The following is a 72,089-nucleotide window of genomic DNA, read 5'->3' as shown; positions in this document are numbered from 1 at the left end:
AAAAAAAAAATAAATAAACACTAAATGACAAAATAGATGAGCATTATGTCACTCAAGTTACTATTCCTTCATGTTGGCTAATATACTTATTGATAATGATAATGGATGATAAGTATATTCGTCATTACTCATTAATATTTATCATGATGAATGTTAATATCTAAAAAATTTAGCTAACAATTATCAAGATGAATAATAATTAACATTTTGATAGGTTACAAAAAAGTTAAAATGACGTAAATAACTCTCCGTTCATTTTAAAACGGCATGGGTGTGGAATTTAAAGAGGACGATATCGTAAAGTTTACAAGATTTAATTAGTGAGATCCTCACTTCTCTTTTTACCTTAAAAATGCCAGTAAATGATCCGTGAAATTACGGGTTTGTTTAAACAAAACAATTTAATAACATATTTTAGGTATTAAGTGAATGTAAATGCTAAAGTCATTTATTTTAATGACCCGTTTGACTAAGAAACTTGTCATTGTTTTTACAAATATATAGAGACATGTATTTTCGCATACATATGTAACATAATTAATTTCGTAAAAAGAATCCATATTTGAATATTAATAATATAATAATTATAATTATAATTTTTTTTCAATAATAATAAAGTTCGCTTAAAGTTGAGTATTTTTATTTTTAATAATAATTATTATTATTAGTAGTAGTAATAATAAATGTCTTTTAAATTTTTTTAGAAAATTAAAATTACAATTTGGGAAAGATTAGTATTTTCTTTTATAAAAGATTTTGTATTATTTTTTTAATTAAATTAATATATAATTATGACATCATCATTATAAAAATTAAAGGATAATTAGCTTAATAATGATATCATCATTTTAGAGCTTTATATGACTAGATAGATAGATAGATAGATAGATAGATAGATAGCATAGTCAAACATGTCTAAATTAAATATGTAAACATGCTGCTGTATATATGCATAAAGAAATTTCATTACCTAAGTTTAAGAACAATCATTACTCTTATTAGATTATGAAACCAAGTGATAGAACACATTTTGTCTATCCTAACTACAAATTGCAATAGTTTTGACGAAAATCATTCAACATTATTAATTAATTTAATTTTCTATTAGTTTGAACTAAAATCAGTATTTTTATTTATATATAACTAAGTTTGAAACTATTTGATTCTCTCCATACCGAATGAATAAAGTGTGATAACAAATATCCAGTAACTATAAATAGATGTTAACGTCTATGATGATAGTAACATAATTATAACATGTGAAAATAATGATTATCGTAACACATTTCATAATAGAAATAAGATTATTTTGTCGTAAAATATGTTTTGCTCAATTCTTATCATGCACTACTAACTTTCATCGTACGACTATTATATAAAAATAGTAAAGTGATGCTACTAACTATGGTGGCATCATTTCTATTTAGTAACGATGTATGATGAAAATCACGAAAATTCACTAATATTTTCAAAAGTTTATAGCTCAAAGTATAAATGTACATATATTTCTAATGTATGTACTCATAAATACACGCTTTAGATGATATGGATGAATTTAAAACTGTCAAATAAAATGTGTTTCAAGTCGAAATATCACAAGTACTCTACATCAAATCAAATCAACTAATCATTCATATCCATCTTCATAATCCATAATTATCAATATATTTAATTATATTGTCTATATCCACATGCATTAGAACAGAGGTGTCTTCAAGTATAGGCAAGATAGGCAACTGTCTAGGGTTCAAAATTCAGAAGGACTCAAAATTTTGAATATGTAAATATGTTTCTTAATATATTTAGTTAAATCAAATAAAAAATTGTCAATTAAAGTTAAAATACATTGTTTTTAGTACTCCGTAGTTAAATAGAATGTAAGTAAATAAATAGATAAATTGGATCATTATTTTTTTATGTGTAGTAAAAAATTTAACGTATATGTGAGTTCATTTTTATTTTCGTCTATAGTCTTTAAATTGTTAAAACGACCCTGCATTAGAAGAATCAAGTGAATAACATCCCTAATTGTAATTGTTAGCATAAAGTTCCTACTAAGAGTTTAAGTGAAGGTCGATGATTATACGATATCCAAATCTAAATATACATCATTAATTTAATTGTAAAATATAATAGGATAATGCATATTGATGATACACATATTTAATATATATCAAATAAGTCTTATTTGTATAAGACTTACCCATATTTATCGAAGAAAACATCAACTAATTCAAAAATATGCACAGCTACCGGCCGAAAGAAAGACAACAGTCAAACCAGTCGCCGGACACAATGGTGACGTGGACGCTAGCGAGATAAATATACAGTGGACAAAAGATTGACATACAAACGGTCTAGGTGAGAACTGGATAAAAAAAATAAAACGTAATGTGAGCCGTTTTGAAGATAGTCGGATTGAAAGTGTCAAATATAACTCTAACATGCAATTCGTTTACAAGACCATCCGAATGAGGAGTGTCGTGAAGAAACACTTAACGATTTCAAGGATATATTTCCTTCTACTTGGTCAAGTGTGTAGGATACCTGATAGCCTGCACATGGATACCAAAAAATATCTGAGCCTTAACACGCGAATGGAGCGTTTATGCCACGTCAGCCCTTATTTTCAGTAAAGTTTGTTACAATCATGTAACAACCCAAACCATACCGCGTATAAAACCCCGTTAAATTTCATGACAAAAAAAAAATTTTGCTGTTGGCTGAGTTGCGCGGCGCGCCAACAGGTTGCGCGGCGCGCAGAACCTGTCTGGCAGCCCGCTGTCCGGTTTTCCTTGAAATGTGAAAATGTTTGACCCGTTCCCGACGTTTTTAGCCAAAACGCTTTTAACCATGAATTCATACATATAAAACTAACACGTTTAATTAATAAAATTAAGTTTACGAAGCGGGTCCCACAACGACCCATTTTACCACCTTAAGTACCGAAATACAATATTTGACCAAAAGACTTTAATACAATACAAAGCCGAGCATGGCGATTGGGGATACGCTACCCAATCCTAAATGATCCAAAAGCAAGTCACTAAAGCAACTATGTACGTCTTCTAGTCCTCGCGCTTACCCGAGCCACCATATCCGCATGCGATCTATAAAAAAAGAGTCAACAACGAGAGGGTAAGCTAATGCTTAGTGAATGATAACATACTACATACATATATATGTATAAAATGAATACGCCACACAAACAAATACCGCATACCGGGGCATCCAAGTATAAAGCATCTACACTAAGCATACCGTACGATCTAAGCAACGAGCTAAAGATACAACACAGATAAGAGTCCACCAACGACAAAGTGAACATCGCCAAATAGCTACACCCGGAGGGTTAGCTACAACACAACAACACATTAATATATAAACAATAATAATAATGCACAAGGTTAACCCCTTAACCTCAATCACACGAACATTGGCCGAACTACCCGAGCCTTGTGAATTCGCACAACCCGAAATTCACTTCTCAACCATAAGATGACCGAACAACCCGAGTCATCGTGAATCCGCACTACCCGAGATTCACTACCTCAAATAAGGTGACCGAACAACCCGAGTCACCATGAATCCGCACTACCCGAGATTCATTTCTCAATACCAAAACCCATGGTCACGGGATTATAAAATCCACCAAATCGGGGTCATCCACAACACAACCATATCAACCCTTCGCCATTAGGGTTACAACAACCATATCACAACCAAGTGTGATAATGTGCACACAAAATGTGCATCTCGCCAAAGATGGTCAACCAAAACGCACAACGTGCCGATTGGACTTATACACAAGTCCATCAAAACCACCTATATGTGAAGTGAGCTCTATAACCGAGAATCACTTCACCCGACCCGCACCCATCCTACACATACATATGCACATAGGATATTATCACTCACCTTGAAGTCTTGAAGAAGCTTCCAAGTGAATCGCAACTCGCCGATGGAAAATACCTATTCCCTTATCACAAATACCACAACACAATTAGATTGGATTCACAAATTAACCCAATTCGTCACTTAGTGCCATTTCGACCCAAATGCACTTCCAAGCACAAACCGTACCCAAACTAACCAATAATCACTAACACAAGTGAGAATGGTCCTAATATGCCAATTAAACCCGAACTCAAGTGTTAAACACGTGTCATAACCATTTTGACACTTAAACCCTAATTTTGACCCATAAAGGTCAAAATCTCATCCTTTACAAGTTTTGCCACCAAAACACATTTAACTCGGTCTTATACTTCAACTTAATCCATTTTAAGTTTATAAACCTCATTAATTCGCCAATCGGGTCATAATTACCACCAAACCCTAATTTGACCCAAAGTCAAAGTTAGTCAACCAAACAACCTCCAATGGGTTCCAATACTTCCATAATCGCTAACTAAAGTGATTAAACTAAATTTCAAGTTCTAAACATGGCCAATTTGTTCACCAACCCAAAATCCACCAACAATTAACAACAAACCCGATTACTAGCTTCACTAAACCCATTTCATCGCATAAAAGGGTTTTACAACTAATTAACTCAAAACCCTAACTTGAATATCAAATTAAATAATTGAAATTCGGAGTTTGAGCTTACCAATACTATCACCGTGTAGCCGAGAATGAAAGGAACAACTTTAAAACCCGAGACTTTGATCGATTCGAGCTTCTTCTTCCCCAAAACCTCAAATCTCTCTCTAGACCTCTCTCTCTCTCTAAGAATGGATGAGGATGATGAATGGATGTGAAATGATCCAAAGTTGGATCTAAACCAACTGATAATGCCCACAAATCCGGCCCCATGTGAAATTACCCAAATACCCTTCATTTAAAATAAATAAAACAAGATAGGTTCTGTCAGCGCGTTTGCGCGGCGCGCGGCCGCTTTGCGCGGCGCGCAGATTGACAGATTCACCTCTTTTCCAATTTTAATATATATAAATATTCAACGAAGCCCGATCTCATATGCCTTTAATAAACAAGTATACAAAATAAATATTCGGGTCTTACAACTCTCCCCCACTTAAACTCGATCACGTCCTCGTGATCCTCATCACTTAACCAAACAGACCTCACCCTACGGTCCTCGACATAAGTCTCAATCCGACTTCCTAAGCAATTCTTTCCAACGAATCGCCTTCCACAACTAATTCGTCACCCGCGACTTCTCAAGTCCACAATCCGAGCACTAAAACCATGCTCCTACCCTAACATCGGGAAAACTCAACTAACCTCGTACCGAGATATCATTCCCTTAGCGTACTATTACCGAGTACAACGCTCAAAGCAACCAAGCCTCAACCTAGGGTCAACAACCCGAAACGATGAAACCGAACCAAACGAATCCTTACGGATATCACCTAATCATTAAACATCCCTTGTAGTGCGCAATACGACCAATACGCAACTACCGTAACAATACAATCCAACGGTTAGAAACCGATAGCGCCCAAAACGGCTATGGGAACGCAAATCCCAAGGGGTACGAAATCATCTATCGTCACACCCGTAACAAACATGTGAGCGAAATACGGCTATCGCACCACTAATCATACCACATGGTCCTCACGACCCCACCATCGACGCATAAAACGACCGATAGTTCCCACAACATGGTCCTCACGACCCCACCATTGGTGTATCAAACAACCAATAGATTACAACTCAACATGGCCGAAACAACCCGAGCCAAAACACATATGGAGGATGGTCGAAACAACCCGAACCTTAGTGAATTCGCACAACCCGAAATCCACCAACCCAATCCATATATCTCACAACGACATGACCGCAAAACCCGAGTCATCGTGAATACGCGCAAACCGATATTCACTACTACCGCCACATAGTATAACCGAGGATGGCCGTACAACCCGAACCTTAGTGAATCCGAACTACCCGACATTCACTACCTCAAACTATGAGCCCAACCAACAGGGACATTCGTACTACCCGAAATATTGTGAATACGAACAACCCGATATTCACGTCCCCCAACACAACCCTCTTGATGAAGTCAGCGGACCCCGAAGGTCATGCTCCACTGTAACGACCCGTCAAAATCGCTATTGACGCGGCACGTTAATCATTGATTCCACAGTGAGGTTTTGACCTCTATATGATACGTTTTGATAAAATATTGCATTCATTAAAATAAGTGACTTTCTAAACATAGAAAGTTATAAACATGTGGGCGAGTGCTTAGGTATAAGCAAAACCCCAAAATACATAAGTCTTTAATTTACAGGTTGACATCACAGTCCAATTATTTATTACACAGCGCAGTTTTATTTTGAATGCAATAAACTTTGTACAAAGCATGAGAGACTCCATGCAGGCAACAAGCACATCACAGCGGAAGCATTCTAAGGACCTGAGAATAAAACATGCTAAAAAGTCAACACGGATGTTGGTGAGTTATAGGTTTAATTGCTCGAGTCATAAACATATATAAAGATAGACCACAAGATTTTATCAAAAGTTTATCAATAGATTCTACGTAACAGAGCACCCTGGTAACTAAACTTGACGCTATAGTGATAATTACCCCATTCGTTTTAATACACGCAAACCAACGTGTCTTAAACTCAAATAACATACGTCCGTTGAAAGGCTAGCGCTCTAGCTCGGACGGGGATGTCAAGCCCTATGGATCCATATACAATTATTCGCGCCCACCAGTCCATATCCTATGTACTGGCAGCTACTAGTTACCAAAGCTAAGGGATTTTCGGTTTAACTCAGTGTAGAATTTTGTATGTACTTGTGTCTTATTGCGTTTAAAATAAATTGCATGTATTCTCAGCCCAAAAATATTTAAAGTATTTAAAAAGGGAGACTATAACTCACAGTTCAATATTGCGATTCAATATTGTAGGCAAATTGCGTAGACGTAATGATGGTAGACGACTGTATGGTTGGTCTTGGATTCAAGAACAATACCCCGAACAATACCCAATATTTCCTTATTTTAAAACTGTTTGAAACCCGAATTAAAAATACCCTCGAATATACTTTATTATTATTAAACTTAAAATTAAAATTATAATTATAATTATAATTATAATTATAAAATAACGTACATATATATTTATGAAATATTTCGTCGAGCAAAACTGACCTTTTATAGTACTTTTCGATTTACTGTAGCTCATGCGATCGCATGAGTTTTCAGTGTTTTTGCCATGCGATCGCATGGCCGCCTTTTCTGTTTTTGTTTGCTAGTTCGTCGACATCAAATAGTGTTTACTGTAGCAAATAGTGTTACTGTAGCAAATAGTGTTTACTGTAGCAAATAGTGTTTTAGTGTAGCAAATCACTGTAGCAAACTCGTTTTCACTATAGCACTGTAGCAAAATACGGTTTCACTGTAGCAAATAGTGTTTTACTGTAGCAAATTAATTTTTACTGTAGGAAAGTCGTTTTTACTTGTACATATATATATACATACATATAATTGTTCATGAATCGTCGAGAGTAGTCAAAGGTAATTGTATATATGTAATAGTTCTAAAATTTTGAGACTCAATCTAACAGACTTTGTTTAACGTGTTAAAATAATAAATCGTATAGAGAATTGGTTTAAATAAGTCAAAAATTTTCGGGTCATCACAGTACCTCCCCGTTAAAGAAAATTTCGTCCCGAAATTTTGAGTAGTACCTGTTTCATGAGCGATATCAGTGAACAAATGTGGATACTTTTGCTTCATCTGATCTTCACGTTCCCAAGTAAACTCGGGTCCTCGTCTTGCGTTCCAACGAACTCTAACTATCGGTATTTTGCTTTGTTTTAATTGTTTGACCTCACGGTCCATGATTTCAACAGGTTCTTCGATAAAATGGAGTTTATCATTGATTCGTATTTCGTCAAGAGGAATTACGACATCCTCTTCAGCTAAACATTTCTTCAAATTTGACACGTGAAATGTGTTGTGAACACTACTAAGTTCTTGCGGTAGCTTTAATCGATAAGCAACTGTTCCAATTCTTTCGGTGATTTCAAAGGGTCCTACGTACCTAGGACTTAGCTTTCCTCGTTTACCGAATCGTACAACGCCTTTCCAGGGTGACACTTTCAACATGACTTTGTCGCCCACTTGAAATTCTAGCGGTTTTCTTCTTACATCAGCATAACTCTTTTGGCGACTCATGGCCGTTTTCAATCGCTGTTGTATTTGAATGATCTTTTCGGTGGTTTCGTGAATAATTTCTGGTCCAGTAAGTTGTCTTTCTCCTACTTCACTCCAACAGATAGGAGATCTGCACTTTCTACCGTAAAGTGCTTCAAATGGTGCTGCGTTGATGCTCGTATGATAGCTGTTATTGTATGAAAATTCTGCCAACGGTAAGTGTCGATCCCAACTGGTTCCAAAGTCAATCACGCATGCCCGTAACATGTCTTCCAATGTTTGTATTGTTCTTTCACTTTGACCATCTGTCTGTGGGTGATAAGCGGTGCTCATATCTAATCGAGTTCCCAATGCTTTTTGTAATGACTGCCAGAAACGTGATGTGAATCGGATGTCGCGATCAGATATGATAGAGATGGGTACACCATGCCTGGAAACTACTTCCTTCAAATATAGGCGTGCTAATTTCTCCATACTGTCTGTCTCCTTTATTGGTAGAAAGTGAGCTGATTTAGTTAGACGATCAACTATCACCCAAATAGTATCATGACTACTTGCAGTCCTTGGCAATTTCGTAATGAAATCCATGGTTATTCTTTCCCATTTCCACTGCGGAATTTCTGGTTGTTGCAGTAATCCTGATGGCTTTTGGTGCTCAGCTTTGACCTTTGCACACGTTAAACATTTGCTTACATAAGTAGCAATTTCTGTTTTCATATTAGGCCACCAATAAAACTTCTTGAGATCGTGGTACATTTTTCCGTTTCCTGGGTGAATTGAGTACCTCGTTTTGTGTGCTTCATCCAGTACTAGTTGCCTTAGGTTACCATGTTTTGGTACCCATATCCTACCAGCAAAATACAGGGTTCCATCGGCTTTTTCTTCAAGTTGTTTTTCTAACCCTTTGCTTATTTCGCCTTTTCCGTTTTCTTCTTTTAAAGCCTCTAACTGTGCTGCTTGAATTTGTTTTGTGAGATCAGTACGAATTGTAATATTCAAAGCTCGGACCCTAAGAGGTTTTACTCTTTCTTTTCGACTTAGGGCATCAGCTACAACATTAGCCTTTCCGGGGTGGTAACGGATTTCACAATCGTAATCGTTTAACAACTCTACCCAGCGACGTTGCCTCATATTGAGTTGTTTTTGATCAAAAATATGCTGAAGACTCTTATGGTCGGTGTACACTGTACACTTGGTGCCATATAGATAGTGTCTCCATATTTTGAGTGCAAAAACTACTGCTCCAAGTTCTAAATCGTGCGTCGTATAGTTCTTTTCATCAATTTTTAGTTGTCGTGAGGCATATGCGATGAATTTTGTGCGTTGCATTAATACACATCCTAAACCTTGGCGTGAAGCATCACAATAGATCACAAAATCATCATTTCCTTCTGGTAATGACAAAATGGGTGCAGACGTTAACTTCTTCTTTAATAACTGGAATGAGGATTCCTGTTCCGTGGACCAATCATACTTCTTTCCCTTTTGAGTCAATGCAGTTAAGGGTTTGGCGATTCTAGAGAAATCTTGAATGAATCTTCGGTAGTAACCAGCAAGACCTAAGAATTGGCGGATTTGTGTTGGAGTCTTCGGTGTTTCCCATTTACTAATGGCTTCGATCTTGGCGGGGTCAACTTTAATTCCATGTTTACTGACAACATGGCCCAAAAATTGTACTTCTTGTAACCAGAAATCACACTTCGAAAATTTTGCGTACAATTCTTCTTTCTTGAGTATCTCCAGTACCAGTCTTAAGTGTTGCTCATGTTCTTCCTTGTTCTTCGAGTAAATCAATATGTCGTCGATAAAAACAATGACAAATTTGTCTAAATACGGTCTACAGATGCGATTCATTAGATCCATGAATACTGCTGGAGCATTAGTTAATCCAAAAGGCATGACTAGAAACTCATAGTGACCGTAACGGGTTCTGAACGCGGTTTTAGGAACATCTTCTTCCTTCACTCTCAGTTGATGATATCCAGAGCGTAGATCAATCTTAGAATAAACACTTGATCCTTGCAATTGATCAAACAAATCATCAATCCTCGGTAATGGGTACCAATTCTTGATCGTTAATTTGTTTAATTCTCGGTAATCTATGCACATTCTCATAGATCCATCCTTCTTCTTGACGAACAGAATAGGAGCACCCCAAGGTGAAAAACTAGGACGAATAAATCCACGGTCCGATAATTCTTGCAACTGGTCTTGTAATTCTTGCATTTCTGAAGGTGCAAGTCTATATGGAGATCGGGCTACAGGTGCAGCTCCTGGTATGAGATCAATCTGGAATTCTACACATCTGTGTGGAGGTAGCCCCGGTAATTCTTCTGGAAATACTCCGGGATATTCTCTTACAACCGGCATGTCATTAATGCTTCTTTCTTCAGTATCGATCTTCTTTACATGTGCCAGAATAGCATAACAACCTTTTCTTATAAGTTTCTGGGCCTTCATACAGCTGATAAAGTTCAGCTTTGAGTTGCTCTTCTCCCCATAAATCATTAATGACGTTTCATCCTTACGAGGGATGCAGATTGCTTTCTCAGCGCAAACAACTTCCGCTCTTGTTTTGGACATCCAGTCCATGCCAACGATTACGTCAAAACTTCCAAATTCTACAGGTATCAAATCGATTTTGAAGGTTTCACCAGCGAGATTCATTTCGCAACCATGGCAAATTTTATCGGCTTTTATCAGTTTACCATTAGCTAATTCAATAGTATATTTATCGTCTAGAGGTAATGATGCACATTTTAGTTTAAAACTAAAGTCTTTACACATATAAGTTCTATCAGCACCCGTATCAAACATAATAGAAGCTAGTTGATTATTAACGGTAAACGTACCCGTGACAAGATTAGGATCCTCACGTGCTTTACTGGCACTAACATTAAATGCCCTCCCACGTGCGGGTTCTTTGTTCTTCTCCTTATCAGGGCATTGATTTATAAAGTGACCAGACTTCCCGCATCCAAAACATTTCTTGACATCGGTCAGTTTTGTCTTTACTTCAGAAACAGTGGCATAACAATCTTTCGCCACATGTCCTTTCTTGTTGCACTTATCACAGACCACTTGACAATAACCTGCATGATGTGTGTAACATCTTTTGCAGAACGGATGGGGTCCCTTATAGTTTGGACTTGCAGTTGCCCCATCTTGTTTACCTTTAAAAGTTTCTTGTTTCTTCAGGTGAGTACTTTTGCCCTTATAGTCTTCCCATTTCCTCTTTCCTTCAGTTGTCTTGACTTCGGTAATTGGTGCCTTAATCGAACTCTCTGTGATCTGGTCCATGAGTTGGTGAGCCATTGTCATGGCTTCCTGCATCGTATTCGGTTTGGACGATGTAACATTTCCTTTGATATTGATCGATAAACCGTCAATATACATTTCTATCTTTCATTTCTCATTTGGCACCAATTCGGGACACAACAAGGCTAGTTCCATGAAACGCTTTTCATAGTTATTGAGATTCGCGCCGATAACCTTCAGATTACGTAACTCAGATTCCATTTTTCTGATCTCGTTTCGAGGACAATACTCCTCGATTAGCATCTTTTTCAGTTCTTCCCAAGAGATATCATATGCCGTATCTATTCCTTCTGCTTTAGCATAATTGTTCCACCAAGTAAGTGCACCATCTTGCAACGTGCACGAAGCATACTTTGACTTGTCTTCGTTCGCACAATTACTGATTTTGAAAACGGACTCCATCTTTTCAAACCATCGGGTTAGACTGACTGGTCCCTCAGTTCCACTAAACGTCTGTGGTTTGCATCCTTGAAAAGTTTTGTATGAGCATCCGTTTCGTGAATTTGTGTTTACGGCTGCTGCTTTGGCTGCTGCTTCGGATGTTGCTTTTGCTGCTTCGGTTGCAGCAATTCTTTCATTCACACGTTTCTCGACTAGTTGCTCAAACTCAGCATCCGCCATTTGAGACATGTTTCTTCAATAAACACAACAGATATAATTTAATCATATAGAATATTATAGGTAAAATGAGTTGTCAATAGTTAATCGTAGCATATTAATAATATGAACCGATTATTATAAAAGCCTTTTCTTCTTGTTAGCATTTTATAATTATTTCTAGGGTATTACCTACCCGTTAAGTTCATACATAATAGCTAGTACAAGGAATTAACTACTAAAATCCTAATAATATTCCACTATGAAAAATTATAGCGAGTTACTACATTATTATGTAATAATAATAATAAGAAGTAGTAATAATACAAATAATCATTCCATGCATTTATTATTAATAAACCAAAATAATACAATACCATACAATATTGTTATTTTACATATGCTTATTTTACATAACAAGATAGAGTAGCACACATAAGTAATAAAATAGCGCATGGAAGATTTATGGTTGCGAGGTCGTTCATTCAGAACTATCAGAAACTTCTTCCCATTTGGTTCTCTCTGCCAATTGTTTGTGTGCACATGGTCCGACAGACATTCTGGCAGTGTATTTTATTTTTAGTTGGGGTTTTGAGGTACCCGTTACCTCAGTGGGTTTTATACAATAAGGGTGGTTATGGATCGAATGGTCCTGTTTTTTTTTAATAACTAAGGACATTTTATTATTGTGGTTGTTTTTATTATCTATAGCAAGTTGGAATTTCTCCTTAGTGATCTCTTTTATTTCATTAGCGAAATCCTCCTCCTTACTGATCTCGTCTGATGACGAACTGTCTGAGTCATGTGTAGGAGAATATGATGACGAACTGCAAGAATATGTACCGGTGGTCATGAACCGAAATCTGCCAGGCGTAATCGGCACAACCCGCCCGTCGGCGGTATATCTGGACCAATGTCCATATTTGTTTAGAAATGGACGATCCTCGTTTACTCCAGGGATCATGGGTCCATGCCAACGATACTGTGGCTCCGGAAAACTAAAGCTGGGTGGAGCCGGAACCTCCTCTGGGTTTACCGGGAGTTGAGATTCCCCGGCTAACACAATTTCTTCTTTAATAGGTATTGGAACGCCCTTTTCAGTTGTGGATAGAATAGATTCAGTGTCCGATTCCGAGTCGTACAAAATGATAGGATTAGAGGAAGTCATCTATCACATAATTGAAACAACAATTACGTTAGCATATAAATATATCACATATAATGTTTTTGACCAAATAATAAGCAAAAATCAGGAAAAACAGATATGGTCATAGTCCAGACTCACTAATGCATCCTAACAATTACCAGTTAAACACAATAATGTAATTTCTGGTTCCCTATGACCTCAAGCTCGGATACCAACTGTAACGACCCGTCAAAATCGCTATTGACGCGGCACGTTAATCATTGATTCCACAGTGAGGTTTTGACCTCTATATGATACGTTTTGATAAAATATTGCATTCATTAAAATAAGTGACTTTCTAAACATAGAAAGTTATAAACATGTGGGCGAGTGCTTAGGTATAAGCAAAACCCCAAAATACATAAGTCTTTAATTTACAGGTTGACATCACAGTCCAATTATTTATTACACAGCGCAGTTTTATTTTGAATGCAATAAACTTTGTACAAAGCATGAGAGACTCCATGCAGGCAACAAGCACATCACAGCGGAAGCATTCTAAGGACCTGAGAATAAAACATGCTAAAAAGTCAACACGGATGTTGGTGAGTTATAGGTTTAATTGCTCGAGTCATAAACATATATAAAGATAGACCACAAGATTTTATCAAAAGTTTATCAATAGATTCTACGTAACAGAGCACCCTGGTAACTAAACTTGACGCTATAGTGATAATTACCCCATTCGTTTTAATACACGCAAACCAACGTGTCTTAAACTCAAATAACATACGTCCGTTGAAAGGCTAGCGCTCTAGCTCGGACGGGGATGTCAAGCCCTATGGATCCATATACAATTATTCGCGCCCACCAGTCCATATCCTATGTACTGGCAGCTACTAGTTACCAAAGCTAAGGGATTTTCGGTTTAACTCAGTGTAGAATTTTGTATGTACTTGTGTCTTATTGCGTTTAAAATAAATTGCATGTATTCTCAGCCCAAAAATATTTAAAGTATTTAAAAAGGGAGACTATAACTCACAGTTCAATATTGCGATTCAATATTGTAGGCAAATTGCGTAGACGTAATGATGGTAGACGACTGTATGGTTGGTCTTGGATTCAAGAACAATACCCCGAACAATACCCAATATTTCCTTATTTTAAAACGGTTTGAAACCCGAATTAAAAATACCCTCGAATATACTTTATTATTATTAAACTTAAAATTAAAATTATAATTATAATTATAATTATAATTATAAAATAACGTACATATATATTTATGAAATATTTCGTCGAGCAAAACTGACCTTTTATAGTACTTTTCGATTTACTGTAGCTCATGCGATCGCATGAGTTTTCAGTGTTTTTGCCATGCGATCGCATGGCCGCCTTTTCTGTTTTTGTTTGCTAGTTCGTCGACATCAAATAGTGTTTACTGTAGCAAATAGTGTACTGTAGCAAATAGTGTTTTACTGTAGCAAATAGTGTTTTACTGTAGCAAATAGTGTTTTACTGTAGCAAATAGTGTTTTATTGTAGCAAATAGTGTTTTACTGTAGCAAATAGTGTTTTATTGTAGCAAATAGTGTTTTACTGTAGCAAAATACGGTTTCACTGTAGCAAATAGTGTTTTACTGTAGCAAATTAATTTTTACTGTAGGAAAGTCGTTTTTACTTGTACATATATATATACATACATATAATTGTTCATGAATCGTCGAGAGTAGTCAAAGGTAATTGTATATATGTAATAGTTCTAAAATTTTGAGACTCAATCTAACAGACTTTGTTTAACGTGTTAAAATAATAAATCGTATAGAGAATTGGTTTAAATAAGTCAAAAATTTTCGGGTCATCACATCCACCAATCTCAATATCGGATGAAGTCAGCGGACCCGAAGATCATGCTTCACCGATCTCAATACCGGATGAAGTCAGCGGACCCGAAGATCATGCTTCACCGATCTCAACACCACGCTCATGACGAAGTCAGCGGACCCTAAAGATCATGCTCCATCAATCACGTACTCCCATGATGAAGTCAGCGGACCCTAAAGATCATGCTCCATCACGCAACCATACTATAATGAAGTCAGCGGACCCCGAAAGTCATGCTTCATTAATCATCAATACCACGATGAAGTCAGCGGACCCCGAAGGTCATGCTTCATCAACTACATACCATAATCGAGCAAGAACCACCTATATCAAACATAGGTACCGAACAAGAATTCTCCAAAAGAGAACCCGACACACACCTTCCTTAACCGAAGGATTTCACCTTGCTCACCAAACACGTCCATTATCTCTCAACGAGATTTACCACATTACCGCCTCGGTGGGATTCCAATCCAAACCATAAGTACAATTTATCCGAAACCGCACTCTACCACGAATCGACCCAAAACTAGGTCTCGGTAAAAAATTCCAGATCTACCAAAATCATCATCCGAAATATCACACTAACACTTTCCTCGCGCAGGAGTGCGACTCCCCCACTCGGAAACACGTTCCTATATCACAACTCGTACACCCGTACGATGCTACCAAAGGTAGACTTTACCAACAATTGGGTACACACGACCCATCACCACACCTTGCTCTAACCTTGAGCACACGAAGGATTTCAATCAATCCTTAAACACTTCGAACGAAAAGTGTACCACGATTACACAAACCATACCCTCGCAATTATCCAATTGCTTTAGTTTGTCAAGTTTCACCTAGTCACTCATGTACCTACGGGTTTCTCCCGGTACCCTAAGTACAATGTAACCACAACACAATCGGAGTCGACACCACGCTAGTAGGTATAAAAGAGGCACCTAATGTCGCGTCATAAAGACTCCATTACCAACACACGTCGAGATTTTAAACACTCGGCCTCAAAGGTTCCAATCACCCGACGAACCTCATGGTTCATCACTTCAACACCAAAAGCGAACACGCGCTAAACAATCGAACACCAAAACCATTTCCGTGGCTTGGTAGTAACATTCCCCAAATACTAAGGAATGCTTGGTTACACCAAGTCTTACGCCCTTCGTCCAACAACCAAACATCACCATAGGGTACTTCCGTTAGGAACGTCACCCTTAACCATAACATGCAAATCACTATGCAATTAACAAGTCCGGACATAAACGCCACATAAATAAATATTCAAAGACATATTTATCAAAACGAAACGTACCTCAACGTCTCCTTGCGGCATTCGCCGCCGCCAACTCGGGACAATCCGGCTTGCGATGTCCCTCTTTATGACAATAGTAGCACATTCCGCCTTCACTTCTCGGCATCGTGCATTCCCACAACTTGTGACCCCTAACGCCACAATTGAAACACCTAGGCGCACGAGAATCCACCGCGCCCTTTACCACATTACTCGTACTCGCACTCGGACCCTTAGTCCTCTTACTCGGAGCACCATAAGAAATAACCCTTCTCTCACTTGAAGGTTCGCCCTTTTTCGATCGCGTATAAGACTCGAAACCTCTAGCCACCGCAAATAACTCCGCAAACGACTTCGCGTAACCCCGGCTAATTTTGCTTTTCAAGTCATCGCTCAAAGTTCGATAGAAATCCTCCATCAACAAACGATCGTTCCCCAAATATTCCGGGCAAAAACAAGCCTTCGACATAAAAGTCGTCTTTAAAGTATTCAAGTCCATAGAACCCTGTTGCAAATTTCGCAACTCACAACGCAATTCCGATAAATCGGCTGAAGTTCGGAACTCCTCGAAGAATTCCTCCTTAAATTCGTCCCACGATAACGTCATAAACGTTTCACCACCGACAAGATCAATCTTGCCATCCAACCAATCCTTCGCCCTACCCCGCAACAAACTAGTAGCGAGTCTCGTCTTTTTCTCGGGAGGGCATTCCATAGTACGAAAACACCCTTCGACATCCGAAACCCAAGTCGTACTCACCAAAGGATCCGGTTTCCCATCATACACCGGGGGTCTAGTCCTCATGAAGCTCTTAAGACAACGCTCCATTTCACCCCTATTTTGGAATTCGGAATACTTCCCATCCATTTCTTCTCGAAACGCTCTCATTTGCTCCGCAACGGCGGCCGCAACTCTAGCGTTAAATTCCGTGTCGTTCATCTCGGTCTCTTTTCGCGTCGTCATTCTAAAGAATGCAAAACGATTAGATCACGAACGTATAAGTAAACACGCACAACCCCGACCCATCTTGCTAAGCACTCGTCGTACATCACTCGTTAGACACGATTTGCACCCGTAATAAGGTCTGCAAGTTCTTATTACGCACACACGCCGCATCGACTTGTTAGTACAACGACCGCCTCGCTCGATGATATAAACAAACACAACCAAAATTCTACGCGGTACAAACACACGCGAGAATTACTATCACAACACAAGAGCATATCAATAATATCCGCATTACTAATATAAACGTTAGTCAACCTATAAACAAGGCACTAACTAAACCCATTCCGACCCGTAATCCTACAAGTCCCGCAACAAATTAAGCACACACAAAAGTCTAAGTCTAGGCACCTATCTCAAGTCACCTAAATCCCTTAGACCATGCTCTGATACCACTTGTAACAACCCAAACCATACCGCGTATAAAACCCCGTTAAATTTCATGAAAAATTTTTTTTTTTGCTGTTGGCTGAGTTGCGCGGCGCGCCAACAGGTTGCGCGGCGCGCAGAACCTGTCTGGCAGCCCGCTGTCCGGTTTTCCTTGAAATGTGAAAATGTTTGACCCGTTCCCGACGTTTTTAGCCAAAACGCTTTTAACCATGAATTCATACATATAAAACTAACACGTTTAATTAATAAAATTAAGTTTACGAAGCGGGTCCCACAACGACCCATTTTACCACCTTAAGTACCGAAATACAATATTTGACCAAAAGACTTTAATACAATACAAAGCCGAGCATGGCGATTGGGGATACGCTACCCAATCCTAAATGATCCAAAAGCAAGTCACTAAAGCAACTATGTACGTCTTCTAGTCCTCGCGCTTACCCGAGCCACCATATCCGCATGCGATCTATAAAAAAAGAGTCAACAACGAGAGGGTAAGCTAATGCTTAGTGAATGATAACATACTACATACATATATATGTATAAAATGAATACGCCACACAAACAAATATCGCATACCGGGGCATCCAAGTATAAAGCATCTACACTAAGCATACCGTACGATCTAAGCAACGAGCTAAAGATACAACACAGATAAGAGTCCACCAACGACAAAGTGAACATCGTCAAATAGCTACACCCGGAGGGTTAGCTACAACACAACAACACATTAATATATAAACAATAATAATAATGCACAAGGTTAACCCCTTAACCTCAATCACACGAACATTGGCCGAACTACCCGAGCCTTGTGAATTCGCACAACCCGAAATTCACTTCTCAACCATAAGATGACCGAACAACCCGAGTCATCGTGAATCCGCACTACCCGAGATTCACTACCTCAAATAAGGTGACCGAACAACCCGAGTCACCATGAATCCGCACTACCCGAGATTCATTTCTCAATACCAAAACCCATGGTCACGGGATTATAAAATCCACCAAATCGGGGTCATCCACAACACAACCATATCAACCCTTCGCCATTAGGGTTACAACAACCATATCACAACCAAGTGTGATAATGTGCACACAAAATGTGCATCTCGCCAAAGATGGTCAACCAAAACGCACAACGTGCCGATTGGACTTATACACAAGTCCATCAAAACCAACTATATGTGAAGTGAGCTCTATAACCGAGAATCACTTCACCCGACCCGCACCCATCCTACACATACATATGCACATAGGATATTATCACTCACCTTGAAGTCTTGAAGAAGCTTCCAAGTGAATCGCAACTCGCCGATGGAAAATACCTATTCCCTTATCACAAATACCACAACACAATTAGATTGGATTCACAAATTAACCCAATTCGTCACTTAGTGCCATTTCGACCCAAATGCACTTCCAAGCACAAACCGTACCCAAACTAACCAATAATCACTAACACAAGTGAGAATGGTCCTAATATGCCAATTAAACCCGAACTCAAGTGTTAAACACGTGTCATAACCATTTTGACACTTAAACCCTAATTTTGACCCATAAAGGTCAAAATCTCATCCTTTACAAGTTTTGCCACCAAAACACATTTAACTCGGTCTTATACTTCAACTTAATCCATTTTAAGTTTATAAACCTCATTAATTCGCCAATCGGGTCATAATTACCACCAAACCCTAATTTGACCCAAAGTCAAAGTTAGTCAACCAAACAACCTCCAATGGGTTCCAATACTTCCATAATCGCTAACTAAAGTGATTAAACTAAATTTCAAGTTCTAAACATGGCCAATTTGTTCACCAACCCAAAATCCACCAACAATTAACAACAAACCCGATTACTAGCTTCACTAAACCCATTTCATCGCATAAAAGGGTTTTACAACTAATTAACTCAAAACCCTAACTTGAATATCAAATTAAATAATTGAAATTCGGAGTTTGAGCTTACCAATACTATCACCGTGTAGCCGAGAATGAAAGGAACAACTTTAAAATCCCAGACTTTGATCGATTCGAGCTTCTTCTTCCCCAAAACCTCAAATCTCTCTCTAGACCTCTCTCTCTCTCTAAGAATGGATGAGGATGATGAATGGATGTGAAATGATCCAAAGTTGGATCTAAACCAACTGATAATGCCCACAAATCCGGCCCCATGTGAAATTACCCAAATACCCTTCATTTAAAATAAATAAAACAAGATAGGTTCTGTCAGCGCGTTTGCGCGGCGCGCGGCCGCTTTGCGCGGCGCGCAGATTGACAGATTCACCTCTTTTCCAATTTTAATATATATAAATATTCAACGAAGCCCGATCTCATATGCCTTTAATAAACAAGTATACAAAATAAATATTCGGGTCTTACAAATCATGAAAGAGACATGTGTCACGTCATCATTTCATTCCATCTAATAAACTATCAACATCTATAAATACACCCCTTGGTTCATTCATTACAAAATCAATCAAACACAATACTCTGTCGAAATCATCTATAGTCACTTACATTGAGTTCCGGTTATCACCGGAGTTCAATGCCTTTAAGATATTTATCTGCTCTTCCAATCGAGTAGATTAATCCGATTAATTTTTTTACGCCCTCGTGAATCAAAATTCTGATCGGGTTCGCACGATTGTCGGAGTTAAAGCAATCTAATAACCATTTTTTTTCCAAATTAAGCACTCAAACTAAACTCATTAATTTTACATTTGATCACATATTATTGATGTGTTGTTAGAATTTGGTGGTGTAGAACACCCTTCAAGCAAAAAAGATAATTTAGCTGTACTAGGCTTTTTCATAAAACTTTACTCCCTCTTTAATTTAGTCAGACTTTGGGTAAGCTTTGTAAGCACCATTACTACAACTTTGGTGAAAAAGGGTATCTTTTAACATCAGCCACTTGAGTTCAGTGCATGTAATGTAATGTAAAAGAATCGCAATCTTTCCAAAAATCCCACTAAAACTTGTCAGAGACTCTCGTGACTGTTTTTTCAACTCATTTGCTCATGGACGATGTCTTCAATTTTTGTCTTCATGAAACCATCAGACATTATTAAAAAATCATTTTCAGTTGATCATGTTCTTAATTTTTATTTCTGTGCATTATTAGTGTACTATTGCTAAGGGGGAAGTTTAATGACAATGCTTGGTCTTTGGTCATTTTTTTATGAAAAAATGCTGACGTGCAGTTGTGCACTAAGGTGACAACACGTCTTTTCAGTCCTTCGATAATCTACCAGTCTTATTGTAACTTCACTTTAATCAGCTTTCATAAGAAAAATAACTAATTTCCCAAAATAAGTTGAATCTGATTCGTTTGCTAAGCATAAATACATAGGACCCCAATGAGACCAATTAAGAACACGTCAAATCAGAAGATTCATAAACGAAAATTATAATTCGAAATCAAGAATAAAGGATTTCTATCAATGTCCTTTTAAACATCACCATTAAACAAAAAAACCTAGGTTTACGCAAAGATCTAATCACCATTACCAATGGTGCAGCAACAGCATACATCCAGTGAAGTTATCCGGAAAATGTATCAAGTAACCGTATTAAAAACTGACCTCTTATGATCTGTACTCCTATCAACCTTCATCAAAACAAATGATATAAGCAAAAAATTAGCCACACTACATCAGGTTACAACAAACAAGACTAATACTACTACTATATATAAAAACAGCCTAGTAACAGATCATACCTGTGAGGCAATGACAACAACTATGTCAATTCAATGGCAAGGGGAACACCAGAAAGGCTCGACGCGTTGGTATCTGATACGAGTCAGAAACATTGTCAAATATTAAATTAAAGAAAACATTATAAACTAACAGTAGTGTAAAAATTGGATTAATCCCAATTACTTGGCAATTAATCCTTTTTTGAGAAGTCCAATCCAATTAACCAAAATCGGTCAACCCTCGGTCAACAGGGATTACAACAACAACATTACTCAATCCCAGCGAGGTAGGGTATGACTGATATTGGGATTATATGGTCGACAGCCGATTAATCTGTCAATGTAGCGATAATCGGTTACAATAAATCAAGATTAATCCGTCAAAGTAGGAATTAATGGGTCAAACTCAAACTTAGTCAATATACAATTAATCCCAGATTTGCCCATTACTCCCTCAAAGGTCCCGACAGATACTCCCCAATTAGCATTTTTTGCAATCTTGTAAACTAGCGGTGCAGAACATGCAGATTTGGGAACAAGTCAAAGCAAGTGATTTGTAGACACGTCAAAACACGTTTGATCAGATCGGGTTCACCGGAAACACTTTTTTTATCTAAAACTTTGTATTTTTCTTCTACATATAGTTAGTGAGCCATATATAAGACAAAATTGCTGAAATAGTCCCTGTGGTTTGTACCAAAATGCTGATTTAGTCCCTGTACTTTTTTTTTTTTGACTGAGTTCATCCTTGTGGTTTGCAAAACGTTGCTGATTTCGTCCCTCCGGCTGACGGCCGTTAAAAAACTTGGTTAACTCATGTCACATGCTACGCACACGAGGGTAAATTCGTCTTTTGTATTTTCTTTCTTTTTTTTCTTTTTTTTTCTTTTTTTTTATTATCTCATAAGTCACCTAATTTTTATCCCCAACTTAAATTTTTTTTCATCTAATCTCTTTCTTCCCCTACTGCCATTTAATATGAATCTATACTTAACCCAAACATGGAATGGCATCATAGCTTCCAAAATGCTTGTTCTGATTTGGCAATCGTAGATCTTGAACACAACCGAATCACAATGACTCTGTATTGCTCGTTCCCTCAGCCTGAAAACACGAAATCAACATTTCCCCTTTGCAGCGGGTATCAGAATCCACAACCGTCGTGTACTCCGGCTGATAAAATTGTTTAAAGGTTCTGGATCGATCACTATAAAATTAAAATATAGAAACCTTTTTCCGGTGTATTAGCAAGATTGCAGGTGGTTGTGGTGACTGGCGGCGGTGATGACGTTTTCGGTAACAGATACATGAGTTTGATGTGCCATGTGTGGAATCGAAATACAGATGAAATCTCATTCGTCGATTAAGGTTTAAAGCTCATATGGAAAATCCAAATTTGAGCATCTGAAGTAATCATGATGTACAGATCTGAAGGTTGCGTAATTAGGGTATGTTTGCTGCTGCTATTCGTTAGAATCTTCTCTTTATAATTTATTTCATTTCTTGCTTATGAATGTAGTTGATTTTAGGGTGTAATTTGTTCATCGTTTTTTAATTTTATATGAGTTCAATGGTATTTTGTTCATGGAATCCTTTTATTTTACGGTAGGTTTGATTTTAGTGTTGATAAAAAGTTTCAATCATACATGTATTCAATCACAACTAACAATAAAGTTTCAAAGTGGTGGATTTGGGAATGGATTAAATTTGAGATAAATTGTTTATATTGTAATTTTGGGTTCTGAGGAAGATGAAGATAGGTGATGAATTTTTCAAAGGAAATACAAACCACAGGGATCACATCAGCAATTTTAGCCAAAGTAAAAGATAAAAGGACGTTTTTACCCTCATGTGCGTGGCATGTGATTGGTGTTAACGGAATTTTTTAACGTCTGTTATAAATAGGGACTAAATAAGCAACACTGACATACCACGAGGACGAAATACGTCAAAAAAAACTACAGGGACTAAACCAGCATTTTGGTACAAACCACAGGGATTAATTCAGCAATTTTGTCCATATATAAACACCATAGTTAGATTATTATATTATATTATATTTATCATAATAAAAAAAGTTAGAATAACTGATTAAGGGTGTTTTTAATATATGCATTGGGCGAGTTTCAGCCCAGTTCTAATTCTGATAATTATAATTATTTAGTTAATGTTACCTTCCTGGCCCATTAGATATAAAAATTAACCCAAACCAACCCATCCACAAGTAAATGGGTAAATTGGCCACCTCTAAAACAAATAAATAGCAGGTTTCAGTATGCACCTTCGGGTTCCATTCGCAGCCAATCTTGACCACAAATCAAAGCTTGTCGAATATCAGGATCAACCGATCTCAAATGATTATCAAGCACTCTGCCACCTGTATTAAACGCCAGCTCCGGTGCAACATTCGACAACGGAACACCCAAAATATCACGTGCCATCATAGACAAAATCGGGTACCTTGGCGTATGAACTTTCCACCAATTTAAAATATTAAAATCATAGTTTCTTGGAAAAACAGGTTCCTCTAAATATTTATCAAGGTCCGAAACCCCATTTTGGTGGTTCGAAGTTTCATGAAGAAACTTATCAAACCCCCTCAACCGGTCCCGCGTCACATGACTCGTACCGACCAAACCGTTGCCAGCCTGGACCGCCACGTCATCAAGTGACCCCGGGTCTATAGAATACTCGTTAAAAAGCTCCCGAATACCCTCGGACACATCTCGTATACGATCGGGAGCATCATTATCATAAATCTGTTTATAGTAATACTCTACAAGCTTCATCTTGTATCTCGGATCTAAGATTGTTGCTATCGCTAACCCTAACCCACATTTATCCCGATACTTATCAAATTTCATCTTCATATTACCCGCAAAGGAACTGATAAATTCATCCGGGTTTTTACAGTAATTGATTAATTGTATGTGAACGTCACATATTTCAGGAAAGTATATGTTTGCAGTAGGATATTTGCTTTGTGAATGTGAAAAGACATTTGTGACCTCAACAAGAAGTTTCATAAACGAAGTAACTGAACTCGCCCATTGCCATTCTTCATCAGAAATCGACATTGTGTAAGCAGAATCTTGTTCTTGAAGAAGATAAAACGCACCCCTGTATTCTAAAGCCGCATCTAACATAACATACGTCGAGTTCCACCTCATCGGATTATCGAGACATAAACGTTTTTCGGTTGTGATTTCAGCTTGTTGAGCAAACTCATCGAACTTTTCTTGCGTCACAAGTGAACTTTTAACGTACCGCACACTTTCACGAATCTTTTCGAACACTTCTTTAAGTGATTCGATAGAATCTTGAAGAAGAGATAGAACAAGATGTGAAGCACATCTCATGTCGAATAACTCGCCGTTTTTCAAAAGAGGCCGGTTTTGAGATAGCCAATTTTTAGTTCTTGATGATATATCATCGTAACTAAAGCAATCATCGAGCGTCATCGAGAATAGTTTTCGATCGACGTCCCAGTCCATTAAACATTTTATGACTAAATCTGATAACGCGTCTTCTGTTTGAGAAGAATCTAAAGTCAAGAAATTTAATATTTTCCTCTGCAACTTCCAGTTGTCGTCAATGTAATTTGCGGTCAACGACAAATAGTCAACGTTTTCTGGTGAAGACCACATACCAACAGCAAGACTAATTCTGCCATGCAAATTCCGTATGATTTCAAACACTTTTTGCCTTTCTTTTGCATATATAGTCAAACAGTCAGACTCGACAACACTCGTGGTCATAACTTCAAACATCGGTTGAAGATTCTTTACGAATATTTTGAATCCCACGTGTTCAACCATAGCCGGTGGATAATCATGTAACATGATCATACGGGCCAAGTCAAGCCGACTTCGTTCTTGATCAAACTTAACACTTCCAAGGTTGACCGTTTCTTCAATCTTTGACTCTTGGTCAAACTTGTAAGCAGCTATTGGAATGATATTTTCTTCTTTTCTTTGAACATCATCATAACTGACATTAGCAATGGTCAAAGGCTCTTCTTTTCTCTTCCTTTTTGCTGCAAGTATCTGTGAAACATCGAAATTGGACCTTTTTAAACAACGCATTAAATGATTTCGTAAATGGGTAGTTCCACTATTGCTTGATCCACTAAGCTTCTTTTGACAGTGTACACATACGGCGTAACATGCGTCGGCTTTTCTAACCCTCTCAAAGTGATTCCATACCACAGATGTCAACCTCTTCGGTTTCTTAACAGGAGCTTCGTTTTGTATTTCCATCAAATAGACCTAAAGAAAACCTACTTAATAAATGAATATATCAGCACACTTTCAAATAAATTGTAGTATCAAATGATCACAGAATGAATATTGAAACAAATAAACCACAATTTTACATTATCTAGTATAAAATCATTTGACTTCCAAAGTCAAAATAGATTGTAGTCCTTTGAACATGAGTATAATTACTTGATCCCAAAACATACACACAATGCATAATTGTTCTGATGTGACGTCACTTGCATAACTTGCAGGATTACAAATTAACGGACGGGTGATCCTTAATATATTTTTTCCACTTTTAATATTTTAATTTAATTAATGGTTCTAAATTTTAAAGTTAACGTCGAACGATTGAATAGAATAAAATTCAACGGATGTAGTCCATGATTGCAGCAGAAAATTACACAAGAAATTGAATGATTTAATAGCGTAATTTAACAGTTCTACATCAACATCGAAAAATTGAGAAAAACGGATAACAGGGGTTAAATTGATATGCAAATTAATAAATAATAGTAAAGTAATAATAAGCATGAACAGAAAGAAGATGATATTCGAACCTTTTTTGTAATAATTTAATTATTAAAAAGGGTCTCGGTGTTCGTGCATCTGAGAATCCGATTGCAATGGATAATCCGGGAAAGAGTGATTAGGGTTAGGGTTCGTTTTGTATTATGGATTAGGGAAAGAGGATATGGATTCGACGAAAAACCCGACAATATATCCCGGGTTGGGTCAAAATTTGGGTTTTTATTTGTTTATTTGGGTTGGGTTTTGTTTGCCTAATCTTTGGGATGGTGTTTGTGGGTTTGCGGTTGTGGTTTGATGGATCCTTTACCCGACTATCTCATGCCAAGTTTTGTTTTTCCCCCAATGTTTTACTATTTTCTAAAATCTAGTGTATAACTTCTTGAAAATGAAACAATTTTGATAAGAATTATTTTTTGTTTATGAAAGCCAAGAATATATACAAAATATATTTTATGTTACTTTATAATAAGAATTTTTTTTTTTTTTTAGCTTTAAAAGGTTATATCTTCAAAAGTCAGATATTATATTATTTATTTTTTTAAATTATTATTATTATTATTATTATTATTATTATTATTATTATTATTATTATTATTATTATTATTATTATTATTATATTAATAATAATAAAACCAACTTTTGAAGTTCAATAAATGGTGAAAGTGACACATTACTCTATATGTATACTCCTTGTAACTTTCCGAAAAACATTACGTGTGGAACACAACTTACTTCGCATCCTCTTCAATTCGGAAATGATAAGTTCTTTCAATGGCTCCTTGTAACTTTTTGAAATTCAAAATTAAAACCAAACAATTCAAATTATGGAACACACATAACTATTTTTGAGATTTGATAAAATAATAACAAAAATAGCTAGAGTATATTAAAATATTACTCAATTGTTTTAAACGAGAAAAGTTCAAGCCAAGCATGACAATCAAGCGCTCAAAATTAACATCATACATGCTATTAACAAAAACGCCCACATTTTCCTTAAGCTTTATGGCCTCCTCAGCTACAAGTGGAAATAAGCAATGCACACTAAACATATTTTTGTCTACTAAACATCCTTGATTAAAATTTTCAGATTGACGTCCCATAGATAAGCTTGGTGCCCGAAACATAATTTGAAATACGAAGCTCAAAGGAACACTTTCAACTTGATATCCCTAACCAACTTAGACCAACATGTAAACCGTGAGTTTGAAATAGCATCATTACGTGCTCGAAACATAATTAGTCTTGTACTGCCAGATGAGCTAATTGACTTGTACATATACCGTGAGCTATCATTTCTCTTAGAGTTAGAAATGAAAGTTGTTTGCAATGGAGCATGACTCGATCCCTTATTAGAAGGTTGTATCTTTAAAAGGTTATATCTTCAAAAATTAGGTATTATATTATTAATATTAATATACACCAAATAATAATGTGTAAATGTCTAAATTTCTTAAATATAATTTTTTGACGCTTGAAATTAAATATTAAAATATTGTTAAACAAATAACATAATTTGAATTCAATAAGATATATTACCAAAAATTTCTTCCTTTCGTTATAACTCTTCATTTTTTGTTTTGAAATTTGTTTTTCTTGTAGCAAGGCGCCACCAACTTGGTAGCAAACCACATACTACAGGTGCATCCTACTTAAGTTGAGAGCCCCATAGATATGCTCTTATCTCAGGTCAATGTTAAAATGGATGATCACTACTTTATACTTGTTAATCCAGAAATCCGAAAGTTGAATATGGTAAAAGCTGAACATCGGTTAAAGCTTGACCAATTGACCATCAACTGCCCACTTTGATCGACTAAGGCTTAAAATGTTGGGTACCAAAATGGCCAAAGTATTAGTGGTTGACAAAGTTTTAACCCGATATTGTATCAAGAACAAATGAACAATATTCTACTTTAACTATAATATTAGTATATTACTATGAACCTATGAACCAATCAAGTTACGGAACTATGCCAAAGTTCATAATCCAATACAACAAAAAACATAGAAGACCATATCGAAAAGATAGTACACAATTTAATCAACTCATTAACTAAAAAGTTAGGTGCCATCACTAAGCAATAACGTGACAGTTTCCATCGCAGCAAAGTAGCATGGATATTTAGTAGCTAGCTCTTTATTCATCAGCTAGTAGCCTACTATGGCTTTCCTGTATTAACAGTAGGTACTAAAAAACAATCAATATATCAGATCGTCTACTTCCTTTTGCATCATATTCTGGTAGCAAAATTTGTAACTGTCAGATTTTGGAAAGAGAGTGTGAGATTATATTTTTGTTTTCAATAACACTTTACACCTATTAAGAATATCAGAAGACCCGTTGACCGTGGCTGCTTGCTCCAATTTAATCTATAACCTGAAAATGATGATCATAAGGCAAGAAATTTGGCATTAGAAGGCAATAGAGTACCATAGAGCTACAGATATTAACTTTCATTTGCTCCTCTCTAATCTGTAACAGGAAAATTTGGGGACATTTACACCACAGGTTTAATATGCTACTTACGTGAACATCGGTGGGCGGCTACGACAGACCTGAGGCCGCTTCATGGGCGACAATTTCAGATTTCTCAGGGTCACCCCACCACCGCCATCACCGCCACCCCCCACCACCACCTCCACCGCCGCCACCAACACCACCGCCACCGAACATGGACCGACCAATAGGTCTTTTGTTATCAACTCGAACTGCTGAACGTTTAGTAGGTGGACTAGTGGCAATGTCAAATGGCCCAGAATTAGAACTGTTCTGTCTTGTTGCTTGTGGCCACATATCTTCTCGGGGTCCTGGAGTGTCAGGGGTTAAACCCGCCCAATCTGCAGCAAATAAGTCAACTAGCATTTTCTTGGGTAACACCAACATCGCAAATCACAGTAGCTTTTATAAAGCAAATTAGGTGTATATATCTTGACATAATATTTACAAATAAACAAAATGAGATTACCTTTCCTCATGGGATCTCTATTATCCATCACGTTAGCTGGACTGGCAAACAAATCAGGGTCTGTCCTTGAAAAGAAGTTGTTTGCAGGCTGAATGGCTGACCGTTTAACCGACTCATACTCACTTCTCAATTGGTCGTACATCTCATCTAGTTTTCGCTTTTGCCTGTCAATGGGAAGTACAGAGCTTAATATCCCTTCAGGTATACAAGTTTCAAGTCCAACAGGCATGCGTCTATTACAAATAGCTGACCTGGATTTCTCGGAGAACTTTTCTTGAAGCTCTTGCTTATCTTTGGACAAGTTCTCAATTTCTTGTTCCATCATCTGACACCTTTTAGACATTTTCTGATATGCAGTGTGGATCTGCTCCATTTTTTCTGTGAACTTCTCTTGCATTGCCTCGCATTTCTGCTTGCACTGAGTTACAATCCTGTTTGTCTTGAATTGCATTTCTATTTCCTTTTGCCCAATGAAGAACATAACACTTCTATATGCACTCTTCATTACTTGGTACAAGTCAAAGAAAATATGCATATGACAGGTACATAATGCACCAATATATAGCACATGTTCTGAGGTATAATTATGCATAGTAAGTAAAAAATGAGCTGGCCTGAACTTTTATAATGAAAATATCAAATTAATAGGATACATGTCTGTGGAGATATTCCAGTCATATCCATCTGCAGTGAAGCATATGAAAAAAAAATTATATACAGCTACTTGCTACAAAGATAAATACTAAAATCTCAGGATAGTTTATAAACAAAAATGTGGAAGTTTTGACATTATTTAAAGCAAATACTTTTACTAAGAACAATTCTAGATTTGCTTTCTTACATTTGTCCATTCATCGTTTGGGTTGATATCCACAGGTTTCATGAGACTGAAAGCAGAAACGACATCAAATTAATAGGCAGCCAAACACAAGAATTGTATCTCTTGTTATATTCGTTTTCTTTTCAAATCAACATCTCCGTTAGATATATTGCATAGACTTATTGACTGGGCAGACAAAGCCTTTATACGATCCAACTAGCTAGAAACGGGTAGTGTATCTCCTGTCTATGGTACACTATTTAGATAAATAAATTGTGCAAGTTTAAAAAGGATCAAATGGAAGTATACAATCAGACAAAAGGGAATTTTAAACCTCTGTATCAAGATCTACTTGTACCTTTTAGAAAGAACTTGATCACACATAGGGCAAGCTGCATCATTGCTTAGTATCTTACTAGCATCCTCATTGCCTTTTGATTGAATTAAGGGAACTTAGTTGTGCACATGTCATTTACTGCTGAAAAAGAAGTCTATTTAACTACAGTTTATGGAATATTATATTAGGATACATAAGAGATGGCCACACGTGGTAGTTATAGCTCGTCCTTCCAGTTCTCGCCAGCAAGCGTTGCATCTCATTGCTGTGTTTGCAACAATATCCAGATAACTAGATACACCTTAACAGTAGTTAAGACCTGTTCATAAAAACTGCCATATGAATAAGTTGTGTTTGCAGTTCAGCTATGGAAGTGGAAAACTCAATGAATAAGAAAAACCAAAGATTCTGAATACATAGCTATAAATAAAGATAATAGATCAACTGTGATTTTCATTAACAAACGGCATGCAAGAGTTTGCTGATAGAACATGTAGCAGAAATCAAATAAAAAATGCAGAAGTCCATATTCAATTGTTTCTTTTGAAATAATGCTTGATAATAAACTAGACATTAGAAGATGATTATGACAGGTGTAATTGGTGCAGAATTTAACATTTCTAGCACCTTTACCAAAACAAAAACTATCATATTCGCACTTTTTATAAGCATTATCAATTATCTGTATAACTAGTCTGGCATAAGCTTTGGCATATTAAGATCGACTACTTTCCTCATAACCAATCGATAACTTAAGGTTAGTTAGACACAAAAAGTAGACACAAACTCTAAGAACTTTGTTTTTGAAGCCATCCTGCACTAGCTAGGATTCTAGGAAATTAAATCAAAGGTCTCTTATACTTGCTAACGTTTGCAGAGTATCAACACGAATTTGAATGTTCATATATTTAGCTGGAAATAGCAATAGGTTATGAAGCTTTACTACATAAATGGACTTAATAGTAGACATAATACATCATGAAGCAATGAAAGTATAGTTGTAGCTTATTGTTACAGGAGCTGAAAAGATTTCGAATTTCGGAAAAACATCTGCATCCACCACAGTAGCCATATTCTGATTCAGCTAGAAACTTAAACTATAAGCAGTTGAGTATTAATGAATAAATTCAAGCTTTCTATTACAAATTTAGTACTGTACTCATTATCAAAAGGCAATACTTGATTATCGCATGCTTAACAAGTAAGAAAAAAAGATTAAAATACAACATGAACCTGTGAGTGATAAATAGCTACATTCAGTTTTGAATTTACCTAGTGATTATTTCAATGCAGTCCTGAAGCAAATATGAGATCAAACACAAATCGACCTGAATGATTTACTATACGTAAATTGCAGCTTATAATGATCTGATTGTGAGTAAACCTGTAAAATGAACATATAATAACACATAATTAACCTAATTTGAAATTCAAGGATTATACAACCTGTTGATCACGTGGAGGAAACAGAGGCAAGCTAATTAAGAATTAAATCCGATAAAACACGAAAACCTGCAATATCATAGATTATAACGCATAACGATAACGTAATTGAGGAGTATTGGAAAATTAGGGTTTACGAAACTTTTAATACGGTCGATAAGAAGAAATAGAATAGACGAAATCAAATTTCAATCGATTAGTTGATGTATTACATAACATAATGGATTCAATTTAGATTCTCACTTTCTTTAAACAAGATTTGATAGTTGCTCGTTCGGTGTATCACTTGCTCGCTAGGTTTTTGTTAATTTGAAAAATGGCGGTAAAATGGAGCTATATATAAAAAGTGTTGCAGTCAAAGGTTGAGTGCTCAGGTCCGGTCAACAATACTACAAGTTGAAGGCTTAAAAAAAACAATATATATAAATAAGGATTTTCAACAAATATATGAAAAGCCATACATACAAGAGGAATCACAACATTCACCATACAAGTAACAAATCAAATCAGGGGAACTAGTAAACTAGCAACAAAACTAAGTCAAAACAGACTAGTGCTGAAATTAGGACCGAATAGGAAGGATCCTATATGATGAATCTCAAACATGCTGCTAGGAAGGATCCTTCTGTCCATGGGGCAACCCGATCACAATGCACTGCTTTCGCTAAGGTTGAGATGGGAAAAAAAAAACAGAAATTCGGAATTAAATGGAAACGGGGCCATTAACGCAACCAGTAGTTCTTCATATTCACAAAGCAGTGTCGGTATTCACGAATTTCGTTGCAGATTAGGGATGAAATGGAAGGAAAAAACTACAATGTAAGTTTTCCTCTGCCTCTTCTACCTAGTCGTTTATTAAATTTTTTTTTTTTTTTTTTATGAATATGCTCTCTTTAAACATTCATGAATTCGGGGACGGAAAAGTTGATAAATTCGGTTGGGTTAAAAGGCTATGCCAAACAGAAAGACCTGATATTGTCTTACTCCAGGAAACAAAATTGAATAACATTGAACTTAATTGGGTTCGTTCCCTTTTGGGTTCCAACGACTGTAATTTCATTCAAAAGCCTAAGGTCGAAAAATCGGGAGGACAATTAATTATTTGGGATACAAAGTGCTATGTGTTGGATGTGCAAAGAAGATCAAAACGAAGAAACTGGTCGCGTTTGGGTGTGGTCTGTCGCGACACGCGACACAATGGAACGTGACACAGGTGGCTGGGACGCGACAAATGTGGCAGGGATTTGGACTCGATGTTATCGCGTTTTGATCAACATAGCCGCGTTTGAGTTGGAGTTGTCGCGGAACGCAATGTGGTGTCGCGAAACGCGTTGATGTGCGTAGCCAGCAAGTTACTAGATTTGTTTCCTAATTTTGATTAGCACTATAAATATACCTTATGTAATCTGTAACCCTAAGCACGAAAAATCAATAAAAAAGCTCTCTAGTTGGCCGTGGACTAAAGCAATCACACCGATTGCATATAACCACATAATATCTTGTGTCGTTTACTTTTCTTGTTGTTATTCTGTCCGTTTGTCGTTTGTGGGATCACAATCTTTCGATTGGTGATCGTTGTTGGGTCCATAAATTCCTAACACTATGATGTTACTGATAATTCGTGTTTGATTTTTGTATTGGTGTCCGAAGTATATGGAAAAGCTCAGGTCCGGGTTGCAACATCATTAATGTTTACGGGCCCCATAACGATGTAAATAAACAGAGATGTTGGGATCGGCTAGCAGATATTGTAGGTAATAATAATGATTCTTAGATCATTGGTGGTGATTTCATCGAGGTTCAGGAACAAGATGACAGATTCAATTACAACTTCATTGAAAGTAGAGCCAAATGATTTAATGAATTCATTGAAAAATGCAGGTTGGTCGACATTCCTCTAGGTGGGAGGAAATTCACCCGGGTAAGCGATGATGGTTTCAAGTTTAGTAAAATTGATCGGTTTTTAATGTAAATTTATTTGAGATGTGGAAGTGCTTATCGTTAGTAGCATTAGAACGAAAACACTCTGATCATTGTCCAATAGTGTTAAAGGATTATGGACAAAGTTTTGGCCCGAAACCAATTAAAGTGTTCGATGACTGGTTCGATATGGATGAGGTTGATATCTTAATTCGTGAAAGAGATCGAATTAAAATACTGCAAGACTGAAGATCGAATTGCTGAAATATTCACCAAAGTACTCCCAAGACCAAAGTTCGAGTTCTTACGCAACATGCTCGGAGTAACATCAAAATACATTAAGGAGGAGTGTTAAAATATTAATGTATTTCTAGAAATATCTAGAATTATATATATAGTTAACAAAAATATCAAGATATTTTTAACAAAAAAGTATCTAGACATTTCTAACAAAATATCTAGATATTTTAACCAACATTTGAAGCCTATAAATAGGCTAACATGTATTGCAAATTGATGTAACAAAGACACACAAACACACATTCACAACACAATTCCAAGCAATAAACACTCAATCTTTCTAAATACAAACTCTTCATATTTCTTTCACTAACTCTTCCCCTTATAACAAATAAATTAAGATCCATCTCTATTTCATTACACTCAATATAAACTAATCATCACTTCTAATTAATCTAAAATTGCAGTAATTCTAACAGAAATGCTTAAGCTTTACGTTTTTCATTGGTTTAAATTTGTAAATGTTTTTTCATTGGTTTGTATCTATGCATAGAGTCAAAACACATACGGGTACATTCACTGAGTAACCAGAAAAAAAACAAAACAATTCAGAATACATTCATTGAGTAACGAAAAAAAGCTTCTCTACATTTGTAAGTCCGAAAAATCATGTGTAGAATACGAACGCGTTATTTGACGCCAGGGTCTGCCTCTTGGTGTCTCATAACTCTTAGGTTTTCCAGGCTTCACCTTTGTTTTATGTAAAATTGGTAGTGCCGCGGCATCAAACAATTTGAAATCCATGCGATGTAACCCTTTACACTCCCATTTTTCCCCCATCTATTTTTACAAATAGCTACATGATCAATATGTTCTAATGAGCTTGTGTCCACCTCAATCACCACCATGGCATGATGGGTAAACTTTTTTTCTTCTTCTTCGAGTTAAAACAAAAACAATACCCGAAAAAATGGGCTTATTATTATTATTAAAAAAAAAAAAAAAACCTCCACGTATATTGGGAATCGACTTCCAGATGTACTAAAATTATCAACAATCATTTCCTTGATTTTGTTATCGTACCATATTTCAGAGACAAAACCATCAACCAAAAACCTCTATCCTGGTAACCTATATATGATTTTCCCATTGTATCTGATTCGACGTGGTATTGTTTTAAGAATTTCTAAATTCCCATCTGTTAAAACATTCCGCCATTAGTTTACATGGATAATCTCCAATGCGTTGCAACCCATGAAGGGTTCTACTAAAACATATACTGCACGCCCACGCTTCTACAACGTGAGTCAATATGGGACTGAGGAGAAAGGACCAAATTTTCATATTTGGCTCCTTTACTCTATAAACCATGGTAAGAACGTCTACAAACGCGAATGCCACACACGTGCTAGAAGACTCTTGATCCCCCTACGTGACCGGAGTACTTCAAAGGAATACAGTAACTAAAATTCAAATCATAAGGTGGCACATTATTGTCGTTGTAGTAGAGAGGTGAAGGTTTTACTTTAGGGAGTAACAAATCTTGTAAAGAATGTTCAGTAGTTATACGGACGGGTTCAGATTGTGATAAGAGAACCATAAATTTTGTATTAGCAACAAATTCACCTGGAGTGATATAAAAACTAGGATATGAGTCGAGTAATTTAAAGGATATATTGACTGTACAGGGTATAGTATTTTGGGTGTTATGGGTTGGTTTAGAATGGCGTTTGGTTACAATATTAAGCTGACGTGGCATTTGGTCAGTAAGTATTTGTAAATTTTTTTAATTAGACCTAATAATTTCACAAACTCAATAAGCATTTTACAGATCCAATAAGCATTTTACAACCTCAACTCTTACCCAAACCATAAACCTGTTGACCACCACCTTTGACCCTGCACAGTCAGCATCCGGTATCTTCTAGATGCTTCGACAATTCCAAGTTTATAAAAAGTAAACATATCCGAGGCGTATTACTTATCCAAAATTAAGCTATTACACTAATAAAGTTAAAAACTTAATGAACATATTTTACTGACATGATTGTACAGTCGGCTTCTAGAAGGTGACTCGTTTGTATTTGCAATTTTTTTTAATTAGTTTTATAAAAGTTTTCCGGGGTTTATTACTTATTCAAAATTAAGCGATTACACTAATAAAGTTAAAAACTTTATGAACATATACTGACATGACTGTACAGTTAGCTTCTAGAAGGTGACTCATTTTTATCTGTAAATTTTTTTAATTAGTTTTTAAAAAGTTTTCAAGTTGGCTTTGGTATTAATTTTAGTGATAATTTTCATAGTATAAGTAATAATAGTGGTAATTATTAAGAAAAAATGTCATAGAATATTACTCCTACCAATTTTTTTCATAAACTCCTACGGTTCCAAAAAGTGATTCTTCACACATTCAACCACACCAAGCCAAGCACTATTCTCTTCTAGATCTCTGTAGTCAAAAGAAGACAAAAAAATAAAATAAAAATAGAAACGACAAACTTGATGAGTAAATTTTGTGGGTCAAAAAAGTCAAATGGGTAAAGGTTTTGAATGCAAAAAGCAATTGAAATTGAATCTTTACTGGTCAAAATTTCCCATTTAAAAAACATAAACAAACCTTGCAGAAAATGACAAGAGTGGGAATTTTATACTGATCTCACTGATTAGACCATTCTATAGAGGGGGTCATCAAACCCGTCATGGGAGGGCGCCGATGGTAATGGTGCCGCCCTCGGCCGCCCTCCACCGTCCTCGGTCACTTCGCCCTGAAATTTTTCATCAATAAGCATAATTGAGGACGGAGAGCTGCAATATTTTGGGGCCTTTTCAAGTTTATATCTAATGTTTAAGTGTATTTCTAATTAATTTTCACTCGTTGGTTGATGGCAACTTATTTTTTTTAATTTAAGAAAAATGGAGGTTTTAAAAAATGGGTTAAAGGAAGAAGATGAAGTAGGTGGTCATTTTTATTTTATATTTATATTTATATATTTAATTAATAATTAATATTTAATATATGAGGGACCCATAACATTGATTCTTTGGTTCCATTTTTTTTTTTTTTACTAATTACCATTATTTGATTTATTTATTTGATTTGATATTATTTTAATACTAATGTAATTTTAAAAATAATAAAAATATGAGGAAGTATGTCATGGTTGGCAATGGTGTGTCTTGGGAGTGTTATGGGAGGAAGTGGTGAGAAAGGAGGAGAGAGAAAGCAGATGTGGCGCTGAGAAAATATAACAACCCTCATATTTCCATGCCTGAATTGACTAATTTGACTATAGGGTTGTTATCCATACGTAATATATAATTAAATTTGACATTGATCAAATATTTATTTTTAGTCGACACTTTTTGTTAACTAAAGTTTACACTAATTATATAAAATAACTTTAGTTAATATTAATGCGTATTATATTTAAAACTATATGTAACATAATTATTAATTAAATGATAAGTTATTTTAATCATTATATATATTTTTAGCTTATAAAAAATAAAAATAAAAAGAAATAAGATTTTTTTTATAAATTAAATAATGAGCCCATGAATTTTGACTAAATATTTTCAAAAACAAAAACTTATTAAAAACATTTTTAACATGTTTTTATTATTTTGTCAAAATTGGCACCTTTATTTTATTATTTTTTTTCTTTTCACCAACCATTTTTTACCTATAAATACATGGCTCCTCATTCATTTTTTCTTGCCAAACACAAAAACTTAAGTTATTCTCTCAAAACTTTGATGAAAATTTGAGGTACTTTCTATTTTTATTAATTTTTTTTCAATATTGTCATTTATATTTATATTTATTGTATATTCTTTGTAAAATTTGAAATTAATTATGTTTATATGTTATAATTAGTATTATAAGTGTTATTATGCATAAAAATAATTTTGATAATTTATGGAATATTATTTATAATTAAATACGAATTATGTAGTGTTTAAACGTAAAAACAATGTAAAATTCGTAATAAATAATTTTAAACAAAAATAAAATATATATAATTTTTTTCTGAGTTTTTAAAACTTATATAGATCTGAAAAAATTATAAAAATAATTACTTGGGTCGAATTGGTATTTATTATATAATTAAACTCTATTATTATGTAATTCGAAGGTAAATTAAGAATAAATATAAAATAATAATAAATATTTTTTTATATATTTTTCTACAGGTTATTAAACTGATAGAAACTTATAAAAATTATAAAAATAATTATTTGGATTTATTTAGTAATTATGTAGAATTAAAATTATTTTGTGAATACATTAAGGGTAAAAACAAAAATAAATACAAAAATATAATAAAAACATTTTCTTAAATTTTTCTACTAATCTATATGGTTAACTAAGACTATAAAAATTATGTATGTAATTTTTAGATATTTAATTTATTATTTAGACATTTTTGAATAATGTTCGATTAATAAAACACTATTATTTTTGAAGTAATTTAGGTATTTATTTAAAGGTAATTATATTTAATATATATAAGACATACTAAGGTATAATAACTAAATATTAAATAAAACTTAGGTTATATTATCACATATATAATTATTAAGTACATTAATAATTCGTTGTGTGTATACACCTAAAGTGAAGGTTAATCAAAGATAATGTATAATTCATGTGAACTTCATCGCTACTCACGGTCGTAAGTGAATGATGTCTAGGTTGCCATTTATGGGTAAGCTTGTGGATCTCGAATGCCATGACTTAGATTCTGGTCAAGAATCCTGGGCCCCCGGTTACATCTGGTCATTCCTGACTTATTTGATAGCAACGAAGTTTGAGTAGAGTTGTACAACATCTTGCTAAAGATTAACCCGAACTTTCTAAAATTGGAAAATTACTATAAGTGGAAACTTTTCATAAATAGTAACCTTCCGAAAATGGAAATTCTTTAGTGAACCATTACTATCAATATAGTACTATATACTATTGTCTGTTAGGCAATGTCTGATCATACGTTCTATCTCTAGGTTGAGATCTCGGTCACGTCCTTCAAATCAATTCTTTCGTGTGCTACTAAGGTGATTTTCATAGCCCCACTTTTACTGTTTACTTAACTATTTATAACTTTTGGGGTGAGACACATGCTTGCTTTATAACTGTTTTACACTTAGACACAAGTACTAAATTGTTAACTATGCTGTCATGCTTTGATTCATGCTAAATCCCTACCGTAATATCGTCAATTGCTACGTTTAAATGCAAACTTAATTATTGTGAGTAGGCCTATTGAGATTAACGTCTCTAACCATTCGACTGTTGGTCTTTGGTTACATAATAATGATTCCACGACACTGACAGTACAAGGTGTCATCGGGTAAACTTGTTTAGTAGCGATATTACAAAATGCAGCAACACTTTTAGATTGATATTTCTATATCAATCAACTTTAAACTAAATCTTGTGGTCTAAAACTTTGGATATTATTTATAAACCTGTGAATTTCACTCAACCTTTTTGGTTGACACTTTAAGCATGTTTTGTCTCAGGTGATGATTGAGCTAGCTGTTTGCAACTTTGTGATGATAGATTTGATGCTTGCATGGAGTCCACATCGCATATTATATTTTAGTTCATAAACATTTATTTTACGTTTTAATAATAATGTAAACATGTATTACTGCTTCCGCTGTTTTATTAACAAAGGTTTTATTTAAAAAGTCTCATATAGAGTCGTTCTCATTTATACAAGTGTGTTATGATATGATTGGTCACAATTACCCCTGGTCCATTTTGGGGGGGTGTGACAGATTGGTATCAGAGCAGGCTGATGTAGAGAACTAGGATTGCATTTTATGTGTGCCTTATACAATTAGGTACCTTAGCAATGCAGGACTACAACTTTCCTTGACTATAGTACCTTTAATTGTTGCCTTAAACTGTTAAATGCTACACTATACTTTAGAAACTTTACTTATCTTAGAATGCCGAGCCAACCTAAGAACTCTGCTCACTTTCCTAAGTACTATTCAATTCCGCCACCACATTTTAATGCGACACCGTTCTCGACATTCCTATGTCATCTATCATAGTTTTGTGTATTACATATGTATTACATGAAATGTTATCCATGATTTTTGAAACTCCTATATTTGTTACTATTCATACCCAAACGTATATAACCTCCTTGTTATATCATGTACCTATATGCTTTATGCCTTTATGCATCGGTTTGTGAACCGGAAAATGTCATTGAGTTATCCCAAAGACATTATAATGTCATCACTACTCATATTCATTACTTTTAAATCTTTGATTTCTCGTTATTTTTTTATCATTGAATTTTCTTGACGGATGGCGTCTACGAAACTCTAGAATAGAAGGATTTGGATTATCGATTTAAAGGATCCTATAGCTCAAGCCGTAGACCTGAATAGGCCATTACGAATTGAAAGTCTTTAATCGAAAGATTATCAGATTACATACTTATCATTTTATGATCTCGACACGTCATACTGCTATTATTGGAGTATAGACACATCATATCTTATTATATCTTATCATATCAATCTTAATAGACTTTGTCTAACACTTTTTCTAAATTTCCTCCGTAAATTACGAAAATCTTTTTGCTATATATACGTATATCAAGAAGACAAATATATCATTCAATATTCAACACTCATCTTATAACAAAAACCCTTATTCCGATCAGATAATATGGATTTCTCACTTGATTCCTTGAACTCCTCAAGCTCTAATGGCAGCGTAACCGGAATGAACCAACCAATTAGTCATCACCTTTTCTGGATGAATTGGGGGTGGGTTCGTAGTCTACTTAATCAATGGAGAAGTGAAGAAGGTGATCCTTTTCACCCACCACATTGCCCTATTGGCGAAGAACCTGAAGCACTTACCGGCGAACCCGTTCGGAACACTATTTTCACCCTCATTTCCAGGATATCCCGTCACGAATATATAATATCTAGAATTTCAGATCTTATTCATCCCCTTGTCCGAACCGCCAATCATCCCGGAATAATAGAAGAAGTCAACGAGCTTCGTGCTCGAGTAGTGGCTTTGGAAAATATGATGCAAAACCTACGAGCACCAGCAGCAGCACCAGCAGCATAACCAGCACCACCAGTACCATAAGCATCACCGCCAACAGCATCAGCTTCACCAACAACAACATCTGCATTCCACGCCTCAACATCACACTCAGTACCTCAAACATTAACATCATACGCCCCATAGATACCAAGGAATATTAGTAATAATGAGTTAAGATGTATTGACTCATTCTTTCTGAAGAATTATATATGTATACTTTATATATATATGGTTTGGAACAATAATAAATATTTTCGTACTAAGCTATTACGTGTGAATCTTAACTAGTAAATACTACTCGGATAATTCATATTACTAATATGCTATGATGTACATCCTTCGTTAATGACTTAACAATCGTTAATCACTGCTTCAGCACACTAAACTCCATTTTCATAATAAATCAAGTGTATTATTCAAATACATGTTTGATTTTACACTTCCATTTTCGATGTACTCAAAACTTTCTAGAAAACATTATTCGTGCCTTGTGAATTTCACAAGAAATCCACAAGCACCAACATCATATACCGAGATATATCAATAACAATGAACGACGAAGTATTGATTCATAACTTCATTAGCGAAATATTTCGCGACAATTATTAAATCTCTAAGGTTTTGGAGATTATTAATTCTCATTTCAACCGTAAATCAAATGAGTTTAATATTATATTAACTCATTAAATCCATGATTACATCTGAAAGAAAATATATATGTACGTATATTTTCATAAAGATTGTAATTAAATATTATGTTGTGCAAACTGTTGACGGTGAAAATATTTTAATGGGTAGGTAATACCCGAGAAATATTTATATCTCACATTAATATGTTACACCGTACATTCTTTAATTCTGATTCAACAGTCATTAACTATACTACTTACGTCCACATATGTATCCGTTCACTAAAGAACAACCATTTTCATACAAATTCAAATACATATTCTGATTTTGACATATCGGAATTTAAGTAAAACTTTAGCAAGTGTTATCTTCTTAAAGATCACTACATTCATGAATTATATTCATTCGTATTCTATGATGAATTATCACATCAAACCACCGAACTTACCATTCCTTACTTTTGAAAATCACAAACATTTCTTCATCAACTGTTAGATCCATTGATGGATGCATCTTACGCTTAAACACTTCAAATTCAAAATTTTTGAAAACATCCTTTGAATCTTGACGATCACAATCAGCGTTCAATCATCTAAAAACGAAATTTCTTGAAACCATCTCAGATTGATAACCGATGATTCAAATATGGCTGCATTAAATGCAGAGGAAACAGCAAAATTGTAGATGGCCTAAATGGCCAGGAGTTTGATGATAAAGAATGGGGTATTGGGAACGCTCGATAGAAAATTTGGTGCTGAAAAACGGATTGAGCAAACCATGAAGGAGACCATGGACAAATCACAAGGATTAAACCTGTAATCAAAGAATCTAGATGATTCGATTTCTGATGAAAATCACAAAAGATCTCCTTACGCATTCTAAATCCTTACAGAAGAATTTTTCTCGTTATCATTTGATCTTAGAAAATTCTAAGATATCATCGTATCTTTCGTTATAAATATCCTCCATATTTCTGAAGATACATTCATAACTACTCTTATCCGAAATTATTTATCACTTCGCACTTTCTGTGTTACATAATAAAGGAAACTGTTTTAGTTTCTATATTTCTATAATATACAAGTTTAAATTTTGAATGATTTGAGGTAGTGTTGGGAATTGAAGCATGAGTTAGTATAATATAATGATGTCAGGCCAACGTGATTTTATTACAGTAAGTCATGCTAAATTTTTAATGGAAGATGATGATTCATAGACTTTATAATCATCATTTGTCATGTTACATGACTTTTACATTCTACTTAACCTCTGAACATATCAAGAACATATATTCTTGATAGTTATATCCTTAGTAATTCTAGTAATTTGACAAATCAAATCGTGCTATTACCTTTCCTTCTGCTTTGTATATTATGATCATTTGAAACTCCATACCTACGAATTCTAGACCATTATTCGCTTGACTTGAAGTCGGGAAGGAAAAACAAGAGCATAGAGCTCCAACATATAAGGGAAAATATAAAGCCCGATAACAACACGGAAATTACAAACCGTGTATACCAATTCGTATAGCAACATAAAGATACGGGAGAATTAAAAACACTATAACCCCAAGGTAATTGTAGAAGTAAACAGATTCCTCTGGGGGTAAATGAAAAAGAAGAATGACAGAAATGATAGTCAGAAAAATATCCAGGATAAGAACTGGATGGAGCATTTTCACAATTTTTGGAAGTATGAATCGAGAAAGAAAGTATAGAAGTGGTGAAGATAATGAAACAAAAGAAGCTAATTTATAGCAAAATTCTAGACACGACAATCAAGGCAATTTTAATTTCCTTAATTACCGGATAATCAAATCTTATACAGATTATAAAGATTTCCTTTAAATCCCTTGAATTCCGGAAATCACCTTTAATTATGTCAAAAGTTAAGGCAAACTGATATTTCCTTATTTCAAACTTTTAAGATAACTTCATTTATACTCTTCCTATAATCGAACCGTTTTATCCATATTACCCAATGTTGATAAAACAATATTTTCAACTCATATTCATCATTCTTGTTGTAAAGAATGACAATCTCTATCAAATTTCACGACTATGATTTTCATGAACTCCTTTCTATTTTGTCTACCCTAGCGTGGTGGCATAAACGTTCAAGGTTTAAATGAGCTCGATATTATTCATAACACATTTTATATATCCAAATGACTTGTATAACATCATCATTTTGAATGATCTCCGCATTAATAATAAAATGCACTTCGTAGAAGAACTTGTAGAAATTATGGTTTGTATGATTTTAATTCTTGAAACAGAACAATATTCTATCCGTTGGAATTCACGCAAGGCCCCGAGCATACCTGGGAACGTGAAAATCAAATAAAACGTAAATATCCTCGTCTATGTACGAACAACACCGATTAATGGCAACAACTAAATTTCGGGATGAAATTTCTTTTAACGGGTAGGTACTATAACAACCCTCATATTTCCATGCCTGAATTGACTAATTTGACTATATGGTTGTTATCCATACGTAATATATAATTAAATTTGACATTGATCAAATATTTATTTTTAGTCGACACTTTTTGTTAACTAAAGTTTACACTAATTATATAAAATAACTTTAGTTAATATTAATGCGTATTATATTTAAAACTATATGTAACATAATTATTAATTAAATGATAAGTTATTTTAATCATTATATATATTTTTAGCTTATAAAAAATAAAAATAAAAATAAATAAGATTTTTTTTATAAATTAAATAATGAGCCCATGAATTTTGACTAAATATTTTCAAAAACAAAAACTTATTAAAAACATTTTTAACATGTTTTTATTATTTTGTCAAAATTAGCACCTTTATTTTATTATTTTTTTTTCTTTTCACCAACCATTTTTTACCTATAAATACATGGCTCCTCATTCATTTTTTCTTGCCAAACACAAAAACTTAATTTATTCTCTCAAAACTTTGAAGAAAATTTGAGGTACTTTCTATTTTTATTAATTTTTTTTAATATTGTCATTTATATTTATATTTATTGTATATTCTTTGTAAAATTCGAAATTAATTATGTTTATATGTTATAATTAGTATTATAAGTGTTATGATGCATAAAAATAATTTTGATAATTTATGGAATATTATTTATAATTAAATACGAATTATGTAGTGTTTAAACGTAAAAACAATGTAAAATTCGTAATAAATACTTTTAACCAAAAATAAAATATATATAATTTTTTTTTGAGTTTTTAAAACTTATATAGATCTGAAAAAAATTATAAAAATAATTACTTGGGTCGAATTGGTATTTATTATATAATTAAACTCTATTATTATGTAATTCGAAGGTAAATTAAGAATAAATATAAAATAATATAAAATATCTTTTTATATATTTTTCTACAGGTTATTAGACTGATAGAAAATTATAAAAATTATAAAAATAATTATTTGGGTTTATTTAGTAATTATGTAGAATTAAAATTTTTTTGTGAATACATTAAGGGTAAAAACAAAAATAAATACAAAAATATAATAAAAACATTTTCTTAAATTTTTCTACTAATCTATATGATTAACTAAGACTATAAAAATTATGTATGTAATTTTTAGATATTTAATTTATTATTTAGACATTTTTGAATAATGTTCGATTAATAAAACACTATTATTTTTGAAGTAATTTAGGTATTTATTTAAAGGTAATTATATTTAATATATATAAGACATACTAAGGTATAATAACTAAATATTAAATAAAACTTAGGTTATATTATCACATATATAATTATTAAGTACATTAATAATTCGTTGTGTGTATACACCTAAAGTGAAGGTTAATCAAAGATAATGTATAATTCATGTGAACTTCATCGCTACTCACGGTCGTAAGTGAATGATGTCTAGGTTGCCATTTATGGGTAAGCTTGTGGATCTCGAATGCCATGACTTAGATTCTGGTCAAGAATCCTGGGCCCCCGATTACATCTGGTCATTCCTGACTTATTTGATAGCAACGAAGTTTGAGTAGAGTTGTACAACATCTTGCTAAAGATTAACCCGAACTTTCTAAAATTGGAAAATTACTATAAGTGGAAACTTTCCATAAATAGTAACCTTCCGAAAATAGAAATTCTTTAGTGAACCATTACTATCAATATAGTACTATATACTATTGTCTGTTAGGCAATGTCTGATCATACGTTCTATCTCTAGGTTGAAATCTCGGTCACGTCCTTCCGTTCAATTCTTTCGTGTGCTACTAAGGTGATTTTCATAGCCCCACTTTTACTGTTTACTTAACTATTTATAACTTTTGAGGTGAGACACATGCTTGCTTTATAACTGTTTTACACTTAGACACAAGTACTAAATTGTTAACTATGCTGTCATGCTTTGATTCATGCTAAATCCCTACCGTAATATCGTCAATTGCTACGTTTAAATGCAAACTTAATTATTGTGAGTAGGCCTATTGAGAGTAACGTCTCTAACCATTCGACCGTTGGTCTTTGGTTACATAATAATGATTCCACGACACTGACAGTACAAGGTGTCATAGGGTAAACTTGTTTAGTAGCGATATTACAAAATGCAACAACACTTTTAGATTGATATTTCTATATCAATCAACTTTAAACTAAATCTTGTGGTCTAAAACTTTGGATATTATTTATAAACCTGTGAATTTCACTCAACCTTTTTGGTTGACACTTTAAGCATGTTTTGTCTCAGGTGATGATTGAGCTAGCTGTTTGCAACTTTGTGATGATAGATTTGATGCTTGCATGGAGTCCACATCGCATATTATATTTTAGTTCATAAACATTTATTTTACGTTTTAATAATAATGTAAACATGTATTACTGCTTCCGCTGTTTTATTAACAAATGTTTTATTTAAAAAGTCTCATATAGAGTCGTTCTCGTTTATACAACTGTGTTATGATATGATTGGTCACAATTACCACTGGTCCATTTTGAGGGTGTGACAGAAAATGTCCATGACGGCGTCATGGTTGAGATTGGTCTTATAGAACGAGACATTTTCAATTTTAAATGATAGCTTTTGCCCACTGCTCATTTATAAGGGATCGTCACTAAAATGTCCACTTTTTCTCCCTTTTTGACTCAGAACCCATGACAAAAAAAAGTTGACAATTTGCCCGCGCAAGGACGCACGGTGCCTGTTTGCGACCTTGCTTCCCGATGGGCGCAAGGGTGCAAGGTGCCTCTTGCGACCTTGCTTCCCGCCTTCCCGGGGACGCAAGGACGCAAGGTGCCTCTTGCTCCTGTCTAATATCATGATTAATGTTTTCTTTCAGACATTTCATCAAACACCTTTCGTACATCTTACGTGATACGATTTTTTGCTCAACACTTTGAGGTATTTAACACTTTGAGGTATTTAACACTTTGATATGTTCGATATTCTTCATGTGCCGGTGGGAATATATTTTTGTTGCATACATGAAAAAGCTGCAAGTGGTGTATTGTTTTGTATATTTCGAATTTCGATTTTAGTTCTGAATATTGTTGCCTTAAATCAGTACCACCTTTTGTAAATATATATTTTTGAAAACATACCAAAAATAATTGATATCTATGATTGTTGGGTTGCAAGTATAATTAAAAAACCGTATTACGTAAGATGCACACAAGGTGTTTGATGAAATATTTGAAAGAAAACATTGATTATGACATCAGGCAGGAGCAAGAGGCACCTTACGTCCTTGCGTCCCGGGGAAGCAAGGTCGCAAGAGGCATCTTGCGTCCTTGCGCCCATCGGGAAGCAAGGTCGCAAACAGGCACCTTGCGTGAGCAAATTTACAAAAAAAAAAAAATTCATGGTTTCTGAGTCAAAAAAGGGAGAAAAAATAGACATTTTATTGATAATTCCCACTTGTAAATAGTGGTATGTTTCTTATCCAATAACTTAGTCCGTAAAACAATCATTATGATCATATTCTATCATATTCTATATTCTATATATATTCAACTAGAAGATAAATGAACAGTAAATTGCAATTGAAATCCAATTGAATATCGATTTGTTTAAGTCTTCATTCATTTAATGTCCTGATTATAATAGAAGAAAATCATATTCTATATATATTCAATTAGAAGATAAATGAACAGTAGATTGCAATTGAAATCCAATTGAATATCGATTTGTTTAAGTCTTCATTCATTTAATGTCGTGATTATAATAGAAGAAAAAAATAATGGTTGAGCACTCATATAGTTAATTAATTAAATGGTCACTAGTTCGATTCTTGAATAACCTGTTTCCTCTGTTGTTTTTTCAGTTTTTGCACATTATATCTACTTTTATTTTTACTTTCATAATACCCCCTTCTTGTTTATTAATTTCAAATTCAATCCTTCCCCTCCCATTCTTTTATTTTTAATTTTTTTAATTTGACATTTCCTACAATATATTTATGATTTTTTTTTTTAATTATTCTTAACCACTTTTTTTTACAACAATAACAACAGACCCAATCCCACATGTGTGAGGTATGAGGGAGGTGAGACGTAGACAATCTTTCCTCTATCCTAGAATAAAGAGAAATCGTTTCTCCACCCCGAGTGAAACACTCACAAGAGTAGAGAAAGTCCTCCCTCTCTCTGTTCGACGGATCAACTATTTTATTTAAAATCTTTTAGTCTACTTTTTTTTTTAAAACACATTATTTCCCCTTTCTTATTTAATTTCAAATTCAATCCTCTAACTCCCACTCCCACTCCCACTCCCACTCTCATTCTTTTATTTATTTATATTAATTTAACATTTTCTATAATATTTATATGATTTTTTAATTTTTATTAACCACTTTTTTACTACTATTTTATTTAAAATCTTTTTTTCTACTTCTTTTTCTCTTTTCTTTATAAATTTTTTCAACTCAACACTTTTACTGTTGAATTAAAAAAAATATTCAAAATATATTGACTTTAACTATTTTAATTATTGATTTGAAACATATTTTCTAATTGAGTTTGTTAAGATTATTAACGTATAAGTATTTAATCAAAACATAAATTGTGTACAACGAAAAAATGGATAATTATATTATATAAAAAAATAAGGGGTCCGTCACCGCAACGCGCGGCTGACCTCGAAACTTGTTAAGTTTCAATAGAAGATTACATTGGAAAAATACAAATCAATTTCTAAATTAATTTTATGTGAAAATAACCTTGTCGTCTCTTGTGATTGTGAGAATATCAATAACATACACTTTGTTGTTCTCGAATACATAATCACCTTTCTTTCCATCAATACCATATTTTTTAAGCTGATGACAAATGACCCCTTCAACAAGTTTGCATCCATATGCTGCAACATCCTTTTTAATTGCTTTAATAATAACGTCTTGGTTCTACAAGATAAAGATCGATCTTTTATTAATTGATAGCTAAATTAATATAATGTATGTAATTGAGTATTGTTGTTGTTGTTGCTGCTGCTGCATGTTGTAGTGACCCGAACTTTTCTATGTTTATATATATTAAATGAAATTGATATTTACATGATTAAGTGTTTCCAACATGTTAAGCAATCAAACTTAATAAGACTTGATTAATTGGAATATGTTTCATATAGACAAATGACCACCCAAGTTGACCGGTGATTCACGAACGTTAAAACTTGTAAAAACTATACGATGACACATATATGGTTATATATATAGTTAACATGATTTTATTATAAGTATGTATCTCATTAGGTATTTTAACAATGAGTTATATACATAAAAATGAGACTATTAAATTAAGAAACTCGAAAACGATATATATAACGATTATCGTTATAATGTCTTACTAGGTACATATGAATCATATTAAGATATTGATACACTTGGTTAATTATGTTAAATGATAAGTAAATATATCATTAAGTGTATTAACAATGAACTACATATGTAAAAATAAGACTACTAACTTAATGATTTTGAAACGAGACATATATGTAACGATTATCGTTGTGACGACATTTAATGTATATAGATCATATTAAGAGATATTCGTATATCATAATATCATAATAATATAATAATTTAAAATCTCATTTGATATTATAAACATTGGGTTAACAACATTTAACAAGATCGTTAACCTAAAGGTTTCAAAACAACATTTACATGTAACGACTAACGATGACTTAACGACTCAGTTAAAATGTATATACATGTAGTGTTTTAATATGTATTCATACACTTTTGAAAGACTTCAATACACTTATCAAAATACTTCTACTTAACAAAAATGCTTACAATTACATCCTCGTTCAGTTTCATCAACAATCCTACTCGTATGCACCCGTATTCGTACTCGTACAATACACAGCTTTTAGATGTATGTACTATTGGTATATACATTCCAATAATCAGCTCTTAGCAGCCCATGTGAGTCACCTAACACATATGGGAACCATCATTTGGCAACTAGCATGAAATATCTCATAAAATTACAAAAATATGAGTAATCATTCATGACTTATTTACATGAAAACAAAATTACATATCCTTTATATCTAATCCATACACCAACGACCAAAAATACCTACAAACACTTTCATTCTTCAATTTTCTTCATCTAATTGATCTCTCTCATGTTCTATCTTCAAGTTCTAAGTGTTCTTCATAAATTCCAAAAGTTCTAGTTTCATAAAATTAAGAATACTTCCAAGATTGCAAGTTTACTTCCAAGTTTTCTAAATCCATTCCAAGTAATCATCCAAGATCAAGAAACCTTTGTTACTTACAGTAGGTTATCTTTCTAATACAAGGTAATAATCATATTCAAACTTTAATTCAATTTCTATAACTATAACAATCTTATTTCGAGTGGAAATCTTACTTGAAATTATTTTCGTGTCATGATTCTGCTTCAAGAACTTTCAAGCCATCCAAGGATCCTTTGAAGCTAGATCCATTTTTCTCATTTCCAGTAGGTTTATTCAAGGAACTTGAGGTAGTAATGATGTTCATAACATCATTCGATTCATACATAAAAAGCTGTCTTATTCAACGTTATAAACTTGTAATCACTAGAACATAGTTTAGTTAATTCTAAACTTGTTTGCAAATAAAGTTAATCCTTCTAACTAGACTTTTAAAATCAACTAAACACATGTTCTATATCTATATGATATGCTAACTTAATGATTTAAAACCCAGAAACACGATAAACACCATAAAACTGGATATACGCCGTCGTAGTAAAACCGAGGGCTGTTTTGGTTGGGATAATTAAAAGCTAAGAAGAACTTTGATTTAAAAGCTATACTTCTGGAAAAATGATTTTTCTTATGAACATGAAACTATATCCAAAAATCCTGGTTAAACTCAAAGTGAAAGTATGTTTTTCAAAATGGTCATCAAGATGTCGTTCTTTCGACAGAAATGACTACCTCTTTCAAAAACGACTTGTAACTTGTATTTCCGACTATAAACTTATACTTTTTCTATTTAGATTCATAAAGTTAAGTTCAATACGAAACCGTGGCCACTGGAATCACTCAAAACGGATACGAAACGAAGAAATGGCGAGTAAAACAAGATTGATAAAAACTACTCATTTTACCTACGTGAAAGTTAGTAATAAATCTATTCCAACCATAACCTAATCAACTTATATTGTATATTATGTAATCTTGAGATACCATAGACACGTATACAATGTTTCGACCTATCATGTCGACCCATCTATATATATATTGCGGAACAACCATAGACACTCTATATGTGAATGTTGGAGTTAGCTATACAGGGTTGAGGTTGATTTCAAAATATATATATAGTTTGAGTTGTGATCAATACTGAGATACGTATACACTGGGTCGTGGATTGATTCAAGATAATATTTATCGATTTATTTCTGTACATCTAACTGTGGACAACTAGTTGTAGGTTACTAACGAGGACAGCTGACTTAATAAACTTAAAACATCAAAATGTATTAAAAGTATTGTAAATATATTTTGAACATACTTTGATATATATGTATATATTGTTATAGGTTCGTGAATCAACCAGTGGCCAAGTCTTACTTCCCGACGAAGTAAAAATCTGTGAAAGTGAGTTATAGTCCCACTTTTAAAATCTAATATTTTTGGGATGAGAATACATGCAGGTTTTATAAATGATTTACAAAATAGACACAAGTACGTGAAACTACATTCTATGGTTGAATTATCGAAATCAAATATGCCCCTTTTTATTAAGTCTGGTAATCTAAGAATTAGGGAACAGACAACTTAATTGACGCGAATCCTAAAGATAGATCTATTGGGCCTAACAAGCCCCATCCAAAGTACCGGATGCTTTAGTACTTCGAAATTTATATCATATCCGAAGGGTGTCCCGGAATGATGGGGATATTCTTATATATATGCATCTTGTTAATGTCAGTTACCAGGTGTTCACCATATGAATGATTTTTATCTCTATGTATGGGATGTGTATTGAAATATGAAATCTTGTGGTCTATTGTTACGATTTGATATATATAGGTTAAACCTATAACTCACCAACATTTTTGTTGACGTTTAAAGCATGTTTATTCTCAGGTGAATACTAAGAGCTTCCGCTGTTGCATACTAAAATAAGGACAAGATTTGGAGTCCATGTTTGTATGATATTGTGTAAAAACTGCATTCAAGAAACTGATTTCGATGTAACATATTTGTATTGTAAATCATTATGTAATGGCCGTGTGTAAACAGGATATTTTAGATTATCATTATTTGATAATCTACGTAAAGCTTTTTAAACCTTTATTTATGAAATAAAGGTTATGGTTTGTTTTAAAAATGAATGCAGTCTTTGAAAAAAAACGTCTCATATAGAGGTCAAAACCTCGCAACGAAATCAATTAATATGGAACGTTTTTAATCAATAAGAACGGGACATTTCAGTTGGTATCAGAGTGTTGGTCTTAGAGAACCAGAATTTTGCATTAGTGTGTCTTATCGAGTTTGTTAGGATGCATTAGTGAGTCTGGACTTCGACCGTGTTTACTTGAAAAATGATTGCTTAACAAATTTTGTTGGAAACTATATATTTTTAACATGTGAATATTATGTGATATATTAATCTTTTAACGCGTTTGATATTATGTGATAGATGTCTACCTCTAGGACAAGTCCCATTGACTCACCTAATAATAATGAAGAGTCAAATGTAAATTGGAATGATTCGTGTACTGATTCACAAGTTCCCGAAGAGGAACCGGAAGAAGAGTCGGAACCGGAAGAAGAATCGGAACCAGAAGAAGAAATAGAACCAGGGGGGAAAATAATAAAACGGTTAAGTAGAAGAAAATCCTCAACCAACCGACCAAAGTTAATTATGGTCAATGGTGTTTCCGCCAAGGAAGCAAAGTATTGGGAGGATTACCAATTCTCCGATGAATCGGATCCCGACAAGGATTCCGATGATGTTATAGAAATTACCCCAACACAATTTAATAAGGCAAAAGAGAACAATAAGGGAAAGGGCATAAAAATAGAGAAATTTGATTCCAAACCCGATGAACTTTATATGTATCGTCAACACCCGTATTTCTTAAGTTGTGACAATAACCCGGGAACCTCTAAACCACCAGGTTTTTCTAAACCAATGTGGAAAACGACGGCTCGTATTAGGGGAACATCATATATCCCTAGAAACTTGGCAAAACGAACCAAAACCGAAGAAGAAGAAACGAGCGAGTCGGAATAAGATAGTTGTATTAGTGTGGTGTAATATATGTAATATAGTGTGCTTATGCTTTATGATATATGTAAAAATTGCTTGTATTAATAAGTAATTTTTTTTATGAATCTAACTCTTGTCTATTTTACAGTTTAAAAACATAAAATGGATAGACAACCCAATATTTTAAGAGACCTACCCGGAGACATGATTGATGAAATCTTGTCTAGAGTCGGTCAGAATTCCTCGGCACAACTATTTAAGGCGAGATCAGTTTGTAAGACATTCGAAGAACGTTCCAAGAATGCCTTGGTTTATAAAAGGCTTTCGTTCGAAAGATGGGGGATATCACATTGGGAAATCCATAAGTTACGATGTGTTTACTTTGACGCATATATTACGGGGAACCCAAATGCTATTTTACGCAACGGGTTAAGAAATTATTTTGACTCAATATATCCGAATATAGGACTTCGTGATTTAGAAAAAGCGGCTAACATGCAACATAAAGAAGCATGTTATGCTTACGGGTTAGTAATGTTCGCTTCTCACCAAAGTGAGAACAAGAACATCGGGCTACAACTATTAAACAAAACGTTCCCACAAGTGACGGAGTCGGTAATTGGGGTGAGAAATGAGGTTTTTAGATTGTTACGGGACTGTTGGACATTACGTAACCCTCATCCCTTTGACGACGTTACAACACGCTGTCTTATCAACGGCCATAACGGTTATGTTCCACAAGACCAAGGATGGGAAGTAGTCCTAGTAAAACCAGAATGCATGACTTGTTTCTGGACGTATGAATTACGTGTCTTTATTGCCTTTACTGAACGACTTGTGTACTAGCTAGAATTATCTTCACAACTATCTTGTATCAAAGTTATTGTGTGCTATATTTCATGCTATATGTAAAATAAGCGGTATTGTAAGTTTGTAAAATATTGTGTAAAAGTTTGAACGCGAAATATTATTATAATCAGTTTTTCATATAGAATTGTAGTAGTTGAATTGTATATTAGCTACTAAGTATGAACTTAACGGGTAGGTACTACCCGAATTCAAACTTATAAAACGCTAATATGAAGAAAAAGCTTTTATAAATGAGTTCATATTATGCTACGAGATACTATTGACTACTCTTAATATTCTGTATGATTAACTTGTTTCATTTAACTATTTGAAGGAAATGGCACCGACTACTCGACAAACCATGAATATGAGCGAAGAGGAATTTCGTACCTTTCTTGCTGCAAACATAGCCGCAGTACAGGCTGCGCTACATACCAACAATAACCTTGGATGTAGCAGTACAGGAAATCGTGTAGGATGCACCTACAAAGAATTCACTGCCTGCAAACCTTTAGAATTTGATGGAACTGAAGGACCGATCGGATTGAAATGGTGGACCGAGAAGGTCGAATCGGTGTTTGCCATAAATAAGTGTACTGAAGAGGACAAAGTGAAGTACGCTACGCATACCTTCACAGGTTCTGCGTTAACATGGTGGAATACCTATCTAGAGCAAGTGGGACAAGATGATGCTTACGCACTACCGTGGTCAGCATTCAAGCACTTGATGAACGAGAAGTACCGTCCCAGAACCGAGGTCAATAAGCTCAAGACAGAACTTAGAGGGTTACGAACCCAAGGATTTGATATTACCACGTACAAAAGACGATTCACAGAATTATGCCTATTGTGTCCAGGAGCGTTCGGAGATGAGGAAGAGAAGATCGACGCATTTGTGAAAGGATTACCGGAAAGAATCCAAGAAGATATAAGTTCACACGAGCCCGCCTCCATACAACAGGCATGTAGAATGGCTCACAAACTAGTGAACCAGATTGAAGAAAGAATTAAAGAACAGACTGCTGAAGAGGCCAATGTGAAGCAAGTCAAAAGAAAGTGGGAGGAAAACGGTGATAAGAATCACCAATACAACAACAACAGCAATTACAACAATAATCGCAACAACTATCCCAACAATCGCAACATCAATCGCAACTACAACAAACGGCCCAACAACAACAACAACAACAACAACAACAACAACAGCAGCAACTACAACAATCATCCCAACAACAATAATAACCGCAACAACAACAACAACAATCAGAAGCAGCTATGCTAAAGGTGTGAAAAGTATCACTCGGGGTTCTGCACCAAATTTTGCAACAAGTGTAAAAGAAATGGTCATAGCGCGGCGAAGTGTGAGGTCTACGGACCAGGGGTTAACAGAACGAAAGGAACAAATGGTGTCGGAACGAGTAATGGCGGAGCAAGTAGTGTCAGAGCAAGTTATGCCAATGTAGTTTGTTATAAATGTGGAAAACCGGGCCACATTATTAGAAATTGCCCGAACCAGGAGAACACGAATGGACAAGGCCACGGAAGAGTTTTCAATATTAATGCGGCAGAGGCACAGGAAGACCCGGAGCTTGTTACGGGTACGTTTCTTATTGACAATAAATCTGCTTACGTTTTATTTGATTCGGGTGCGGATAGAAGCTATATGAGTAGAGATTTTTGTGCTAAATTAAGTTGTCCATTGACGCCTTTGGATAGTAATTTTTTACTCGAATTAGCAAATGGTAAATTAATTTCAGCAGATAATATATGTCGGAATCGAGAAATTAAACTGGTTAGCGAAACATTTAAGATTGACTTGATACCAGTAGAGTTAGGGAGTTTTGATGTGATAATCGGTATGGACTGGTTGAAAGAAGTGAAAGCAGAGATCGATTGTTACAAAAATGCAATTCGCATTATACGAGAAAAAGGAAAACCCTTAATGGTGTACGGAGAAAAGGGCAATACGAAGCTACATCTTATTAGTAATTTGAAGGCACAAAAACTAATAAGAAAAGGTTGCTATGCTGTTCTAGCACACGTCGAGAAAGTACAAACTGAAGAAAAGAGGATCAATGATGTTCCCGTCGCAAAAGAATTTCCCGATGTATTTCCGAAAGAATTACCGGGATTACCCTTACATCGATCCGTTGAATTTCAAATAGATCTTGTACCAGGAGCTGCACCAATAGCTCGTGCTCCTTACAGACTCGCACCCAGCGAGATGAAAGAACTGCAAAGCCAATTACAAGAACTTTTAGAGCGTGGTTTCATTCGACCAAGCACATCACCGTGGGGAGCTCCTGTTTTGTTTGTCAAGAAGAAAGATGGTACATTCAGGTTGTGTATCGACTACCGAGAGTTGAACAAACTTACCATCAAGAACCGCTACCCACTACCGAGAATCGACGACTTATTTGATCAACTACAAGGCTCGTCTGTTTATTCAAAGATTGACTTACGTTCCGGGTATCATCAAATGCGGGTGAAAGAAGATGATATTCCAAAGACTGCTTTCAGAACACGTTACGGTCATTACGAGTTTATGGTCATGCCGTTTGGTTTAACTAATGCACCAGCTGTGTTCATGGACCTTATGAACCGAGTGTGTGGACCATACCTTGACAAGTTTGTCATTGTTTTCATTGATGACATACTTATTTACTCAAAGAATGACCAAGAACACGGTGAACATTTGAGAAAGATGTTAGAAGTATTGAGGAAGGAAGAATTGTACGCTTAGTTTTCAAAGTGTGCATTTTGGTTGGAAGAAGTTCAATTCCTCGGTCACATAGTGAACAAAGAAGGTATTAAGGTGGATCCGACAAAGATAGAAACTGTTGAAAAGTGGGAAACCCCAAAAACTCCGAAGCATATACGTCAATTTTTAGGATTGGCTGGTTACTACAGAAGATTCATCCAAGATTTCTCCAAAATAGCAAAACCCTTGACTGCATTAACGCATAAAGGGAAGAAATTTGAATGGAAGGATGAACAAGAGAAGGCATTTCAATTATTAAAGAAAAAGCTAACTACGGCACCTATATTGTCATTGCCTGAAGGGAATGATGATTTTTTGATTTATTGTGACGCATCAAAGCAAGGTCTCGGTTGTGTATTAATGCAACGAACGAAGGTGATTGCTTATGCATCTAGACAATTAAAGATTCACGAATAAAATTATACGACGCATGATTTGGAATTAGGCGCGGTTGTTTTTGCATTAAAGACTTGGAGGCACTACTTATATGGGGTCAAAAGTATTATATATACCGACCACAAAAGTCTTCAACACATATTTAATGAGAAACAACTGAATATGAGGCAGCGTAGGTGGATTGAATTGTTGAATGATTACGACTTTGAGATTCGTTACCACCCGGGGAAGGCAAATGTGGTAGCCGACGCCTTGAGCAGAAAGGACAGAGAACCCATTCGAGTAAAATCTATGAATATAATGATTCACACTAACCTTACTACTCAAATAAAGGAGGCGCAACAAGGAGTTTTAAAAGAGGGAAATTTAAAGGATGAAATACCCAAAGGATCGGAGAAGCATCTTAATATTCGGGAAGACGGAACCCGGTATAGGGCTGAAAGAATTTGGGTACCAAAATTTGGAGATATGAGAGAAATGGTACTTAGAGAAGCTCATAAAACCAGATACTCAATACATCCTGGAACGGGAAAGATGTACAAGGATCTCAAGAAACATTTTTGGTGGCCGGGTATGAAAGCCGATGTTGCTAAATACGTAGGAGAATGTTTGACGTGTTCTAAGGTCAAAGCTGAGCATCAGAAACCATCAGGTCTACTTCAACAACCCGAAATCCCGGAATGGAAATGGGAAAATATTACCATGGATTTCATCACTAAATTGCCAAGGACTGCAAGTGGTTTTGATACTATTTGGGTAATAGTTGATCGTCTCACCAAATCAACACACTTCCTGCCAATAAGAGAAGATGACAAGATGGAGAAGTTAGCACGACTGTATTTGAAGGAAGTCGTCTCCAGACATGGAATACCAATCTCTATTATCTCTGATAGGGATGACAGATTTATTTCAAGATTCTGGCAGACATTACAGCAAGCATTAGGAACTCGCCTAGACATGAGTACTGCCTATCATCCACAAACTGATGGACAGAGCGAAAGGACGATACAAACGCTTGAAGACATGCTACGAGCATGTGTTATTGATTTCGGAAACAGTTGGGATCGACATCTACCGTTAGCAGAATTTTCCTACAACAACAGCTATCATTCAAGCATTGAGATGGTGCCGTTTGAAGCACTTTATGGTAGAAAGTGCAGGTCTCCGATTTGTTGGAGTGAAGTGGGGGATAGACAGATTACGGGTCCGAAGATAATACAAGAAACTACCGAGAAGATTATCCAAATTCAACAACGTTTGAAAACCGCCCAAAGTCGACAAAAGAGCTACGTCGACATTAAAAGAAAAGATATAGAATTTGAAATTGGAGAGATGGTCATGCTTAAGGTTGCACCTTGGAAAGGTGTTGTTCGATTTGGTAAACGAGGAAAATGAAATCCAAGGTATATTGGACCATTCAAGATTATTGATCGTGTCGGACCAGTAGCTTACCGACTTGAGTTACCTTAACAACTCGCGGCTGTACATAACACTTTCCACGTCTCAAATTTGAAGAAATGTTTTGCTAAAGAAGATCTCACTATTCCGTTAGATGAAATCCAAATCAACGAAAAACTTCAATTCATCGAAGAACCCGTCGAAATAATGGATCGTGAGGTTAAAAGACTTAAGCAAAACAAGATATCAATTGTTAAGGTTCGATGGAATGCTCGTAGAGGACTCGAGTTCACCTGGGAGCGTGAAGATCAGATGAAGAAGAAATACCCGCATCTATTTCTAGAAGATTCGTCAACACTTTCAACAGCTTAAAATTTCGGGATGAAATTTATTTAACGGGTAGGTACTGTAGTGACCCGAACTTTTCCATGTTTATATATATTAAATGAAATTGATATTTACATGATTAAGTGTTTCCAACATGTTAAGCAATCAAACTTAATAAGACTTGATTAATTGGAATAGGTTTCATATAGACAAATGACCACCCAAGTTGACCGGTGATTCACGAACGTTAAAACTTGTAAAAACTATACGATGACACATATATGGTTATATATATAGTTAACATGATTTTATTATAAGTATGTATCTCATTAGGTATTTTAACAATGAGTTATATACATAAAAATGAGACTATTAAATTAAGAAACTCGAAAACGATATATATTACGATTATCGTTATAACGTCTTACTAGGTACATATGAATCATATTAAGATATTGATACACTTGGTTAATTATGTTAAATGATAAGTAAATATATCATTAAGTGTATTAACAATGAACTACATATGTAAAAATAAGACTACTAACTTAATGATTTTGAAACGAGACATATATGTAACGATTATCGTTGTAACGACATTTAATGTATATAGATCATATTAAGAGATATTCGTACATCATAATATCATGATAATATAATAATTTAAAATCTCATTTGATATTATAAACATTGGGTTAACAACATTTAACATGATCGTTAACCTAAAGGTTTCAAAACAACATTTACATGTAACGACTAACGATGACTTAACGACTCAGTTAAAATGTATATACATGTAGTGTTTTAATATGTATTCATACACTTTTGAAAGACTTCAATACACTTATCAAAATACTTCTACTTAACAAAAATGCTTACAATTACATCCTCGTTCAGTTTCATCAACAATCCTACTCGTATGCACCCGTATTCGTACTCGTACAATACACAGCTTTTAGATGTATGTACTATTAGTATATACACTCCAATGATCAGCTCTTAGCAGCCCATGTGAGTCACCTAACACATGTGGGAACCATTATTTGGCAACTAGCATGAAATATCTCATAAAATTACAAAAATATGAGTAATCATTCATGACTTATTTACATGAAAACAAAATTACATATCCTTTATATCTAATCCATACACCAACGACCAAAAACACCTACGAACACTTTCATTCTTTAATTTTCTTCATCTAATTGATCTCTCTCAAGTTCTATCTTCAAGTTCTAAGTGTTCTTCATAAATTCCAAAAGTTCTAGTTTCATAAAATCAAGAATACTTCCAAGATTGCAAGTTTACTTCCAAGTTTTCTAAATCCATTGCAAGTAATCATCCAAGATCAAGAAACCTTTGTTACTTACAGTAGTTTATCTTTCTAATACAAGGTAATAATCATATTCAAACTTTAATTCAATTTCTATAACTATAACAATCTTATTTCGAGTGGAAATCTTACTTGAAATTATTTTCGTGTCATGATTCTGCTTCAAGAACTTTCAAGCCATCCAAGGATCCTTTGAAGCTAGATCAATTTTTCTCATTTCTAGTAGGTTTATTCAAGGAACTTGAGGTAGTAATGATGTTCATAACATCATTCGATTCATACATAAAAAGCTGTCTTATTCAACGTTATAAACTTGTAATCACTAGAACATAGTTTAGTTAATTCTAAACTTGTTTGCAAATAAAGTTAATCCTTATAACTAGACTTTTAAAATCAACTAGACACATGTTCTATATCTATATGATATGCTAACTTAATGATTTAAAATCCAGAAACACGATAAACACCATAAAACTGGATATACGCCGTCGTAGTAAAACCGGGGGCTGTTTTGGTTGGGATAATTAAAAGCTAAGAAGAATTTTGATTTAAAAGCTATACTTTTGGAAAAATGATTTTTCTTATGAACATGAAACTATATCCAAAAATCATGGTTAAACTCAAAGTGAAAGTATGTTTTTCAGAATGGTCATCAAGATGTCGTTCTTTCGACGGAAATGACTACCTCTTTCAAAAATGACTTGTAACTTGTATTTACGACTATAAACTTATACTTTTTCTATTTAGATTCATAAATTTAAGTTCAATACGAAACCTTGGCCACTGGAATCACTCAAAACGGATTAGAAACGAATAAATGGCGAGTAAAACAAGATTGATAAAAACTACTCATTTTACCTACGTGAAAGTTAGTAATAAATCTATTCCAACCATAACCTAATCAACTTATATTGTATATTATGTAATCTTGAGATACCATAGACACGTATACAATGTTTCGACCTATCATGTCAACCCATCTATATATATATATGTTGCAGAACAATCATAGACACTCTATATGTGAATGTTGGAGTTAGCTATACAAGGTTGAGGTTGATTCCAAAATATATATATAGTTTGAGTTGTGATCAATACTGAGATACGTATACACTGTGTCGTGGATTGATTCAATATAATATTTATCGATTTATTTCTGTACATCTAACTGTGGACAACTAGTTGTAGGTTACTAACGAGGACAGCCGACTTAATAAACTTAAAACATCAAAATGTATTAAAAGTATTGTAAATATATTTTGAACATACTTTGATATATATGTATATATTGTTATAGGTTCGTGAATCAACCAGTGGCCAAGTCTTATTTCCCGACGAAGTAAAAATCTGTGAAAGTGAGCTATAGTCCCACTTTTAAAATCTAATATTTTTGGGATGAGCATACATGCAGGTTTTATAAATGATTTACAAAATAGACACAAGTACGTGAAACTACATTCTATGGTTGAATTATCGAAATCGAATATGCCCCTTTTTATTAAGTCTGGTAATCTAAGAATTAGGGAACAGACACCCTAATTGACGCGAATCCTAAAGATAGATCTATTGGGCCTAACAAACCCCATCCAAAGTACCGGATGCTTTAGTACTTCGAAATTTATATCATATCCGAAGGGTGTCCCGGAATGATGGGGATATTCTTATATATATGCATCTTGTTAATGTCGGTTACCAGGTGTTCACCATATGAATGATTTTTATCTCTATGTATGGGATGTGTATTGAAATATGAAATCTTGTGGTCTATTGTTACAATTTGATATATATAGGTTAAACCTATAACTCACCAACATTTTTATTGACGTTTAAAGCATATTTATTCTCAGGTGAATACTAAGAGCTTCCGCTATTGCATACTAAAATAAGGACAAGATTTGGAGTCCATGTTTGTATGATATTGTGTAAAAACTGCATTCAAGAAACTGATTTTGATGTAACATATTTGTATTGTAAATCATTATGTAATGGCCGTGTGTAAACAGGATATTTTAGATTATCATTATTTGATAATCTACGTAAAGCTTTTTAAACCTTTATTTATGAAATAAAGGTTATGGTTTGTTTTAAAAATGAATGCAGTCTTTGAAAAAAAGCGTCTCATATAGAGGTCAATACCTCGCAACGAAATCAATTAATATGGAATGTTTTTAATCAATAAGAACGGGACATTTCACATATAATCATGATTAGCGGTTAAATATAACACGTATCTTACACAAAATGACCTAATGAAAGCACACCTAGAATGCAAAAAGTTATTAAAATGGAATTCGACCCCGAATGTGGATAATTTGAAAAATACCAGTTTAAATCAAAATGTCGAGGAGTTTGGAAATACTAACTCCTATAATCAAGATATCAAGGACTTCTTACTTAAAGATGAGAGATAGACAAAATTGCGCCGATGGTCCCCAAACTTTGCACCAAATTTCATGAATTGGACTAAACTTAAAATTATGCGTCGTTGGTCCCAGTTTTTCAGTTTAAGACCCGTTTGGTCCCAGTCACTAACGGACATTAATCATGTTCCGTTAGTGACTAGACGGGTAATAAACTGAAAAACTGGGACCAACGACACACAATTCAATGTTTAGTCCCATTCATGAAATTTGATGTAAAGTTTGGGGAGTAATTTTGTCAACAAGAGATAAAAAAGATAGTATATACACAACTCTTACTGGAAACACATCAACGCTTGCTTTTTTATAGATATATAGAAGATAGATATATTAATTACAAATTACAAATAATATACCTTCTTTCCCGGTTTAGTTAGCTTCAGTGTTACCATAGAAGCAGAATTAGCTGCAGCAATAACTTCGGCTTGTCTTCCTGTCACTGAACTTTGCTGAATAGCATGTGTATGTCCAACCAATGCGATAAAACCGTCTATGTGGCAACCCATAATTCTAAATAAACAAAATAATTAATAAATTCACACATATTTATGGACACCAACAGTTAATACTTACATTTTTACAATGTCACCCTCCCTTAGAAGGGTTTCATCGTAGCGAAAAATGAGAGTCCGCGTTGTTAATAGACAAACACGTTGGAAACGCAACACCACTTTCAATATTATTCTTCACATTCGTGTTCCGAGTTTACCTATAGTAACATAAAATGAAGCTTACATTACAACCAACAATATCAACTTTAACAAGAAGTTAATAACTTACAACTTGAGCAACAGAAAAACTCACTCTTGGATCTATTTATCCCTTTTATTACAAAGTTCAACGACTTTAGCCTGTGGCCTTGCATTCAGATACTATAAAATGCAATGCATCTGCAAGTTTAATCAAAAGCTACCATCATTAACATAATTACAGATAGTTAAGCCAAATTGATGTTACCCTAATGTCACTCAGGGAACTAAATCACACGAAAAATGATAACGACGAGTGCTTTACTGAAAATACAGAGAAAGAAAACGCCCGGAAATTACTGTTAACAATTTCTGTCGTTGATTTGTAATTCTCTACAACATCAGAAGATAAAACATCGATTTCTTTACTTATGTTTTCCGACATCTTCTTTCTGCAAAGAATAAGTAACCTAATTAGGTTATTGGGTAATTAATGAATTAAATAAACACGATAATTTTGGGGAAAAGAAGTGTGTCGGCAATTATACTGCGTGGCTAATAGATTTACTAAAGGAGAAACTACTAATGAGAAGATCGAGAATGTTTTGGTGTTTGTTGAGATGGTTTGTAAGGACCGGCTATAAGTTCACTTATGTTTGGTTGCATGCATGGGTTATATGGTTGCAATCGTTCGGTTTAGGGCAGATTGTGAAAACGACGCTGATTTTGAAGAACTGTTGCGAATGGACCTATTGCGAATGGGCCTTCTATAAATGAATATGAATAAAATAATATAATAATAATAATAATAATAATAATAATAATAATAATAATAATAATAATAGCTAGAAAAAGGAGCCCGCGCGATGCCGCGGGGCCTTCGGGTTGCGTATTCATAGTTAACGGAGCGTATTATAGGTGTGTATATGTATTCAATATAGTCCGAGGTATTGAGCGTTTTTTTAAGTGCCCGTATCGCGTATAGTTAGTCCCGTTGTGTTCGTAAGATTTTTTTGTGTTGAACGGTGGGCTCGGAAAAATTTAACTCGCACCGAACGAGAAGATAGGGCTCGCTAAAAATTCGGGTGAAATTAGTTTTTTCTATTTTAATAAAATTGTATATTTACACTTTTTACTCCTAAGAAAATGTAAACATGAGGAGTCGTTGTGTAAATTGAGGCAAAGCTGAGGGATCAAATGTAGTGTGAACGCAAACTTAAAACTACAATCCAAAACAATCGAAACTACAAAAATCTTGGTGGCTTTTAGTGTATAGGTATAATATAATATAATATAATAATAATAATAAGATGTAAAAGTAGTTTTAAAGAAGAAAAATTATATATCATCAGGATACAAGATTAAATAAAGAAATGGAATATTATACTTCGGATATGTGCCTAATTCTCGAACCTCACAAACCAATAAAGGCCTCCCAAACCAAAACCCAAATACTACTACAAACTCAACTTTCGCGGACGATTTTTTTCGAGCATCCCGGATGATTTGTCATCCCTAATAGTCTTTTCGGACGACGAATCGTCCCCAAAGACTCGTTCGCGAAGCTTCGTCCCAGAATGTTTTTCCGAACGAACGGTGCCTTTTTCCTGGACGATCGTGGGACCCACTTTGACTTTCAAACCTGACTATCGTGGACGACTTTCCCGGACAACAATTAGGGACGACTTGTTGTCAGGAAATAAATAATAATAAAATAATGACTTTTTTGATAATAAATATATAATAAAGTGGAAAATTATTCTTGGACGACTCTTCCCGGACGACAAGTCGTCTGGAAATGTATAATAATTTAATAATGGTTATTTTTGTGGAAAAAAAATAAATGGAAAATTGATTCGGACGACTCTTCCCGGACTCTTCAACAATTTGGTATGCTATTGGGCGTACCATTTGAAGGTAGAAATATCTATTTTCCCGGTGAAGACCTCGAAGCTCTTCCTCATGATATTCCAAAACATGAAATGACCATACTTGTGTGTCGTACTGCGGTTCCATACAGGACCGTAGAACGTTCAGGTATCCTTGACGAATATCTTCGTCTGGGAAATATTCCTACAAGAAATGCAATTATTAGGAGTAACATGTACCACCGTGAACCAAATGTCACTCGATTGTCAATGACTGAAGCATGTCTTCACTTGTGCATAACTCACAACATCCAAGTAAATATTGCTCATTTGGTCGCTTCCCGAATGAATCAACTTCGTTATGCAGAAACAAGACCTCATCTTCCGTACGTGTCACACCCCCCAAAATGGACCAGGGGTAATTGTGACCAATCATATCATAACACAATTGTATAAACGAGAACGACTCTATATGAGACTTTTTAAATAAAACCTTTGTTAATAAAACAGCGGAAGCAGTAATACATGTTTACATTAGTATTAAAACGTAAAATAAATGTTTTTGAACTAAAATATAATATGCGATGTGGACTCCATGCAAGCATCAAATCTATCATCACAAAGTTGCAAACAGCTAGCTCAATCATCACCTGAGACAAAATATGCTTAAAGTGTCAACTAAAAAGGTTGAGTGAAATTCACAGGTTTATAAATAATATCCAAAGTTTTAGACCACAAGATTTAGTTTAAAGTTGATTAATATAGAAATATCAATCTAAAAGTGTTGCCGCATTTTGTAATATCGCTACTAAACAAGTTTACCCTATGACACCTTGTACTGTCAGTGTCGTGGAATCATTATTATGTAACCAAAGACCAGCGGTCAAATAGTTAGAGACGTTACTCTCAATAGGCCTACTCACAATAATTAAGTTTGCATTTCTACGTAGTAATTAACGATATTACGGTAGGGATTTAGCATGAATCAAAGCAAGACAGCATAGTTAACAGTTGAGTACTTGTGTCTAAGCGTAAAACAGTTTAAAAGAAAGCATGTGTCTCATCTCAAAAGTTATAAAAACAGTTATGAAACAGTAAAAAGTGGGGCTATGAAGTTCACCTTAGTAGCACAAAAGAGTATTCCACGAAAGAATTGAACGGAAGGACGTGACCGAGATCTCAACCTAGAGATAGAACGTATGATCAGACATTGCCTAACATACAATAGTATATAGTACTATATTGATAGTAATGGTTCACTAAAGAATTTCCATTTTCGGAAGGTTATTATTTATGGAAAGTTTCCACTTATAGTAATTTTCCAATTTTAGAAAGTTCGGGTTAATCTTTAGCAAGACGTTGTATAACTTTACTCAAACTTCGTTGCTATCAAATAAGTCAGGAATGACCAGATGTAACCGGGGGCCCAGGACTCTTGACCAGAATCTAAGTCATGGCATTCGAGATCCACAAGCTTACCCATAAATGGCAACCTAGACATCATTCACTTACGACCGTGAGTAGCGATGAAGTTCACATGAATTGTACATTATCTTTGATTAACCTTCACTTTAGGTTTATATGTTATTATATATGTTATATTATATTTATTAATGTATTAATAATCTGATTATCTTATATTATATACTATAAGTTATTATTATTAAATTAGTATAGTTATAAAATAAGTGTTTATTAATAATGTATGGTTATTAACTTACATTATAAGCATTATACTTTATTATATAATATACTTAGTTATTAACCGTAAGTTATAATAATAATATTAATTTAGTATATGTAATATACTTATGTTAATCGAAAATCATACTAATATATGTTAATTCGAATATTAATTCATTAAATATTATATTTATAATTTTTATAAACTTAGTTAATTATACAATTCAGTAGGATATTTTATAAAAATAATTTTATCAAGTTTTTGTATTTATTTCCCACTTTTCTTTATATATATACTCGGTTTATATTAATCAAATTTAATTGGGTAATAAATATTAAATCCACCTAAATAAATAATTTTATATTTTTTACAGGTTCTATATTATGTAAAAATGCTATAAAAATTATTAATTCAAATTTTATTTCAAAATATTATTTATTTAATGTTTTCTAATTATTTAACCATTGTAACCGACCTATAATTAAATAAATAGGAAAAATAATTTAAAATTAACTTTTATATTTTTTTAAAGTATCTAGTGATGCTACTAATCATATAAAAATTTTATAAAAATATTTAGTACACGTTTGTATTTATTTTGTATTTTCTTTATTATTTCTCTCGGTTTAGAATAATGCAAAAGTAAATTCTTTTTAAATACTAATCATCCCATTTTTTTAATTTTTATAATTTTCGATTGTTTATAAAAGTATAATAATCTCAAAAAAAATTTATAATTATTTTTATTACTATTTAATATTTTATTACGAATTTTATATTGTTTTTATGTTTAAATACTACATAATTCGTATTTAATTATAAATAATATTCCATAAATTATCAAAATTATTTTTATATATCATAATACTTATAATACTAATTATAACATGTAAAAATAATTTATATATATTAAATTCGAATTTTTAAAGAATATACAAAAAAATAAAAGCAATTCGATAAAAAATATAGAAAATACCTCAAGTACTTTCCCAAGTTTGTGAGAGAGTTTTTCCAAAGATTTGATACAAGTTTTTATGAAATGGAAGTGGGTATTTATAGAAAAAAATGGTTGGTGAAAAGAAAAAATATAAATAAAATAAAGGTGCCAATTTTGACAAAAAATAAAAACATGTTAAAAATGTTTTTAATAAGTTTTTGTTTTTGAAAATATTTAGTCAAAATTCATGGGCTCATTATTTAATTTATAAAAAAAGCTCTTTTTTATAAGCTAAAAATATATATATAATGATTAAAATAACTTATCATTTAATTAATAATTATGTTTCATATAGTTTTAAATATAATACGCATTAATATTAATATTAACTAAAGTTATTTTATATAATTAGTGTAATCCTTAGTTAACAAAAAGTGTCGACTAAAAATAAATATTTGATCAATGTCAAATTTAATTATATATTACGTATGGATAACAACCCTATAGTTAAATTAGTCAATTCAGGTATGGAAATATGAGGGTTGTTATAGTACCTACCCGTTAAAAGAAATTTCATCCCGAAATTTAGTTGTTGCCATTAATCGGTGTTGTTCGTACATAGACGAGGATATTTACGTTTTATTTGGTTTTCACGTTCCCAGGTATGCTCGGGGCCTTGCGTGAATTCCAACGGATAGAATATTGTTCTGTTTCAAGAATTAAAATTATACAAATCATAATTTCTACAAGTTCTTCTACGAAGTGCATTTTATTATTAATGCGGAGATCATTCAAAATGATGATGTTATACAAGTAATTTCAGTAAATTGGATATATAAAATGTGTTATAAATAATATCGAGCTCATTTAAACCTTGAGCGTTTATGCCACCACGCTAGGGTAGACAAAATAGAGAGGAGTTCATGAAAATCATAGTCGTGAAATTTGATAGAGATTGTCATTCTTTACAACAAGAATGATGAATATGAGTTGAAAATATTGTTTTATCAACATTGGGTAATATGGATAAAACTGTAACGACCCGACTTTTTCGACTAGCTTTTATGCTTTGTATTTTTGCGAAACTGCGTATTTGTGCGTACTGTGTTACTTTATTACTCCGGAACCTTGGCATACGTGTTTTATATTCATATATACTTTAAAATATGCCTTGGTGTATGTAGAATGCTTAACTTGTCCACCGGATGCTTTATAACCGTTAGTGTTACTTGCCGTTACGAATAAACCGCGGACTGCGCGCACATTTGACTTTTGTCGGAACCGGAATATTTGGACAGCGAAATATTAATTATTATTTTATAATAATAATTACTTGGGCCGTTGGATGCTTAATTTTATTTATTTAATTGCTAGAGCCCAATAATTAGTCTTGTTGGACTTTCTACCTTGATGGGCTCAAGCCCACCCTACTCTAGCTAGTGACCCAATTAATTAGCCCAAGTATTATTACTAGTGACCCATAATAATAAATAAATAAATAAATAAATTAATTAATGAGTCATACTAGCCATTTGGATAAGGATTATCCACTTTGTCACATGAGATTCTAGCATAAGGACACACTTTAGACAACCATTACCCAAAAAGCAAAATGGTGTCTCCCCTCCCCCTCCCCTAAAACCTACGGCCCTAGGCCATGCCAAGTCACCAATCCTTGTCAAATTTTGCTTATAAATACTAGCCATTTACCTCTCATTCAAATCACTTGCTCATTTGGTTTTCACACACACTTGTTCTTTCTTTCTTTCTTTCCTTACTTGTAAGTTTTCTTTTTCTTCCTCTTTTCTTCATCAATTTCGTGTACATCATCATCATTCTTATGGAGATCAAAGTTCCTTTTAGCTTTGATCTTACTTATATCTTGTTGATTCAAGCATGAATCTTTCAAGAACATGGAAGATTCAAGCTTTCTAGCTTGAATCTTCATATCTTTTGTAGATCTACTTCTTTTATACTTTAATCTTTCTATTTTGTGATAAAGATTCAAACTTTTGTTTGTAATCTTCATGCATCTTCAAGATCCAAGCTTTATGCTTCAAGATCTTCAAGAACAAACAAGATGCAAGCTTTCTAGCTTGAATCTTCATATCTTTTTATTAGATCTAAGTTCTTTTTGCTTTGATCATGTTGTTTTGTGAAAAAGATTCAAACTTTTGTTTGTAATCTTCATGTATCTTCAAGATCCCAACTTTATGCTTCAAGATCTTCAAGAACACTTAAAGGTTCAAGCTTTCTAGCTTTGCAACCTTGAAACTTGTGTGAAATAGATCCAAGCTCTCTAGCTTAGGGTTCCATCACCTCTTTTGACTTGGATTGTGCTTATACTTGTTGAAATGATGTAAAGTTTGTAGCTTTAGTTGTTATTGTGAATTGAAATTGTGTTAAGACTAAGGATATGATGTAACCTTGGTTCATCATCCATCTAAGACTCATGAATGAGTTGTGTTCTTACTTGGTCTTAACATATTGTGTATTGATGGTGAATCTTGGTCAAAAGTGATGCTAAACCATCAACGAGTTGTACACTTGAAGCTACAAGTATCAAGGATGAGAATCGTGATGAGCATCAAGCACCAAGAACCCCACCGGAGCACTTGTCCACTGATTTTCGTATCTGATCAAACCACCTGGGCTACTGGAAAGCTGATTTTCAGTTAATTCGGTTCGAGTAGATGATTTTTCGTTTAGGCCTCGTCTTAATCCGAGTTACGATTTAGGATTTATGGCCCTCCGAGAGTCACTACACCCTATTAACGTTGTGCTGAAATTTCTGACCTACTCGCACTTAAACCGTCGCCACGGTCAAACGAAGACGAGTTAGGTTCTGTAAATTTTTCAGTGGTTAGGGGACTCATATACGGAGCCATATCCACTGACTATGTATCATTTCGATTTACATAGAGGTCGTAGCAGCTGACCGAAGTCAGCCTATTGTTTCGATCTCTATTCTTGTCGAACTTACTTAGCTTTTATGATGATGAATGATGATGATGATGACACTTAAACTTATTTTATGCACTATTAGAATTTATAAAGACAACCTACTGACCTAGTAACCCTTGATTTAGGTTGACGACCTTTCTGAAATGTCCCGTTCTTATTGATTAAAAACGTTCCATATTAATTGATTTCGTTGCGAGGTTTTGACCTCTATATGAGACATTTTTTCAAAGACTACATTCATTTTTAAAACAAACCATAACCTTTATTTCATAAATAAAGGTTTAAAAAGCTTTACGTAGATTATCAAATAATGATAATCTAAAATATCCTGTTTACATAGACCATTACATAATGGTTTACAATACAAATATGTTACATCGAAATCAGTTTCTTGAATGCAGTTTTTACACAATATCATACAAACATGGACTCCAAATCTTGTCCTTATTTTAGTATGCAACAGCGGAAGCTCTTAGTATTCACCTGAGAATAAACATGCTTTAAACGTCAACAAAAATGTTGGTGAGTTATAGGTTTAACCTATATATATCAAATCGTAACAATAGACCACAAGATTTCATATTTCAATACACATCTCATACATAGAGATAAAAATCATTCATATGGTGAACACCTGGTAATCAACATTAACAAGATGCATATATAAGAATATCCCCATCATTCCGGGACACCCTTCGGATATGATATAAATTTCGAAGTACTAAAGCATCCGGTACTTTGGATGGGCTTTGTTAGGCCCAATAGATCTATCTTTAGGATTCGCGTCAATTAGGGTGTCTGTTCCCTAATTCTTAGATTACCAGACTTAATAAAAAGGGGCATATTCAATTTCGATAATTCAACCATAGAATATAGTTTCACGTACTTGTGTCTATTTTGTAAATCATTTATAAAACCTGCATGTATTCTCATCCCAAAAATATTAGATTTTAAAAGTGGGACTATAACTCACTTTCACAGATTTTTACTTCGTCGGGAAGTAAGACTGACTTGGCCACTGGTTGATTCACGAACCTATAACAATATATACATATATATCAAAGTAT

The 72,089-nt window shown here is 34.2% G+C and overlaps 2 protein-coding genes across 7 annotated transcripts; both read right to left on the bottom strand.

The window, feature by feature from the left end:
• Positions 1-21,074: 21,074 nt before the first annotated feature.
• On the bottom strand, positions 21,075-26,630 carry LOC139886099 (zinc finger BED domain-containing protein RICESLEEPER 1-like). 4 transcript variants are annotated; one of them, XM_071869847.1, is made up of 4 exons: positions 26,286-26,630; positions 23,745-25,742; positions 21,486-21,557; positions 21,075-21,311 (listed from the first exon to the last, which is right to left on the bottom strand). In XM_071869847.1, exons 2-3 carry the CDS (start codon positions 25,720-25,722, stop codon positions 21,505-21,507), a joined length of 2,031 nt encoding a protein of 676 aa, XP_071725948.1. In that variant the 5' UTR covers positions 25,723-25,742; positions 26,286-26,630; the 3' UTR covers positions 21,075-21,311; positions 21,486-21,504. The 4 variants fall into 4 exon arrangements, with proteins under 4 accessions (XP_071725948.1, XP_071725946.1, XP_071725945.1 ...); XM_071869845.1 differs by having other exon boundaries at positions 21,075-21,373; positions 21,485-21,557; positions 23,745-25,745; positions 26,286-26,629; XM_071869844.1 differs by having other exon boundaries at positions 21,075-21,373; positions 21,485-21,557; positions 26,286-26,629.
• A 1,540-nt stretch (positions 26,631-28,170) lies between these two features.
• LOC139886098 (E3 ubiquitin-protein ligase CCNB1IP1 homolog) lies at positions 28,171-30,757 on the bottom strand. 3 transcript variants are annotated; one of them, XM_071869841.1, is made up of 8 exons: positions 30,576-30,757; positions 30,404-30,476; positions 30,067-30,112; positions 29,879-29,909; positions 29,477-29,732; positions 29,226-29,389; positions 28,787-29,097; positions 28,171-28,636 (listed from the first exon to the last, which is right to left on the bottom strand). In XM_071869841.1, exons 1-7 carry the CDS (start codon positions 30,643-30,645, stop codon positions 28,874-28,876), a joined length of 864 nt encoding a protein of 287 aa, XP_071725942.1. In that variant the 5' UTR covers positions 30,646-30,757; the 3' UTR covers positions 28,171-28,636; positions 28,787-28,873. The 3 variants fall into 3 exon arrangements, with proteins under 3 accessions (XP_071725942.1, XP_071725943.1, XP_071725944.1); XM_071869842.1 differs by lacking the exon at positions 28,171-28,636 and having other exon boundaries at positions 28,783-28,888; positions 28,920-29,097; XM_071869843.1 differs by lacking the exon at positions 28,171-28,636 and having other exon boundaries at positions 28,783-28,896; positions 28,964-29,067.
• Positions 30,758-72,089: the final 41,332 nt, after the last annotated feature.

Source organism: Rutidosis leptorrhynchoides, chromosome 1, assembly GCF_046630445.1.
Source record: "Rutidosis leptorrhynchoides isolate AG116_Rl617_1_P2 chromosome 1, CSIRO_AGI_Rlap_v1, whole genome shotgun sequence".
In the NCBI taxonomy this organism is placed as follows: domain Eukaryota; kingdom Viridiplantae; phylum Streptophyta; class Magnoliopsida; order Asterales; family Asteraceae; genus Rutidosis; species Rutidosis leptorrhynchoides.
This window is presented reverse-complemented; position numbering and strand designations above follow the sequence as displayed.

Excerpts from the sequence above, each read along its gene's own strand:
- LOC139886098 (XM_071869842.1), bottom strand. The coding sequence starts at position 30,645 with ATGAGATGCAACGCTTGCTGGCGAGAACTGGAAGGACGAGCTATAACT. Across the intron at positions 29,910-30,066 it reads CAAACGATGAATGGACAAAT|ATGGATATGACTGGAATATC; the intron begins GTAAGAAAGCAA and ends GCTTCACTGCAG. Across the intron at positions 29,390-29,476 it reads AAGTTCTCCGAGAAATCCAG|GCAAAAGCGAAAACTAGATG; the intron begins GTCAGCTATTTG and ends TCCCATTGACAG.
- LOC139886099 (XM_071869847.1), bottom strand. The coding sequence starts at position 25,722 with ATGGAAATACAAAACGAAGCTCCTGTTAAGAAACCGAAGAGGTTGACA. Across the intron at positions 21,558-23,744 it reads GCTGCGAATGGAACCCGAAG|ATACCAACGCGTCGAGCCTT; the intron begins GTGCATACTGAA and ends GACTCGTATCAG.